At 36.7% G+C, this 72089-nt stretch overlaps 1 protein-coding gene across 1 annotated transcript; it reads right to left on the bottom strand.

Moving 5' to 3' along the window:
- Nucleotides 1-28004: 28004 nt before the first annotated feature.
- LOC131063274 (probable disease resistance protein At1g61190) lies at nt 28005-64654 on the bottom strand. Its single transcript, XM_059214096.1, has 9 exons — nt 64645-64654; nt 64238-64373; nt 63679-64083; nt 63172-63552; nt 62075-63083; nt 61742-61845; nt 60681-61110; nt 60548-60598; nt 28005-28220 (listed from the first exon to the last, which is right to left on the bottom strand). Exons 1-9 carry the CDS (start codon nt 64652-64654, stop codon nt 28005-28007), a joined length of 2742 nt encoding a protein of 913 aa, XP_059070079.1.
- Between the last annotated feature and the right edge of the window lie 7435 nt (nt 64655-72089).

The raw sequence follows: 72089 nt of genomic DNA, 5'->3' as shown, positions 1-72089 counted from the left end.
AGGAATGGAAATCCAAACCCTATTGGACATGTGATGGTATAATCTTTGTGATTTTTGTTGATTTTCATTGTCTTAGGTAATCTTCATATGTTATGGTGGATCTTTGTTATTGTTAGGCTAGGGTTTCGTGGTTGAATCTATTTTAGTCTTTCAATATTATTGTTCCATTATCCATTTTCACCATAAAAATTTTGGCACGCCCAATGGGACATGGATTTTTGTTAGATCTATGTTTTTTTTGCAGTTTTTTCTAACTCTGTATTGTTGTTTTGTAAAACAAATTGGAAAATAACCTTGTGTGGCTAGGGTTTTGGACACAAAATCAAGATCTTGGAGAGATTTGATCTGATCTCACAAATGGATTGGAATGTTTGCACCAAATTTTGTTGATAGGTTGAAGACAGTATCAAGAGATCTAAATCCAAAATTCAGAATTTTTGGAGGACATTTACATTTTCCATGAATATTTTATGAATTTTCATAAAAAATTAATTTTGAGAGAAAATGAGAGAATTTTTCAGATTTTCTTACATTTGTGGAAATCTCTCAGAATTATGCATAGGATCTTTTCTTTGTGATTTTAATTTTGATGCAAAATATTTCCTAAAAAATCGGATCTTTTAAAATTAAGTTTTTTTGTTATTTTGATCAGATCTCACAAACGGCTTTCTATTTTGGCATCAAATGTTTTTTTCAGGTCAAGAACATTATCAGAGGTTCTTAGTAAAAAAATCATATTTTTTGGAGAATATTTGAATTTTCTATGAATTTTTTATGTATTTTCATAAAAACTTAATTGTGAGATAAAATGAGTGTATTTTTTGGATTTTATTACATTTTTGGAAATCTCTCAGAATTATACACATGATATGTTCTTTGTGATTTTAAATTTGATGCAAAATCATTCCTAGAAAATTGGATCTTTGAAAATTAGGGTTTTGCATTATTTTGCTCATATCTCACAAACTGCTTCGAATGTTTGTAGTAATTGTTTTATGCAGGTTTGGAAGGCTATCATGAGTGTCCAGTAAAAATTTCAAATTTTTTGGATCAATTGTGCATTTTATATGAATTTTTTATGATCTTTCATAAAAAAATAATTTTTGGAGCAAATTAGCAATTTTTTTGGATTTTCTTTCATTTCTGGAAATATTTTGAAATTTAACAGCTTCTCTATTTTTTTATAATGTAAAAGAACTCATGGAAAATCGGATCTTTGAATTTGTCAAAAAAGGCATTGTTGAAGGCCCCCTATTTCACAAAGTCTTTTGGATCTAAAATTTACCTAACTTGTGTGCTTGTAGGAGGGGTATTATTGAAAAGCTACTAACAAAAATTTGTTGCAAAATTTTGGCAAGGGTTTTTGATCTTCATTGTGCACCTTTTTTGCATATATTATCAAACACTTCAATTGGTGCACTAAAATTGAGCTAGTGTCTTGGGCAATAAGCTCTTTTTGTTTAATCTCTAGAGGGCATGTCTCCCCGTGTGGTCATTAGGACTACTACTGAGGAGAGAATGACCCAAGTGGTAGTGAGGAAGGGTATGTGCAACATCATGGGGGGCCAAAAAGTGGCAATGGAGAAAAAATGCATTTTCAACCTTTCCAAACATGCCAAAATCTGCTTTGACTTTTTGTTTGGGTCGACCAAAATTTGAATTTGGTTTGGTAATACCAAACCAAACCGGATATCCGTTAATATTGGATATCCGATTTGTGATGTCACTATTGTGATATCATACTTTTTCAAATTGGATATCCGTTTTTCTCAACATAAAAAATATAGTTTAGTAAATTGGACATGACTTTTGTGTTTCTTATCGAAATTTGGATTTTTATAGGTGTTGGAAAGGTAATTAAGAGACCTATCAAATGGATGAGGTATTTTGATGATATTATAGAACAAAAATTAATTATAATCATTTGAATTTAGTCCTTCAATTTTAAAACTTTAAATACTCACAAATTTTGCATACAAAGTCTCATTTTTTTCCTATCACCTCCTTTATCTATCACTTGTCTATCTATACTTATATAATATATTTTATATATCTCTTTCTTCTCTACTTATGTCACTTATTTTCTCATTCCATCTAGATAAATAAATTCCCAAGTTACATGCATCTCTGCATATATCTCCATCTTTCTATTCCTATCTCTCCCTCTCCCACTCCATCATTATCACTCCTTATTTATATATTTCTCTCTAATAATCTCTCTTCTCTCTATTTATCTCCCTCTTCTACCTTATCCTACCTATACTTATATATTACTTGTCTCTATCACTTCCTTTCTCTCCCTATCTTGTCCCCTCTATCTCTATATCCCCATAGATCTGTCTTCATGTATATTTATATCTCATTATCTCTAAATCTCACTTATTCACTCCATCTCTCCCTCCATTTGTCTTGCTCTCTCTTCCACTTTCTATCCATATCTATCTCTATCTCCATCTTCACATCTCCATCTCTTTCCCTATCAATCTCTCTCTTTATATGTTCCTCTATCTTTATATATCTTCCTCTATACATGATTAATATACTTCTTCATCTCTTCCTCTATCGACCTCTTTAAGTATCTTTATATACTCCATATTTATATATCTTTGGCTCTCTCCCCACATCCTTCTCTATAGTGCCTTTATATATCTCTATATCTTCCTCTCTATCTATCCCTATCTATAATCTCTATCTCCCTTTCTCACTCTCTTGCACTATTTTTATATCTATATCTATCGATATTTCTCTTCCTCTATATCTCTCTCTCTTTACCCCTCTCTATCCATTTTTCTCCATCTCTTCATATATTTATCTTTGTCTTTACCTCTCTCTTTCTCTATATCTATTCACCTCTCTCTCCCTTTATCTTCATTTTTTATCTCTATCTTCCTGTCTCTTTTTCAATATCTAGATATGTCTACCTCTTTCTATCCATCCTTGTCCTTTAGTTTTTCTCCCTCTCACTTCATACCCCTTAATATCTATACCTCTATTTATATCCTTGTCCTTTAGTTCTTTTCCCTCTCGTTAGTTCTTCATCTCTCTTCACCCCTATATCTCTCCTTATTTGAAACTTAGTATATATGGTCTCCTAAGGGGTTACATCATGTCCTAAGGGGTCATAGAACATCATATGACCCCTTAGACAAAATATGACCCCTAACGACACCATATGGTCTCCTAAGGGGTCATATGGTGTCCTATGGGGTCAAAAAACACCATATGACCCCTTAAGGCACAATAAGACCCCTAATGAAACCATATGGTGTCCTAAGGGGTCATAAGACACCAAATGACCCCTTAGGACACCATACAACCCTTAATGACACAATGTGGTGTCCTAAAGGGTCATATGGTGTCCTAAAGGGTAATAGGACACCATATCACCCCTTAGGACAGCATACGACCCATAGCACTATATAGTGTCCCAAGGGGCCATATGGTGTCCTAAGGGGTCATAGAATGTCATATGACCCATGACAATACCTAAGGGGTCATATAGTGTCCTAAGGGGTCATAGGACACCATATGACCCATTATAACACCATATGATCCCTTACGACACCATATGGTTTTCTAAGGGGTCATATGGTATCCTAAGGGTTCATATAACACCATATGAGCCCTTATAACACAAGAAGACCCATAACGACATGATATGGTGTTAATAGACACTATATGACCCCTTAGGACATAATATGACCCCTAACAATACCTAAGGTGTCATATGGTGTCCCAAGGGATTATATGATGTCCTAGGAACCTTTAGGACATAATATGACCCCTTAGCACACCATACAACCCCTAACGACACCATATGGTGTCCTAAGGGGTCGTAGGACACCATATGACCCATTAGCACACAATATGACCCCTAACAACACCTAAAGGGTCATATTGTGTCCTAAGGGGTCATAGGACACCATATGACCCATAACAACACAATATGGTGTCATAAGGGGTCATATTATGTCCTAAGGGTTCATAGGACACCATATAACCCATAACGACACAAAATGGCAACTAATAATACCTAAGGGGTCATATGGTGTTCTCAGGGGTCATAAGACACCATATGACCCCTTAGCACATTATACGACCCCTCATGACACCATATGGTGTCCTAAGGGGTCATATGGTGTCCTAAGGGGTAATAGAACACCATATGACCCCTTAGGACACCATATGATGCATAATGACACTATATGGTGTCCTAAGGGGTCCTAGCACACCATATGACCCCTTAGGAGACCATACGACCCATAACAACATAATATGGTGTCCTAGAGGGTCATAGAACACCATATAAACCCTTAGAACACCATATGATCCATAACGATGCCATCTGGTGTCTTAAGGAGTCATAAGACAATATTACCCCTTAGGACATAGTATGACCCCTAACAATGTCATATAGTGTCCTAAGGGGTCATAGGACACCATATGACCCCTTAGGACACCATACAACACCTATACCACCCTTTACGACACCATATGATGTCCTAAGGGGTCATATGGTATCCTTATGACCCGTTAGGAAATAATATGACCCCTAACGATACCTAAGGGGTCATATGGTGTCCGAAGGGGTTATATGATGTCCTAGGAGCCTTCAGAACACAATATGACCCCTTAGCACACCATAAAACCCCTAACGACACCATATGGTGTCCTAAGGGGTCATGGGACACCATATGACCTGTTAGGACACAATATGACCCCTAACAACACCTAAGGAGTCATATTATGTCCTAAGGGGTCATAGGACACCATATGACCCCCAAGGACACTGTATGGTGTACTACGGGGTCACATTGTGTCCCAAGGGATCGCAGGACACCATATGACCCCTTAGCACACCATACGACCCCTAATGACACCATATGGTGTCTTAAGGGGTCTTATGGTGTCCTAAGGGGTCATATGGTGTCCTAAGGGGTCAAAGGACACCATATGACCCCTTAGGAGACCATACGACCCATAACACCATAATATGGTTTCTTAGAGGGCCGTAGAACACCATATGACCCCTTAGAACATCATATGACCCATAACGACAACATGTTGTGTCCTAAAGGGTCATAAGACACAATATGACCTCTTAGGACATAATATGACCCCTAACGATGTCATATAATGTCCTAAAGGGTCATTAAAAACCATATGACCCCATAGAACACCATATGACCCCTTAGAACATCATACAACCCTTTACAACACCATATTGTGTCCTAAGGGGTCATATAAAACCATATGACCCCTTAGAACACACGAAGACCCATAACAACATGATATGGTGTCCTAAGGGGTCATATGGTGTCACGAGACACCATATGACCCCTTAGGACACAATATGACCCCTAACGATATCTAAGGAGTCATATGGTCTCCTGTGGGGTTATATGTTGTCCTAGGAATCTTTAGGACACAATATGACCCCTTAACACACCATACAACCCCTAACGACACCATATGGTTTCCTAAGGGGTCCTAGGACACTATATGACCCGTTAGGACACAATATGACCCCTAACAACACCTAATGGGTCATATTGTGTCCTAAGGGGTCATAGGACACCATATGACCCCTAATAACACAAAATGATGCCTAATGATACCTAAGGGGTCATATGGTGTTCTAAGGGGTAATAGGACACCATATGACCCCTTAGCACACCATACAACCCTTAATGACACCATATGATGTCCTAAGGGGCCATAGAACACCATATGACCCCTTAGGACAACATACGACGCATAATGATACAATATAGTGTCCTAAGGGGTCATGATATACCATAGACCCCTAACAACACTGTATGGTGTCATATTGTGTCCTAAGGGGTCATAGGACACCATATGACCCCTAACAACACAAAATGATGCCTAATGATACCTAGGGGGTCATATGGTGTTCTAAGGGGTAATAGAACACCATATGACCCCTTAGCACACCATACGACCCTTAATGACACAATATGGTGTCCTAAGGGGTTGTATGGTGTCCTAACAGGTCATAGAACACCATATGACCCCTTAGGACACCATACGATGCATAAATGCCACCATATGATGTCCTAAGGGGTCATATGGCACCATATGATCCATTAGGGCACAATAAGATGCCTAACGACACCTAAGGGGTCATATAGTGTCCTAAGGGTTCATAGGACACCATATGACCCCTTAGGACACCATACGACTCCTTGTGACACCATATGGTGTCACAAGGGGTCATATAACACCATATGACCCCTTAGAACACAATAAGACCCATAATGACACGATATGTTGTCCTAAGGGGTCATATGGTGTCCTAAGGGGTTATATGATGTCCTAGGACCCTTTAGGACATAATACGACCCCTTAACACACCATATAACCCCTAGAGACACCATATGGTGTCCTAAGGGTTCGTAGGACACCATATGACCAGTTAGGACACAATATGACCCCTAAGAACACCTAAGGGGTCATATTGTGTCCTAAGGGCTCATAGGACACCATATGACCCCTAAAGACACTGTGTGGTGTCCTAATGGGTCATAGAACATCATATGACCCCTAACAACATTGTATGGTGTCCTAAGGGGTCATATTGTGTCCTAAGGGGTCCCAGGATACCATATGACCCCTAAAGACACAAAATGATGCCTAACGATACCTAAGGGGTCATATGGTGTTCTAAGGGGGCATAAGACACCATATGAGCCCTTAGCTCACCATACAACCCCTAATGACACCATATGGTGTCCTAAAGGGTCATAAAACACCATACGACCCCTTGGGACACCATACAACACATAATGATACCATATGGTGTCCTAAGGGGTCATAGGACACCATATAACCCCTTAGGAGACCATACAACCCATAACAAGAAAATATGGTGTCCTAAGGGATCATAGAACACCATATGACCCCTTAGAACACCATAGATCTATAACGGCACCATGTGGGGTCCTAAGGGGTCATAAAACACACTATGACCCCTTAGGACATAATATGACCCCTAATGATGTCATATAGTATCCTAAGGGGTCATAGGACACTATATGACCCCTTAGGACACAATACGACCCCTTAGGACACAAAATAAACCCTAACGACACCTAAGGGGTCATATAGTTTCCTAAGGGGTTATATAGTTTCCTAAGGGGTTATAGGACACCATATGACTCCTTAGCACACCATAGGACCCCTAACGACACCATGTGGTGTCCTAAGGGGTCATATGGTATCCTAAGGGGTCATAGAACACCATATGACCCCTTAGGACACCGTACGACACATAAAAAGTACATATAGTGTCTTAAGGGGTCATATGGTGTCCTAAGGGGTCATAAGACACCATATGACCCCTTAGGATACCATATGATCCATAACAACACCATATGGTGTCGTAAGGGGTCATAGAACACCATATGACCCCTTAGGACACCATATGATCCATAACGATACCATATGGTGCCTTAAGAGATCATAAGACACCATATGACCCCTTAAAACACAATATGATTCCTAACGACATCATATAGTGTCCTAAGGGGTCATAGGACACCTTATGACCCCTTATGACACAATATGACCCCTAACAACGTCATATAGTGTCCTAAGGGGTCGTATGGTGTCTCAAGGGGTTATAGAACACCATATGACCCCTTGAGACACCATAAGACCCCTTAGGACACCATAAGACCCATAACGACACCATATGATGTCCTAAGGGGTCATATGGTGTCCTAAAGGGTCATGGGACACCATATGACCTCCTAGGACATAGTATTACCCCTAACAAAACCTAATGAATCATGTGGCGTTTAAGGGGTCATATGATGTCCTGTCACCCTTTAGGACACAATATGACCCCTTAGCACACCATACAACCCCCAACGACACCATATGGTGTCCTAATGGGTCATAGGGCACCATATGACCCCTAACAATACATAAGGGGTCATATGGTGTCTTAAGGGGTCATAGGATACCATATGACCCCTAACGACACCATATGGTGTCCTAAAGGCTCATAGAACACCATATTACCCCTTAGGACACCATAAGAGCCATAACAACATCATATGGTGCCCTAAGGTGTCATATGGTGTCATAAAGGTTCATGAGACACCATATGACCCTTTAGGACACAATATGACCCCTAACAACACCTGAGGGGTCATATGGTGTCCTAATGAGTCATATGATGTCCTATGGTTGTTTAAGCTACAATATGACCCCTTAGCACACCATATAACCCCTAAAGATTTCATATGGTATCCTAAGGGGTTATAAGATGCCATATGGTATCCCAAGGTGTTATAAGATACCATATGACTCGTTAGGACACAATATGACCCCTAACAACACCTAAGGGGTCATAGGACAACATATGAACCCTTAGGACACAATATAACCCCTAACGACACCTAATGGGTCATATGGTGTCCTAAGTGGTCATATGACATCATATGGCCCCTTAAGACATAATATGACCCCTTAGCACACCATACAACCCCTAACGAGACCATATGGTGTCCTAAGGGGTCATAGGACACCATATGACCCATTAGGACACAATATGACCTCAAATGACACCTAAGGGATCATATGTTGTCCTAAGGGGTCATATGGTGTCCCAAGGGGTCATAGAACACCATATGACCCCTTAGGACACCATATGATCCATGATGACACCATATAGTGTCCTAAGGGGTTATAGGAGGCCATATGACCCCTTACGACCTAGTATGACCCCTAACGACACCTTAGGGGTCATATGGTGTCCTTAGTGGTCATATGATATCTTATGACCCCTTAGCACACCATACAAACCCTAACGACACAATATGTTGTTCTAAGGGGTCATAGGATACCATATGACTCCTTAGGACACCATACAACCCATAACAACACCAGAGAGTGTTTTAAGGAGTCATATGGTGTCCTAAGAGGTCATAGGACACCATATGACCCTTTAAGACACAATATGACTCCTTAGTACACCATGTGACCCCTAAAAACATCATATGGTGTCCTAAGGGTTCATAGGACACCATATGACTCATTAGGACACAATATGGCCCCTAACGACACCTAAGGGATCATATGGTAAAGTTAGAGGTGAGGATAGGTATGACAAAGAGATGGAATTTGGGAAAGAGAGAGTAGAGAGAGTTGGGGGTAATTAGGGGTTGGGAGGAGAGGGGGGATGGGGAAGTATCAACAAAGGGAGAGAGGGAGAGATGAGGATAGAGGTTCAATGAGAGAGGTATAGAGAGAAGGTAATTAGGGAAAGGGGAGGGGGGAGAGAGAGGGAGGTAGTATCAACAAAGGAAGAGGGGGGAGAGATGGGGAGAGAGCCCCCTAATTACCCTATCTCTAGTCCATCTCTTTGTTAATACTTCCCTCTTCCCCTCTGCCCCCCCTAATTTTCCTCTCTCTATAACTCTCTTCACCTCTCTCCACATCTCTCCCTCTCTCCTTTTGTTGATACTTACTCTTCTCCCTCTCTTCTTATCCAATAATTACACCCAACTCTCTCTCACATTATTTCTTTCCCTCAATTACCCTCGATCACCTCTCTCCTCCTATGGGTTTATAGATACTTCCCTCTCCCCCTCTCCCCACCCCCTAATTACTCTCTATGTCTCTCTTCACCTCCTTTCCCATCTCTCTTCTCTCTTTGTTGATACTTTCCCCTCTCCCCCTCTCCTCCTACCCACTAATAATCTCAAACTCTCCCTCTCATTCTCTCTTCACCCCAATCATCCCTACCTCTCTCTCTCTTCGCCTTCCACCTAATTACCTCTAGCTCTCTCTCTCACACTCTCTCTTCCCCCTAATTAATCTCTCCTTGTAACCTGTCCCCCCCTCTCCTTTTTTGATACTTCCCTACACCTCTCCTTGTCTGCTCTAAATTTTGTTGCTAGAGATGAGAAGGAAATGCAAAGAGACTAGTCTAGATCCTAGAGAAGAGAGAGTGGCATAGAGGAGGAAATTATGAAGAGGTAGAAATATAAGCACCTTGTAGATCTTGAGAGAATGAATGAGGTATTCAATGATAGTTAGAGATATAGGTCTAGAGAGAGATGTATAAATATGGACAAAATAGAGGGAGGAAGAAACAAACAAGTGTAGTGATAGGTTTAGGAGAGAGAGGTGGAGAAAGAAACAAACATAGATAACATGGTTTATCAAAATTTATCGAACTCAATCAAATTCATAAATTTTCTATTATTAATTACTTATTTAGTTTATTTTGAGATGATTGTTACAAAAATTCATGCAATGGGGAAATCATATGAAAAAGTCATGAGTTTTTATGTTTTAAAAATGAAGGATGAATTTAAATGAATTATAATTATTTTTGAAAACAAATAATTGAAAATATACCTATTCCATATCATAGAGATCATAATTACCTTTCCAACGCCTATAAAAAATCAAAATTTCTATATCAAACACAAAAGTTATGCCCAATTTACTAAAATATATTTTTTTATTTTTTCAAAAACGGATATTTGATTTTAATGGATATCCAATTTTAAAATATAAATTTTTCCCTCCATCTTGTCGTTCGGGTTTTCTTTGGGATTTGGCTTGGAAGTGACAAGCTTGGAAAGTCAACTGAAAAAAAGTGTTTTTTAGTATTTCTTGATTTTCTAGACTTTATACCGGTGGCTGACGACTTTTTTAATAGCCAAAATTGATAAAACAAAAAGGGTTTTTTAAGGACATTCTCAAGTTTCCCAATATAAGGCTTGTCTTATTTTGACTTTAATAATTAATTATTATTTATTTTCTAATTGAATTCTGACAAAAGTCCTGATTGATAGACTGATTGAAAAACACTCATAACTTTCAAACTGTATAACATTTTTTGAATTTGAAACATGCATCACATCCTATACTTCATCTACTATAGGTAAAAATTAAATAAAATTGAATTTCATAAGGTTTTGACCAAGTTAAGGTGGTCAGACGTAGGAGTTTCTGAATTTTTGAAACGTTATAGTAAAAAAATCATAAATAATTATTTACTTTATAAAAAATTATAAAAATATATGTCACATCTGAACATGAGTCTAATAATTATATTATAAATATTATCAAAAAATATTATGATTTGATTGTGATTAGGGTGGTCAGATATACACCTACTTCTTATCTTTTTCTTGAAATTTTAGTACCACTGCATTGAAATTTAAAATTTTTATCAAATAGGATTTTTTTTTTTAAAAAACAACTAGTATCTTAGAAACTAGATTTAATTTTCTATAGATTCTCTTCTTACATATTTTAAAAATAATGTTCATAACTTATTCAATTTTTCATGTCAAGTTGCATAACTCGGAGTTTTGGAAATTTCATTGCCACTTAAGGGCTTTTGGCACACCATGATCCTGCACATACCCGGAAAACCCACCTCTTCCGAAACACTATAAATAATTGTATCCATGATGAAAGCCATGGGTAACATGTGCTGATTAGTTCATACCGACACTATGTCTCCCCATAAACCTGTTTGATCAAATTTATTGGATCAGTTGTAGGGCGTAACCCCTACCGGCTGGGAGCCTTCTGTATTTACAGAGCTGAAAGTGCAGCATGTATGGCCACACGAGCGGATGCCCTTAATAGAACCTTTTTGTTTTAGAAAGCCAAAATCCTTCTACTTGTTGGGGCAGGAGGTTGGACCTTTGGAGTGGCACACACACATACAGTTCTTAGTAGAGATACAAAGTTCACCACATGGAGTTTTCATGGGGACTGATGCTTGGCTACCCCAGAGAAGTGAGTGTCGAGGGTGGAGCCAGTGGGGTCAAGTATCTAAGTATCCACTCTGAATAGTGTAGCCTCGGGGAAAACCCAATGTGGGATCAACAACTATTGTCCTGACCAACCATAAGAATTGTGCTTGTCTTATTTTGAACATTCAAACATTCAAGATCAAACATCAAAACATTGTGTCTTTTGTGTCTTCAAGTGTATGCAAAACATTTTTACATCAAACAACACACTTTTCTTTGAGTCATTTTGAGTCTAAATACTTACAAACATTGAGTCTTAATCAACATTGTGTCCTCTTGTCATGAAAAAAACCATCAAAAATTCAGATTTGGTCACAACAAACAACTTTACAAATCGAAAAAATTGCACACAGTTTTCATAAATGCGTTTGTGTTTGACAAAAACACGTCTGTGTCATTTAACCACGTCTGTGAAGTACAAAAATGTGTCTGTGACATCCTAATTAAAATTACATTCACAAAATCTCATAAACACATCTGCATAGTGTTCAACCACGTCTGTGTCATTTAACCATGTCTGTGAAGTATATAGGCACGTCTATGTTCAGAATTGGAAAAATTTATAGTCCAACAAACAAGAGCAATCAGTTTTAGAATTCTTGAGCTTCCTAACTTATTTCTCTATATTTTTATCTAGCATTCAACCTACCCTTGGGTCTCACAAAGTTCATCATTGCTTTACACCTTGCATTACATTCACATTTGTCTAAACTTGAGTCAAACTGTCACTTGCTTGTCCTCATCTTGCTTTGTCAACACACTACATACAAAAACATTTTTCTAAGTGGTCCCTCGTCAAGGTCTATCACCTTTGGGTCTCATTTGGTCTTACTTAGATTCAAGGTCAGCTTGCCTCATCAAGAGAAACTATCATCTCTTTGGAAGGCACACCTACTCTACTGCATACATACTTGGTCTTACACTTAAGACATTGCAAGTAAACCTCAGATTCATTTACATTTCATCCAACTCTTGGTCTTCCATACTCTTTCCATTTTAATCTAGTCTCACACATTCTGGTCAAGACCTAGTTCATGGTTGAAACCCGTTCCCAAAAATCTAGGAGATAAGCTAAAGAGGCTCAAGAGTCTTCAAACATGAGTGCCTATGAGTATGACAATGATGTCTTTTTCAATTCTGATCATACCACATTACCTGACATGGATGCTTATAGAAACATTCCAAATGTTGAGAGCATAGACACTACAAACAACAATGATACACACAATGACAATATGGACAAATTTTCCTTACATTCAGCAGAAATGGAAGACTCCATTATGGATCCCCATTTTAATAGATTGGTTGAGGAAATCATGAGAAGAGATAGACAATATTTCTTACAAGTGATGGCACAAAGTGGAGCCAAGATCCCTCATGATTTTGACATGTCGCAAATAATGGAAAATCAATGTTTACAAGAGCCTCAACTCAACATAGATCAAAGGAGGCCTAATAGTGGAGGCAATAGAGGACCACATCTTGTGCCTGAGTCATCATCATCTTTGTTTCAAAAGTCCGAGGTCCCACATACACATAGTCAAGCATATGATACTCACCTTCACAAACCATTATGGAAGTCTTATGTAGAAAAAATATACTCATTCACATGCCAATGCTAAGGACCAACCACCAAAGCAATTGGATATCCAAAGGCATGTTCAAAATTTGGACACAAGGAAACCCTGCATCAAATTTGGGGGCAACACATTAGAACAAACTCATGACATGCCTGTAGAGTATGGTAAACATGGACAAAACAAATATTCAATTTCTCATCATGACTCTATACCATGTGGTCCTTGTACACAACATCATTATAGACCTCCTCCATATGAACACGTGTATGCTCAATACCATCCATATATGAAACATGCTCCTCCACTCGGTGGTTCAGGCATGGGATATGGTCTAAGAAGTCGATCTCCATCTAAGAATAATTTGGAACAACAAATCAAGGACTTACAAAAGAAAATGGAGGACATAAATACACCAAAGCCAACTTACACAATGAAAGACATATGTCCCTATCCATTTGATAAAATCATTCCAATGCCTTCATTTCCTACACACTTTGTCACACCTAAGTTCGATAAGTATAGAGGAAAAGAGGATCCTAAGGCACATATAGTATGGTTTTTCACAACTTGCATTGAGGTAGCAGCAAAAGAGACATATTTGATGAGATTATTCCCACATAACTTAGGTGATCAAGCTATGGAATGGTTCTCCCAACTCCCACCTAGAATTAAGTCATGGGGTGACTTAGCAGAGGCATTTATCCAACATTTCTCATACAAGATAGAGACAAAAATATCAGTCACTACTTTGTGCAACACCAAGAAAAAGGATGGAGAGTCTTTTTCATCATTTTTACAAAATCTAGCCAACAAATGCTCTTGTCAAATTCCACAAAAACAAACGGTAGAGATGTTCACCCAAAATGTCAACAAAAACATTGGTTATGACTTGAGAAAAGCTTGTTTGTACACCTTCAAGGATGTCATTGAGAATGGCTTAGCGACAGAGAAGGTCCTAATTGAGCAAGGCATCGTCAAAATATTCAAAGAAAACAAAGAGGAATTTAAAGGAAAAGACAAGCCAAGATTTTGGAATAAAAACAAGAACACAGTCAATGATGGTGTTGTTGATGCCAATATAGTACGACCCAAAATCATTTTTTCTGGATCAAGCTCTACAAACAATCACATGAATACTCAAACAACTTCAAAACCATAAAGGAAATACACCCCATTGGGAGAACCACTTGAGTCGGCTTTCAAGAAGCTAGTGGCAAACAAAATAATAACAATTCCAAATTTACCTCCATATGAACCAAAGGTCAACAAAAATTGGTGGAATGATGATGAGTACTGTGAATATCACAAGAGAAAGGGACATAAAACAGGAAATTGTCATCGACTGGAGATCATCATACAAGATCTTATTGATAGAGGTGACATTGAGATCTAAGGACATTCATCCAATCAAGAACATGAGATGTTTAAGGAACCATTCCCTAAACATGACAAAGGAAAAGTCAAAGCCACAGATGAGAAAACCAACTATACAAAAGCGTCCTATAGCTATGATTCAACTGTCAATCACATTTTGATGGACAATTATGTCTCTACCATTATCATCAAGGACAAAACGCCTAATAATTCTACCCAAAGACCCAAGGTTGTCCTATAAGGAATTGGATATTCTTCTGAACCTACCTCTGAATGTAATGTTATAACTTGTCAAGTAAGATCACTTTGCAAGGTACTCCAGCTAAAAACACTACTTTCTCATCAACCAAAATTGAGTATGACCTTGTAGAATAGTTAGGGAAGACACCCACACTTATCTCAATCCTTGAGCTCTTACGCATATCCCCTGCACATAAGGCCATTCTAGACAAAACTTTGAGAGACACTTCTGTCCCCACTAATCTGAACATGGACCAATTTCAATCCATGGTGGGATACCTTTCTGTTCCACACTCCCTTACATTCACAAAAGCTGATGATGCCTCTGTGAGACAACCACATAATGCATCTTTACACATTGAAGCCTTCCTACACAAACACCGAATAAAATGAGTCCTGACAGATGGAGGAGAAGGTCTGTATATTTGTTCATTGAGCACTATTAAACAATTGGGATATTCTGAAAAAATTGTGAATGCTACAAACAAAATTACCATCAAAGCATATGATGAAGAAGAGTGCTGATCCAAGGGCACAGTCACTTTACCTCTCAGAGTTGGGCCAGTTATGAAAGATGTGGTTTGTCAAGTCCTTGATCAAGATATCACATACAACATACAGCTGGGATGCCCATGGATTCATGAAATGAGAGTTGTTCCCTCGACATGTCATTGATGTATCAAGTTCCCACATAATGGAGTTGAAGTGACCGTTAAAGCTGATCCAAAACCATTCATATATTGCAACAATCTGCGACCTAGATCAGAAATAACAATCCCAGTCAATAGAGAAGCAATTCCATCATCAGCATGTGTGGAACTAGAATCATTGAAAGCTTCTACATCAAAATTAGCAGAGATCAAAGATAAGTTCAAGATTAAAGACATTGGATGCGGTGAGTATATCTTTCATGTTGATCAACTCCCACTATCTCCTAACACATTTAGTCAACAAGAACAATCTATAAACAATTTGCAAGGAATTGGGTGTGAACCACCTAGTGTTGTGGATACTAAGTCCGAATGCAAATCTCCTATAGTGGTGGAAGCAAATATTGACATCAATAGTCCTAAGAGTGGTTCCAACAAAGAATCTATTGAGTGTATCGCCAACCCTCTTAAGAACTCCTATATCCTTATAATTTCATCCACTCATTCCATTTCCACTCCTCTCCTAGACTTGGATCAACAGGAATCACAAAAGCCCTTACTCATTGGGGATAAAAAATCAAGCTATGAAAAGAAAAATCTAAAAGTCAAAACTAAAGAGAAGTCCTTTAGTCCAAATCAAAATCAAAAGCAATTGGACTCTGCAAAAATCAAAGTAAAGGATAAAAATCCTATGAAGAAAAAAGAACAAGAGATGATCTCCCCTAATATCAAAATAACTAGGGGCAAAAGTTCTAAAATTTCAAGTCAAAAAGCATACTTGTTGATCCTAAGTCTCCATCATGCTATCCTACTTCCACTGATTTTCACAATCATAAGCCTTCATCACTCATCCACTTATTCTGCACATCATTTTTGTTCTGGTGATACATCACATCAATGGACCTTTAATGGAACTTTCTTTAAGGACTTTGTTATCAAGGATGCCCAAACTTCTTTAGGTGACACGCATATGGGCCTGTGTATTCCACACACTATTAATTATATCTTAGTTCCTTTATCAAGGAAGACAGTCACTTGAGCAACATATCATTCAGTCAAGGAATGATGAAGCTACAATCATAAGGTAAAGCCTCACACATTTGATGTGGGTGACTTCATTCTCAAAGAAAATCCTAAAAATCAGCAAGACAGAGAGAATAAGTTTGAACCAAATTGGCTTGGTCCTTACACCATTACAGTAACCTATGGATCCAGTGCATATCACCTCTCAACCATAGAGGGTGAACCTTTGGAGGATCCTATCAACAACATGCACCTTTGCAGGTTTTACACATAGCTCTTTAGAATATCCTAATTTAAAAATTAAAAAAAATAGAAATAAAATATCAAAAATACAAAAAAATCATAAAAATAAAAAAAAATGTTACTTTGTGAAAACCTGGCAAACAGGCACCTTGTGACTCAAAAAAATTTAAAAAAACTAAAAAAGAAATAAATCCGTCCAACAGTGAAAACCACTTCGATGGTGCCCTGGGCAAGTACCATGGTGAAAACTGGGTCACTAACGCCATGCATAGAGACATTGCTCCTCCCTCCTTCAGGATTCGATCTCATCCTTTCACTTTGCACACACTCATAGCCTATGCATTCATAATAAACTCACCCAATCCCATCATGGCTTGTTATTGATCTACCTAGGATTGGTTAGCCATTCACAATCATCCCTCCTTTTCACCTTATCCGTCCATAATAAATCAGATCCTATATGTTGCTAAGGCAAATCTTAAGTCTAGTGATGGGTGTGGAACTAAGAGCATCACATGTTCCTCCTAGTACAGTTTCTTCCAATTTTCTTCAGTCTATCCACACACAATCCCCAATAAAGCAACACTTGCATCGCCAATCCGCTATAAATTTATGTCTTCTCCACAATAAAGTATAAGTTTCATGGACTCAGTCAGTTTCAAATGAGACACAACAACAACAATGGGCTTCAACAAATCAAATCTTTCAACAGACTCAGACAACATTATGGTTAGTGTTATCTATCCTTTTGTGAAGGAAAACATTGTGACCACAAACAAATAGACTTATACAAGTGACAAGAGACACTAAACTTGAGGACTACAGTGGATGTTGGTGTCGAGTCTTGGTTTTCTTTTGATTTTATCTTTTGGTGACATGTCTTTTAGCATTTCTGAGATGTCTCTGACTAGAGATTCTATTACCAAGATGTCTTTGACTAGAAAGGCGAGGATGGGGTATCGTCACCTATTTTTCTTTGTTGTCTATGGATTTTCTCTTAGTAATGCTATGACTTGTCCAAGGATATGAGGACACTGAGAGTCTAGTATGAACTGGGGCATTCTTTGTTTGCAACCATCTTATCTCCATGCAAACAGGTACAATGACTTTCTAGATAGAACCTATGTTTGGATTGTCATAAGCTACTTGCCATAATAAAGCTCAAGGATGATAACGCACAAGAAGTTCTTTCACTTCCATATCTTATATCTTCCATCCCCTTTTCTTGATTGACCTCCATCGCCTTTATTGAGTTCGTGTAGCTCGTTATCACATGACTGAGTATAATGACACACCACAAACATTTTCATTTCATGTAGTTTGCACCTGCATTACCACATATTAGCATTTCATACATACATATAGATATCTATTAGGATTCCCACAGATACTGAGAGGGGGGGTGAATCAGTATCTAACCGATAATAAGATTTTCTTAATTTAAAACATGTAGAGCAAATTCGAACTGTGTACCGATAAGCAGAAAGTAGTGCAATAAACAAACATAAAAACAACCACATGAAAACACACCATAACACAATATTTTAATGAGGAAACTTGGTGTGGGAAAAACCTTGGTGGGATTTGTGACCCACAATATTCACTTACTGGCCAATAAGAGAATAGTACTGCTACAAGAGGGGCTTGCACATGCAGGAAGGCCAAGTGCCTAGAGCTCACTACTCAATTACAAAATGGGAAGTCTCACTGACTTACAAAATGGATTATATAAATCCAATGTCTTGTACTGCTTCAAAATAGCATCTACTATGCCAGATCCAGTCAGGTTTATAGCTCTACTTATTACATAAACCCTTAACCTATAATTCGCATAATAGGTCTGCCTTATTTTGCTTAATTACATTCCTCCATTCATTACATCTCTTCTTCAATGTTCTACAATGAACTCTCTTATATAAGAGTCATTTTACAACTTGTCAAGTCGGCTTACAATGATTTTACAATAATAAACAAAATAAATTACAAACAAAATTCCTGTCGGTTTCTGTGCCGGTATGCTTCCTTTCATTGTCGGTGCCGGTGTAGAATCTAACTTTGCTGGTGCCGGTGGATTGCCTTGCCAGTGTAGAATCTAACTTTGCTGGTGCCGGTAGATTGCCTTGCTGGTGTAGAATCTAACTTTGTTGGTGTCGGTGGATTGCCTTGCTGGTGTCATAGGATTGTAATGTTGCCATCAATGACAAAACCTTCAATCACCGACAATGTCTCATTGGAGTGTGCATTTGCCAACAATCTCCCCCTTTGGCATTGATGGCAACATTCATGAGAAAAATTCAGAAGTGTATCCAAAAATTGAAGTCCAAAAATTGTTACCAAAAATGTGTGCTCCCCCTGAGCAGATGATCCCTAAGTTATTGGATTTTTCTCATACCACTACTTCCCCTTTGGCATCAATGAAAAAGGTTGTTAAAGTGTCAATAGAGTGTAGTTTCCTATTTCAACCTTGTAACTGGTTGGTTACAATCTGAAAAAGGTCTGCCAAAACCAGATTCAAGTTCTCAATGAACTTTTTATTGTCTTTTATTGCGGCCTCTGTCCTCTGAGATGTACCGGTGAGGTGTTGCATTTGCTTTGCCGGTGTTTTCTATCCTTGTACCAATGCATCAGATATTTCTTTCCTTAAGGATGCTAGGTAGTCCATTTTTGGACTTAGTCTTAATTTTAGATCCTTAGCCTTACTTTTTATTCTCTCCTTTTCTCTTTCTATCTTTAGTAATTCTTCCTCAAAACCTGTTATCTGTTGCTCAAAAACTGATAATGAATCTGATGAATTAATAAAATTGTCAGCTAGTTGATTTATTTCCTCTTGTATCTTGTTGATCTTCTTGTCTATATCAATTGTCAAAAAGTTAGTCTTACAAGTATCTCTGTAAAAAGTTTTGAATTCCTTTAATGTGCTACATAATTCCGGTAGAAGTGTGTCAAACTGCCTTGTACACTTCTTTATTTGTTCCTCAAAGAATTTCTGTTTTTCCTTTTCTAACCTCTCTTTGAATGTGTCCTCCTTTATTTGTTCAACTGTCACTGTGTTGTCAGTAATATACTTAGACAAAGTGTCAAGTTGACTCAAAGAATCCTTATTATCTACATTACATTTTGGAGCTATCATCTTCAAAATTGGAATTGTGTCATCTATAGCCTTATATGCTTGTGAACTACAATCTGTTATTTTCTTTATAGAGTCTAAAAGAACTTCAGTTACATTTGTTGTCTTGAATCCTGCAGTTGAAGAGCCAACACTCTAAATTCCACCGGTGGGAGCAATATCCTTGCTTGTGGTGACCTCTAGTAGGTCAGTCTGTGTTTCCATTTCCTTAAGCAATGGTTTGTTTTGCTCAGCAGTTGCTGGTGGCACTAATTCTGTATTAACCTGTTCCTGTGCTGGAGCCTATTGCTTTGCTTGTTGCTCTATTTGTTGTTCTGCCTATTGTTCTATGTTCCCATCTGTTAGTTTACCTTCTATGTTATCTATTATCGGTGGCTCACTAGCCATATCTATTTTACTGGTTGTGTCCTTATCTACCACAATGTTGACCTTTTGAGTATCAACATCTACTGTATATAATACCTCAGAATTAGGATTTGTATCCTCTTGTGATATATCCATACTCTCATCAGCCGGTTGATCTTCAGTTGTTGTTACCGATGGAGTATCTTGAGACAGTGGGGGTAGATTATCTGTTATTTTGATGCTTGGAGGTCCAACAACCTTTCCTTTTCCCTTATCCTTGTCTTTCTGATATACCTTGATTGGTTTGGGGTTTCTATATTCTTCTTGTTTTTCCTTCTCAACAAGGAATATATCCCATGCATTAGCAGTTTCCTTTGCAACCTCATTTACTCTACCAACCATAAGTGCTACATGCCGGTGTGCAGTTGAGAATACTATCCGGTTAGCCTCTGAGATCATATCATCTATCTCCTTTGGTGAGTTAACAGGATAAACAACAAGTAGTTTCTCAATCTTTATTTTCTTGTCAAGCTCTATAACAACTTGCCTTCTAGCTTCAAGTCTCTTAAATAGTTCTACCCGTACTTCATCTACAATTTGCATCAAAAATTTCTTATAGATATCCAAGTGTAGAATTACACTGTTTTCAACTTTTTCTCTATCATCAACTGATAGTGTATCATATAGTTGGTTGATGTTTTTCAACTTTCCTTCCTCTGTTATTTCATCCAACAGTCTATCAATCGGAGCAATATTTTTTTGAGTCCTTTTCTTTGGTGTTAACTTTTTCTTCTTAGGAGTTGACTTCTTAGCCGGGGGCCTTACTGCCTTTTGTTTTTGTCTAGTTCTTCTAGGTGAAGGTGTGGATAGTGGTGAAGGTTCCCTTTTCCTTACAACTCTTTTAAATGCAATTGGCATGTCACTTTCTGAAGAAGTTGCAACCAGTGAAAGGTGAGTTTCTGATTGTTGTGCTTGTAACTCATCTTCAGTGATACCAATTTGTTTAAGTAAATCTTCTTTGATAGCCTTAGCCTGCCTTGAACCTCTCCTCATTGTTGCTTCTACTTTCTTCACTCTCTTCTTGGATTGAATTTGATTTTCAATGGTTTCAGCACTACCAAATACCTCTTCCTTAGGTTCCTTGGTTGCTTCCAGAAGGGCTTTTGCATATGTTTCAATGATGTGATCATCTATCTCATAACCCATTTCAGTAACCCAAATTTTTCTTCGGATAACTACCTCCATCCAGATCTCATCCTTCTTAATCACAAAACATATGTCATCCTTATATTTATTTACAATTTCTTGTGACAGTCTGACTCTAGCATTCATTTTGGCCTTTAATGCTTGAAAGTACTCATTAATATTCTTCTCTTTGTTTTCACCCATTTTGTTCAATAAGTTAGATAACTGTTTTCCTACCGGTATGTCAAATCCAAGGTTCTTATTACCTATATCGGGCACCTGTTTGGTTATATGTAGCATTAAGCAAACAAGTAAGTTGCCAAATCTGAATGTCCTTTTCTTATCCTTCTTGTTCTTTCCCAGATTGTCAATCAATTCATCCTTCAACCATTCACACACATCAATTTTCACATTATCCTTAATCATGTCATGAGCACTCTTTATGCATAGGGTGGAAACTAAATTTAGTCTATTTGCATGTGTTGTTTTGTACCGTAGAATCATGCTAATGAATCTCACATTTATGTCAGTTACATCATTCACCCTTAAAGACCTTTTGTGGAATGTTGCACCTGTTAGGTTCATTACTAGGTCATTTGAGACCTTCTTTGTCTTGTCGAGTCTGTTACCAGTGGAGGGTAACCCTGTTACAACCTTTACTGCATCTTTAGTTATTTTGTGAACAAAATCTAGCGAGAAAAATTCACCATGAAACCTGCTCAACACTATCCTAATAACTTCCTTGGGGAAATCCAGAATGCAGAGAATTTTTGTGAATCCTAGGGTTTCAATTATTTTGTGTTCAGGTTTCACATTACCAGAATCATCACAAATAACACTCTTGTACATGTTCTTAATTTCTTCATCTCCTAATTCTTCTATATGGCAATGAATATACATCCTAGGGTCTTCAGCACAAACTACTCCTTTGGGGATTTGAGAAAAAGCACCAACATTATCATCCTTCTTTGCTATTTTGGGAACTAACTAAAAAAAGGGCCTAGGGAACTTGATTACTTCCACTACAGTAGGGTTTGCTATGAATTTGGGTACAAAAGAGGATGCCATGATTATAAATACCATTTTCCACCTTTGGAAAGATTGATTGTTGAATTGCTTTGCTTCTTTGCTCGAAATGCCTTAGCTCTAGAAATTTCGCGCTCTTCAAATGTTTGAATGCTCAGTGAAGTAAAATGGAGCCAAAAACACTAATTTATAATGTCAATCTACCAACTACCACATTTAATGCTTGTTGGTTAAGTAATCACTTAACATATATGTCGGTATAGAAGTAATTTTAACTTCTTACCATCAACCGAGGGAATAATAGCATATTTCTCATTTGATTGCCAAACCCTCAAGGGAATTTTCTTCAATTTGATGAAGAGTCTCCTGCCGATGGAGTGTTACTTTCTTCTGTCGGTGGAGGATTATTCCTATCAACATTTAGTTTTGATTTCCTGATCCATTGTTTTGAGAATTCCTGCTTTACTTCTTCAACCTTTTCTTTACCTTTCAAACTAGGGCCTTTGTTGTTTGCCAGTGAGGACTTGCTTCTACAAAATTTAGCAATATGCCCAATTTTGTTACATGCATAACAAGTCACATTATTTTTCTGAATAGCCTTTCCATAACCTATGCTGGTTTTTATTCTGCATTGATTAGATAAATGTCCAAATCTTCCACAAATATAACATCTCACATTCATTCTGTAATTTTCATAATTATGACCAACTTTGTTGCATTTAGAATATTGATCGGTGGGTGTACTGGTATTCTGATAATTTCTAGATCTACATTGATTTTCTCTATGACCATACTTGTTACAGTTAAAGCATTTGTCATTAAATTTATAAGTAGTAGATTGTCTTACCGGTTTGCCATGATCCTGTGTGTTTGTAGTACTAGAGCTTTCGCTAGTTTCAAAGCCAAGACCATTAGTGTCACCATTAGGTTTCTGATTCTTCAACAAGTCACCAAGTTCTTCTGAGCTTTTCTTGAATTTTTCTTTATGTTGATTTGCAGCAGTTAGTTCTCCTTCCAAGATACCTTTTTGTCTCATGAGTTCATTTGAGTCATTTTGTGCATGCATTAGATCTATCTTCAACATATCATTTTCATAACTAAGTCTTGTGTTTTCATTTGCAGCATCATTCAATCTTCTAGTCAAGTCTTCTTCACTATTCTTTCTATCTTCAAATTCTTTATAAAATCTCATAGTCATATCTTGCATCTCATTCTTTGTTGTCATGTTTTCCTGTTTCAGCTTATTCATCAGATCACTAAGAGTTTCCTTTTCATTATTCTCATTTTGCATCTTTTCACAAAGTTCTCTTCTCTTGTTTCTTGAAATAGTAAGATTTTCTTGAAGTGCTTGAATAATATCCCGAGCAGCCTTTAGATCATCTTCAAGTTTGATATTTTTCAATTTTTCTGCAACATAGTCTGAGAGAGCTCCTTCTAGTTGCTTCATCAAGTTTTCCATCTCTACCAATGTCAAGATCTTCCTCAAGTTGTTAGGCTTCTGAAAATAGAGGACCGGGCTCTGATACCAATTATTAGGATTCCCACAGATACTGAGAGGGGGGGGGGGGTGAATCAGTATCTAACCGGTAATAAGATTTTCTTAATTTAAAACATGTAGAGCAAATTAGAACTGTGTACCGGTAAGCAAAAAGTAATGCAATAAACAGAGATAAAAATAACCACATGAAAAACACACCATAACACAATATTTTAATGAGTAAACCCAGTGTGGGAAAAACCTCGGTGGGATTTGTGACCCACAATATTCACTTACTGGCCAATAAGAGAATATTGCTGCTATAAGAGGGGCCTGCACATGCAGGAAGGTCAAGTGCTTAGAACTCACTGCTCAATTACAAAATGGGAAGTCTCACTAACTTACAAAATGGATTATATAAATCCAATGTCTTGTACTATTTCAAAATAGCATCTACTATGTAATATCCAGTACCGTTTTATAGCTTTGCTTCTTACATAAACTCTTAACCTATAATTCGCATAATAGGTCTGCCTTATTTCACTTAATTACATTCCTCCATTCATTACATCTTTTCTTCAATGTTCTACAATGAACTCTCTTATATAAGAGTCATTTTACAACTTGCCAAGTCGGCTTACAATGATTTTACAATAATAAACAAAATAAATTACAAACAAAATTCCTGTCGGCTTCTATGCCGGTATGCTTCCTTTCACTACTGGTGCCGGTGTAGAATCTAACTTTGCTGGTGTCGATGGATTGCCTTGCCAGTGTAGAATCTAACTTTACTGGTGCTGGTGGATTGCCTTGCTGGTGTCATAGGATTGTAAGGTTGCCATCAATGACAAAACCTTTAATCACCTACAATGTCTCATTGGAGTGTGCATTTGCCAACAATATCACAATTGCATCACATCTTGCACACAACACATATTAGCACATTTTACATTCTCATCATGTAAATAGTTATTTGCATGTCATATATTTACATTTGCATTTGCATAACATATTAAAAACATAAAAGAAAAAAAATATTGCATTACATCATGTACATATTTGCATCCATATCATAAAATCATTATCATAAAACATATCATAAGCATCACATAGGTACACATGCATATAGCTTCCTGAAGGATGAATCATCTCATATATATATATATATACATACATACATATATATATATATATACATATATATACATATATACATATATATATATGTATATATATATATATGTATATGTATATATATATATATATGTATGTATGTATGTATATATATATATATATATATGTATATATATATATATGTATGTATGTATGTATATATATATATATATATATAATCGTAAGTGTCATGATACAATGATATCAAAATCATATGGCTACAACCACCCGAAGGTGTCATCATACAAAATGGTACACAACTGATACATAGGGAGCCCTCTAAGGCTATGATGAACTCCCTCCCACATATTCACCTAGCCTCGACAAATTCTGAACCCTGGAAGGACCCGCCCCAAGATCATCTCTCCTACCCCCTCTATCTGGTGGTGGTGGAGGACCCATGACCCCACCACTAGATGCTTGTCTCCTGTCTCTCCCAAGAGAGGTCGTCGCAGTCCATGATGGTCTTCAAAAGCTCCTAGCCTGCTAATCTAATGGCACCACTCCATAGTACAGGTCTCGCCAATAGGCTATCTCCTCCCCTGCTCGCAGATAATAGGCATATCCAACCCCTGTTTCCTCTACTACTTGCCTCCCTACCCTCAGTACTGTCTCAACCTCTTTATAGTGTTGAATAGCCTAATCCCTCTCTAGCTCAGTGTCCCTCAGCTATCTCCTGAGCCTAGTTGTCTCCCTCTCTAGATCCTGGATCTCATTTGCCCATCTGTGGCAGATCTCCCTCAAGGATAGTAACTCATCCTCCTCTTCCCCCCCTCACCCTACTCCTGTGGATACTCCTATACCTATCTAGGAGCCTCTACCTGTTAGGATTAATGACAGTCCCAAAGATACTGAGAGGGGGGGGGTTGAATCAGTATCTAACCGGTAAACAAAATATTTAACATTATTAAGTATTTTGTATTCAAAAACAGTGTATCGGTAAATGAAAGTTAATGTAGTAAATAGGAACAATAAATAGAGCTTAGAAAACACACCATAACATAAGATGTTTAATGAGGAAACTTGGTGTGGGAAAAACCTCGGTGAGATTTGTGACCCACAAGATTCACTCACTGGCCAATGAATGTATATTACTTACAATGAGGTGCTTGCACATGCAGGAAGGCCAACTGCCTAGAGCTCACTGCTCAATCTATAAAATAGAAGTCTCACTGACTTACAAAATGGATTATGAAAATCCAATACAATGTACTACAATGATTCAACATCTACTATGCCAGGTTCAGTACTAGTTTAAGCTCATACTATAACCATAAACCTTGTACAAAATCTGCCTTATGCATTCGCATATATCTTCCTTAATATTTGCTCATTCCATCTATCTATCCACCTATATGATTTACAAGATCTCATACATATATGAGTCTATTACAATATGCCATGTTAGCTTTTACAAAAGATATTTACAATTAAATACAATAAACAAAAGTTTGTTCCTGTCGGCTGGGGTGTCGGTATGCATTGTTGTCATTGTCGGTGCCTGCCGGTGGTTTACCAAATGAATTCCACAAGGTTGCCTGAAGGTTGCCACAAGGTTTCCATCAAGATAACACCTGCAATTCTCATTAGAGTGTATAATGCCAACAATCTCCCCCTTTGGCATTGATGGCCACACTCATGAGAAAAATCCAAAAACTATCCCAAAAAGTGGAGTCCAATAATTTACCAAATTTATGTGCTCCCCCTGAGCAGATGATTTCCTCTGATTAGCCATTTTTCTATGTCCATTACTCCCCCTTTGACATAAAAAAAATGTCAAACGAGTGCAAAATTTTAGCTTGAAGTTTGTAACCAGTTGGTTACAATTTGAAATATATCAGCCAAAACCAAATTTAAACTCTGTATGAATCTGTTTATATCATTCATGGTTGCCTCAGTTCTTTGGATCGTGCCAGTGAGATGATGCATATGCTCTTTTGGTGAACTTTCCCCTTGAATTAATGCCTTAGAGATCTCATTCCTCAGAGAGATAAGGTTATCCAATTTAGGACTAAGTTTATACTTAATCTCTTTGGCATTTGCCTTGATCCTTGCTTTTTATTTCTCTAATTTCTCCAACTTTTCTTCAAATCCTACTATTTCTTGCTTAATAACTGATATAGGTTCAGATGAACCAATAATGTTATCAGCTATATCATCTATCTCCTTTTGTAATCTGCTTATTTCATTTTCAATGTCCTGTGTCAACATATGTGGCTTGCATGTATCCTTGTACAATTCCTTATATTCCAAAATTGTTGTATTCAGTGCCGGTAAAAGAGTGTCAATGTGTTCAGTGCACTTCTTTATTGTGTCCTCAAAGAATTTTTCTTTTTCCATTTTCTCTTTGAATGTATCCTCATTTATTTTGTCAACTGTTATTATATTTCCAGCAATAAATTTAGACAATGTGTCTAACTGACCTAAAGAATCCTTTACATGATCTATATTGCATTTTGGTGCAATCATCTTAAGAATAGGCATTGTATCATCAATTTCCTTGTAGGCCAATGCTTTACAGTCAATTATCTTCTTAATAGAGTCCAGAAGTACCTCTGTCACATTTGTAGGCCTGAATTGACTTAGTGAAGTACCTGATGTCTGACCAACTGCCTTCACTATTTCAGTGCTTCCAGTATTAGTAACCAATTTGCTTGTATCAACCTCTGGTGGATCAGTCTAAGTTTGCATTTCAACTAGCAATGGTTTGGTTTTCTCAGTGATTACCAGTTGCACTATCTCAATATGTACCTATGCTTCTGCTAGTTTCTCTATTGGTTTCTCTGTCTTTGTGGGTTTCTCAGTTCCAGCATCAATACTACCAGTATTCATTCCACTATCCAAAGGTTGCTCTGAATGCTCTGTTTGTATTTCAACCTCAACATTTTCTATCGGTTGCTCAATAATATTTCCAACAATATCAGTCTGTACCTCTGTGCTATCCTTATCCACAATAATGTTCACTTCCTAAGTATCAATATTCATGTTGAATAAAATTTCTGATTTAGGGTTAGTGTCATCATGTGTTATGTCTACACTTTCAGTAGCCGGTATTTTATCAGTATGTACTGGTGTAGTAACCAAGGGTGGTGGTAAGTTGTTAGTTATTTTGATGTTTGGTATTCCACCAACTTTGCCTTTCCCTTTGTCCTTGTCCTTCTGATATACCTTGCATGTTTTCTTAGGTCTGTTTAATTCTTCCTATTTTTCCTTTTCTACAAAAAAGATATCCCATTTGTCAGTCGTTTCCTCTACAATTTCATTAACTCTTCTAGCCATTAAGCTTACTTACTAGTGACTGCTAGAAAAAGCTGGTCTGTTAGCCTCACAAATTAATTCGTCAATCTCTTCTTTAGAGCCAACAGGATGTATAGCTAGAAGTTTTTCAATCTTAAGTTTCTTGTCTAACTCCATTAATGCAATCCTTTTTGCATCTAACCTTCTATATAATTCATTTGTTAAGTCATCTACAACTTCAATTAACACTTTCTTGTATATGTCCAGATGTAGAATTATACTATATTCAATACTTTCCTTTTCAAAATAAGTAAATGTGTTATACAATTTGCTCACATTTGCTAACTTGTCGTCATCAGTGATTTTGCTCAGTAAATTATGCAAAGGTGGTACAACCTGTTTCTATTTCTTCTTGGGTGTTAACTTCTTTGCCGGTTGTCTTACCACTTGTTGCTTCTTTCTCAAAGTTCTTGTTTTATTGGGTGAAGGAGAGGGTACCGGTGAGGGTTTTCTCTTCCTATCAACTCTCTTGAATTCAACATGTATCTCACTGTCAAATGATGTACATACCAGTGAAATGTGTGCCTCCGGTTGTAATCCTTCCAGTTCACTTGCCTTTAATCTAGTAATGTTCATGGTGTTTTCTTTGATTTCCTTTACTTGTTTTGATGCACTCCTTATGTACTTTTCTCTTTTCTTCCTTTGTTTCATTGTTTTGAAAATTATTGCTTTACCTCATCTACCTTCTCCTTGCCTTTCAAACTGGGTCCTTTATTATTTGTCGGTGAAGTCTTACTTCTACAAAATTTTGCAATATGTCCAATCTTGTTATAAGCATAACAAGTCACATTATTCTTCTAAATATCCTTTCCATATCCTATGCTGGTTTGTGTTCTGTATTGATTAGATAAGTGCCCAAATCTTCCACAAACATAACATCTCACATTCATTCTACAATTTTCTAAATTATTACCAATTGTGTTGCATTTGGAACATTGACCAGTGGGTGCATTAGTGTTTTGATTGTTTCTAGATCTACACTGATTTTCTCTATGACCATACTTGTTATAGTTAAAGCATTTCCCATAAAATTTGTAGGCATTAGGTTGTCTTACCGGCTTACTGTGATCATGATTGTTTGGAGTACCGAAACTTTCTCCAGCTTCAAATCCAAGTCCATTAGTATCTCCATTAGGTTTCTGAATTTTCAGCATATCATCAAGTTCTTCTGAAATTTTCTTGAATTTCTCTTTATGTTGTTTTGTAGTAGCCAACTCATTTTATAGAATTCCTAGTTGTCTCATAAGTGCAGTTTTATTATGTTGCATGTGAACCAGATCTCTCTTCAACATATCATTTTCAAGACTGAGTCTTAGATTTTCATTTCCAGCAATATTGAGTCTCCTAGTCAAGTCATCTTCATTCTTCTTCCTATCTTCAATGTCTTTACAAAATCTCATAGTCATATCTTGCATTTCATTTCTCATAGTATTGTTTTCTTGCCTCAATTTGTTCACAAGATCATTAAGAGTTTCCTTTTCATGATCATCACTCTGCATCTTCTCATGAAGTTCTTTTCTTTTATTTCTAGCAATAGTAAGATTATCCTGAAGTCCTTGAATGAATTCCTGTGTAGTCCTCAGATCATCTTCAAGTTTGATATTCTTCAGCTTCTCTGCATCATAGTCCACAAGAGCTCCTTCTAATTATTTTCTTAAGTTCTCCATCTGTACCGATGTCAGAATTTTCCTCAAGCTGTTAGGCTTTTGAAAATAGAGGACTAGGCTCTGATACCAATTGTTAGGATTAATGACAGTCCCAAAGATACTGAGAAGGGGGGTGAATCAATATCTAACTGGTAAACAAAATATTTAACCTTATTAAGTATTTTGCATTCCAAAACAGTGTACCGATAAATGAAAGTTAATGTAGTAAATAGGAACAATAAAGACAACATAGAAAACACACCATAACACAAGATGTTTAACGAAGAAACCTAGTGTGGGAAAAACCTCAGTGGGATTTGTGACCCACAATATTCACTCACTAGCCAATGAATGTATACTACTTACAATGAGGTGCCTGCACATGCAGGAAGGCCAACTGCCTAGAGCTCACTACTCAATCTACAAAATAGAAGTCTCACCGACTTACAAAATGGATTATGAAAATCCAATACAATGTACTGCTATAATTTAGCATTTGCTATGCTAGGTTCAGTACTAGTTTAAGCTCATACTATAACCATAAACCTTATACAAAATCTACCTTATGCATTCGCATATATCTTCCTTAATATTCTCTCATTCCATCTATTTATCCTCCTATATGATTTACAAGATCTCATACATAGATGAGTCTATTACAATATGCCATGTGGGCTTTTACAAAAGATATTTACAATTAAATACAATAAAAAAAAGTTTGTTCCTGTTGGCTGGGGTACCGATATGCATTGTTGCCACTGCCGGTGAAGTGCCTGTCGGTGTCGATGCCTGCTGGTGGTTTACCAGATGAATGCGACAAGGTTGCCATCATTGACAACACCTTCAATTCTCATTAGAGTGTATAATGACAACACTACTTGTTTGGGAACCTGTGCTGCTGGCACCTGTAACAACAATCCACCCCTACCCCTCGCTACATGAGCCTATTGAGCCTGTCTCTCCTCTCTACCCTCTCTCCTTTGAGCCACTCTCCTCTCTGCCACTATGCCCTACCTCCATCGTCGGCCTCTACCTCCGCCATCTCCACTATCATCTCCATCACCTCCACTGTCTCCATCTATAGGCTCTGCTGGATCCATCAACCGAGGAAATGGATGCTCTCCCCAATATGAAGTGTACTTTGCATCCATGCCTGCATCCTCTATATCTGCCCATATATCCCAAGGCAAGGGAACCATCTCTACTAGCTGTGTCACTGCCTGATCATAAGACAATAATGGCCCCAAATGCACCTAATCCCTCATTGTCCATGCATACATCCCTGAACCCCGTGGCATCTGTTGTATCCTACCAAACTGCCTGCATACCCTATCAATCAACTGCCTCTCAATGACATATGGTGTTCGACCAATCAGATACCTACTCCTAAACACATACGCAACGATTACTTTAGTGGCGAATATTCACTAATGGCAAATTTTTCATGTCAGCCCTATCGAAAATGGCGAATATTTTGTACCGTATGGGGGTGGCCATGTTGCTAGAACATTATCAATTTCTGTCAACATCATGGCCCGATTGCCATATGTTTTATGTAATTAAATGTTTCTATGCGATGATTTCGCCAATACAATATATGGTGGACGCACGGTAAATTTAATTATTTCGCCTACACTCTCCGAGGTTGCCTTAATAGATGACCTTAATTCGCCTATAGGCATGTGAATATTTGTTATCCGGGGGGACCCAATTCACTCGACATCTTGCCAACGCTTGTCTCCAGTCACCCCAACTTTCGCCAGCTATATTGTATTTGCTATTCACCTATTATTTGGACGACCTATAATCGCCTTTAAAATTACGTAAGTCATATTTGGATGACCTATAATCGCCTCAAAAATTACATAAGTCGTATTTGGATGACCTATAATCACCTCAAAAATTACATAAGTTGTGTTATAATTACATGGGATTCGCCAAATATTTGTATATTGGTAAATTCCCATAGAATTCGCCAATAAGGATTGGTATAAATACATGCAAAGATCAGATCTATCTCAACACAATCTGGTGGGTTCTAGGCTCTGAATTCTAATCAATAGCAAAGTTTCAGACCAAGGAAAATCATTGTTGTTGACTGTATTGGTGACTACCTATTACCTAAAGCCTAAAGGTGAGCGATCATATTTTTGAACTGGTATATTATACATTATAGTCTATTATTGCTTCTTCAACAAATTGATATATTTTTGGCAGCCTTTATTTTGTTGGAGATGTTGAACAGGAAGAGGGGTAGGAAACCTAAATGTGGGGAAGGCTAGGAGAAGCCAACAAAAAGCAGAACGTTGTCTTCGTACTTTGGCATTGGAAAAGATTGTGGTACTGGTGAAAATCAGGAAGGTACATCATCACAAGTACAAGTACAAAATTCACCACTTGCACTGCATGTTGAAGATGGCGGCGAACCTGATATCTCAGATCAGGATGATCTTGAAGAAGATTATCTGGTAGATACCCGTTAGCTGGAATGATATAATCGACTTGGGTGATAATTCCATTGATGATAATGCACGGAAGGGGAAAAGAAAAGCCATATCAAAAAATGGTGAACCGCAATCAAAAAAGGATCAAGAGTGGGATATGTCAGTCAGGAATTTCAAATTAATTGGGCATCGAAGTATCCATTCATTGAACCAGTGGAGAATCCAATTGAAGGCGAGCCTCCAATAGAATGCAGGTGTAAGATTTGCACTTGGAAAAATAAGAAGGAAATTAGGTTGCAGCTAAAATTTGACACCATAGAAAAGCATATGGGTAAAGTTTATGAAAAACAAATGATAGACAGGGTTGAAAAATTAGTGATAAGATAGAAAACAAAGAATGAATGTAAGCATGTGAGGAATGTCGAAGAGTATTATTTTCATGAGAAATTACAGACGAAGCCTGCTGAAGTTAAAGGTTCTATTGAAGCTATTTTTGGAAAAGCAATGCAGATAGAACAACTAGGAAAAGTTGTTCAGTTAAGCGTTGTTTTTCATATTTTGAGTAGAGGGCATGCTATGATAGATTTCCCATCAACTAGTGGTTTATTACACTTTTTGAAAGTTCCTAACTATCCTAATAGACACTGGTCAATAAACAGTGGATGGGAATGGGCAAGTTGTCTTGCAGAGGTTGAAATAGAAGATGTACAAGAAAAAATAAGAGAGTCAAACTTCATTGCATTTTCTTTAGACGAAGTTATGGTAGTAGACAATACTTCATGGGTATGCATGCATGTTTATACTATAGAGAATCATACCTGCCAACCTCATCTACTATCTATTGCTAAAATGAAGGAGAGTGCGACAGCGGAAAATTTATTTCAACTAGTAAAGAGAAGTTTAATTGAATATGGAGGTATGGATGACATGATGGTAGCCAAAAAATTGGTTTGTGTTGGAGTAGATGGAGCTTCAGTAATGCAAGGTCATAGGAACGGTCTTTGTACAAAGATTGAAACTTCATTTGCATCGTACATTATTGCAATTCACTGCATGGATCACAGAATAAATCTAGCTTCTGGAATTGTGAGCAAGTTCGCTTCGGTTAAAAAAATTGAAATTTTAATCAGAGAGCTCTACTCACACTTCTGTCGAAGTCCCAAGCGATTTATGGAATTTCAACACTTTGCTGATGGATTAACTAATGGGAACAAGCTTCTCAAGGATAATGATACCAGATGGATCTCTTTGGATGGTCCAACGCATCGAGTGTTTTCAAAATATCCATCCTTGATTGGACTATTTCACACAACTTGCGATGAATCAGATCAACCAAAATTTCCTGAACTTCTTGCCAGGTTAAGTAATTTAGAGACACTCTTAACTTTAGCAGCTCTTCTGCCCATGCTAGAGGAAATGAGGAATATTATGAAGGCTGCCCAAAAAAGAGCTCTGTATATTGCAGAATATGCTATGCTACATAAGATGACATGCATGACCCTCGACAATCTCTATCGAAATGAACCAACACTATCTAATGAAAAATTTGTTAAGTGGCAGACACTCATAGATTTGAACAATCCTGATAAGTTTTTACAAATCGATGCAGATGGGGAGGTATGTGCCAATGTATGAGGAGTTGAGATACCAATGCACTTCTATGCCACAGTTGACCCCGAGGAACCAGGAAAGCACCCCAGGAAGAAACTAGCAAGAGTTACAAAGGAAGATTTCGACAAGATTGTTGAGACTCTAACTACTTCTGTGAAGAAAATTGCATATGATCTTTCCTCAAAAATTAGAAGCAGATTCCCTCCTGACAACCTACTCGAAGCCATGTCTATTGTGTTTCCTCATTATTGGAGCCTCAACAGTGCATCTGATTTTCGAAGTAAGCTACTGACTTTGATAAAACAATTTTGCACATCTAGAGAATTGAATGGAGTAACTATAAATGGAATATTAGACGAAACTCATCTTCGAGAGAAATCATCTCATTTTGCATACACTATGAAACAACAGTATGCCAAAATGGAGAACCCTTTCGAAGAGGGATCAGTAACAAGGGTTTGGAAATATATAGCTGAGAACGCATCCTTGCTTGATTCAATGCCAGAATATGTGAAGCTTGCTGCTTTATGTCTTACGATGATATTGGGTTCGGTGGAAGATGAGAGAGACTCCAGTGCTTTGGGGTTCCTAAAATCAAAGCTAAGAAACAAACTAGACAAAAATTTGGAAAATTTCTTGAGGCTCTATACATCTAGGTATGATATCCACACTTTTCCTTACGATAGGGCACTGCAAATCTGGAGGTCCAAATGTAAAAGAAGAGGTTTGGACAACACTTCAAACCAAAGTGCCAGTGGGACTAGTGGATCTACTGGTAGCATTGAGATGAAGTTCGGTGAAGATATGTAGACTAAGTCTCAGAGTAAAGAAACCACAGACGAGAATCAAGAAAGCACTGAATTTGATGAGGATGAATGGCAACTATAAGAGATTGGTATTTATTAATCTTATTACTGTATCTCATCATTCATATTACAAAAGCATATTACTTTTTGCAATTATAATTTAATATTGATTTGTAATTTTATTTTTCAACTTTCTATTTCCAGATTTAAAATAGCCTAATAAAAAAAAACCATAATGTGTTTATTGATACAGAGATGTTTATTGTTTATTTATACATGTTTGAGTCTCAAATCTGTGTGATATATTTCAGAACCATATGATAAATTTCATTCAATAGTAATACACATGTCGAGAACTTAGATTTTCATTAATTCTTTCAAAATATAGCCATATGATACATTTCATTCAATAGTAATACACCAATCTGTGTGATTCTACATGCCAATTGCAAAGGTGAATACAAAGTTTCAGAACCCTTTGCAAATGACCGTGAATTCCCTTTTATAGAAACAAGAGAGCAACAACAACTCCTATGTGATTCTCCAATGTCCATGCAAAAGTGAATACAAAGTTTCAGAACCCTTTGCAAAATTGCAAATGACCCTGAATTCCCTTTTATAGAAACAAGAGAGCAACAACAACTCCGGTGTGATTCTCTAATGTCCATGCAAAAGTGAATACAAAGTTTTAGAACCCTTTGCAAAATTGCAAATGACCCTGAATTCCCTTTTATAGAAACAAGGGAGCAACAACAGCTTCAAGTCGAATTGCAAGTTTGCAACATGTGAACACTGAACATCAAAATCACAAACTCAGCACATATTTATATGGCCATATTAGCATTTTAACATCTGCTACATGTTTGATGTCTCCTGTTCAAAAAATAGAGTTCAAAATTAAATATTAATTCACACCATGAGTCCTGACAAATTAAACATAGATAATAGCTATAGGAGTCCCTAAAACCTACTAATCAGAAATAGAGAAATGCATAAATGTTAAAGCAAGGGAGAATTTGAGAATACAAATTTACTGGCTAAAGTCTTGCAGTGTGCATCATAGATTCATAAGCTGGATTAGCAAAATAGCAATAGTGAGTGCTATTTTTTTCCTATTCATAAATTAGATTCATAGGCTGGATTAGCAAAATAGCAAATAGGAAAAAAAAAAACTTGAAATTAAGAATAAAAGAAGAAAATTGTGCAATACATACTATGATTCTTAAGAATTCTGTGCCAGTTTTTGTAGGGTACTCCACTCTTTGTCTGATGGAAGGTCAATATTCTGTAAACTATGGAAAGTCAACTCCAACTTCATCAACATTCCATATTTAGAGGATTTACTTGACATCATTGTTTCATCCAATATCGAATTTAGAGTTGTAAATGGTTGGATGAATTCCAGAAAGCTTTTGGGAGTTGTGTCCTTTGGAAGCAAGTCTAAATTAGACTTCATTTTTTTCTCCATGATTTCTTTGTAAGCTTCTTCTCCAATAAATTTATTTTCTGTGTCAACAGGCTTAGGCAAACCAAGTTTAATCAAATTATTTTTCTTTTCTTGCAGCTTCATTATCTTTTTTCCACAATTGTTCGTAACTTCTGATGTTTCCCTTAGCTTCTCGCATTTTTGAATGATAGATGATGTCTTAACTGTGGCATCAATGCAGCTCTTAATTCCCTTAGATGCCAAGTAGCTATCACTGGAACTGTAAACTACTTTCAAAATCTTTTTTGCCATTTCCTCTTTTGAATAAACATGTGTGCTCTTCTCATAGTGCCATCTGATTTTAAAAAATAATTGTCTCATACTTTCAGTCAATTGAAACCATTCACACAACTTCTCACTCCTCTGCATTATTTCCCGCCAAATGTTTTCTTGTATCTACTTCGTTGTATTTTTCATATTATCTTTGAATCTATCATCCAAAGTTTTTATTTTATCATTTGCATTGTGCAAGTCTTCTTTCATTTGTGCACATTTTTTTCTTTCTTCCTATACTTCCTCTTGCAAATATTTTTCTTTTTTCTTCCCATGATCCAATAGGTCCTGTAATTTTTTCATTTCGGCAGCCGCAGACTCATAACTTCTATATAATTTTTGAAAACTGGCTTTTTCCTCAACAATTTTTTTACTGCTTTTAGCCAGTTTTTCTATCAGGTCCTTCAATTCGGCATCCTTCTTGTCCTGCTCTGCAATTTCTACTGCAAAGCCTGAATTTTTTATCCTTTTCTATAATTCATTTCACTTGCTATCTGCTACTTTCCTCCTTGATTTCTCGTTTTCTAGGTCTGCCTGTAAATTTTCTATTTGTTTCTCCAGTTTACTTTTTTCTCTCTCCACCTTTAGCAGTGAAGTGTAGACCACTTCGTTAGTCATTTTTGACACACTAATTTTGTCCACATTATTTACTTTGGAGAAATCCATTTGGAGGGTGCTAACTTGAAATTGAGAGGGATGTATCTGACTATGTGGTGGATTTTTATCTTTAGATGGGCTCGGGGGCATAACAACCATGAACTCCATCATATCTTTCTATGGGTCATATGTTGGAAATACCCTGTTCCTTGCAGGTTGTTCATTTACAACTTCAGACATGGAATTGCTATGAAATGCTTTCTTTTTTTCTTTATTTTCTTTTGTCGTGTGTTCAAATTTTTCATAGTAATCATGAAATTGAAAATCTGGGGTTGCTGAAGCAATTGAATGTTTGAAAGGTGACATAGGAATACCATAGGCTCCAGTTCCACTTATTCCTATGGTTTTAACTAATGCTTGACCAGGATTAGGATTACCAACAACAGTTCCTGATGTTGTCCCACTCCCACTGACACTTTCATGTGTAGTTTTCATAGTCTTTTGAGGTGTGTGATCTGAAGCTGCAAATGATTGATTTGTAGTGTCAGTGGCACTTGATATAGGATTCTCAATAGTATGAGATTGAGTATCTACCTCTAGTGGCCTCTTGTGAGAGATATTTTGCTGTTTCCCTTGTCCAACACCAAGACAACTAGTATCAGTAGTAGTACCCATGCCAACATCACCAATCACAGTGGCACTTAACTGAACAATAATAGGAATACTATCCCTAGATTCCCCACCAGTGGCAGTGGCACTTGATTCACCACCAATGAGAATACCATGATGTGGTGGTGGTTGTGGATTTGAACCTGAAACAAATGTAGGTGGATTCTGAGGGTAATGAGTAGTGCCTATCGGTGACGAATCTAAAAAATCAAGTCCAATGACTGGTTTATAAGGACCTTTTGATTTTGACCCACCAATCACAATGGCACTTGAATGAACAATAATAGGAATACTATCCCCAGATTCCCCACCAGTGGCAGTGGCACTTAATTCACCACCAATGGGAACACCATGATGTGGTGGTGGTTGTGAATTTGAACCAGAAACAAATGTAGGTGGACCCTGAGGGTAATGAGTAGTACCTATCCCTGATGAATCTGAAGAATCAAGTCCAATGACTGGTTTATAAGGACCTTTTGATTTTGACTGTGATGGAAGTTGTACCTAAAGTGGATACCAAATGCCCTCTCCTCTGGGACCTAGACCACCACCTTCAAAACCCATTTTTTCCACAAGGTTTGCCCCTTTTCTATATTTGTCTTTCATGGACTCACTGACTCCACCTAATATTTTAGACATTGTAGTAGTTGTTGGAGGGGGCTCAATGGCAACCTCATGCTCATCATCATCACCTTCAGTCCCACCATGCTCCATATCCCACAATTTGCTAAACTCTTCATCCTTGTTGATGCTCTCAAATTCTGCACTTGTCTTTAGTTCATTGAGATTCCTCCTCATAGTCCAAAAATCATTTATTTTGGTTTGAGTCCAGCAATTCTCTTTACATTCGTGCATAATTGATTTGGGAATAGTTTTCTTAGATGGATTAGCAGATTTTATGTAGAAATTGTAGGACCTCCTATTTTGGATGCCCTCATTGCCCTGGCCCTCCATAATTTGTGATGAAATTTATTCATTTGAAATGTTATTGTTAGCTGCAATTTTCTCCATCTCTTTTTTAACTTCATCCCAGGAGTCCTTGTTTCTAAGCTTTTCTAGCAATGGTTTACTTTCATGTTGACATAACGCTGGAGAGTTCCCATTTTTCTTAAGCCTTGCTTGAACTACACCAATTAGATCATACTACCAGAGACCCTCATCACCAAAGTTAAAAACTATCAAGAAATCATGTGCCACAATGAATGCTTTTCTCTCAAATGTGAACCCTCCACATGAGAAAGGCAAGGAAGGAAATATGCTCTTCTTTTACTGACCATGGAAGTGCCTATCTGTGCTCTCCAATTGTCGTACATACTCTAATGCAAATATCCTCTTTGTCACATGTAGTGGAAGTCTGTATGGTTTTACTGCCAATCCGTAAAACCTTAACACAGTGAATTCTTTCATGAAGAATCAGTCAACCAATTCTATTTGACTTCCGAGTTGAATGCAATCTCTACAAGACATAGGCAACCTAGGCATTGGAGTGCTTGTAATTTCATTATACATTGGTGCCAAAAAGAAGCCTACAAAATGGTTGTAGTTCTTTCTGTTATCATGCATCATTATCTTTGGGCTCCAATCATATATTGGACAGTCTGTTCTCTTCCCAGTCTTCTCATCAATCTTATAGCTCACAATTTGAAGCTTGTTGGTCTCAAATATTGCATGATACTTGGATAGAAGGAGATAGCACAAGTAGGATGAGAACCTAAATGTCTTACAGGAACCTTTTTTGATCATAAGTAATTGTTTTTGCATGGATTTTACAATGTGATCAATAAAATTATATCTTACTGGCTAACTTGCACAATGGATATTATAAATCATTTCAAGAAGGCTTGCACCCACTTCCCTATCATTTTCCAATCCCAGGCAAAACAACAGCAAGGAAATACTGTCCTCAACCCATGGAACAAAAATTTTAGAATCATAAGGAGGCTTATGATTCTGATCCAACACAATACCAATACCAATATTTATTAGACCTTTGATAAATGAATCTCTACGACTTGGATCGAGACTCTCATAATTCCCTACCAGCTTTTCAAGGTCAATTTGGAGGTTTGAATTTTGGGCTTCAAATTCTAGGTTCAACAAATGAGCAAATTCTCCCTCATTTATGGATAGAATTTCCTCTTTTGTATTTTTATTGACAATTGCTTTTTTATCTTCATCATAATTTTCAGCACAGACCATGACAAAATCAGGGCAAGGGAATACTTCAGGTAACACCATGCTTCCCAATCCAACATCCCACGAAGTGATTTTATTTGTTATTTTTTGTAACATTGGGTTGAAAACAGAAAATTTTGCCCTGGATGCATCTGCCACCTTACTAGACAATGTATATCTAATATCTATGATACACTTTTCACCATGGATAGTAGGGTCATAAATATCATGGTATTCATCAGTGAAACCTGGTGTTTTAACCAGTTCGGTTAGGTACATTTTGTTTTTCACTTGGCTTCTTGTTGAACTACTGCTTCCCGTTTTCCCCATCACTATTATTGTTAATAATTCAAAATAATGCTAGGCAGCTAGATAAAAACCTGAAAATGCTAACCCTCAAATTGGACCACGAGATTACCAAAAGCAAAAAAGGTGGGATGTAGGTGTTCTATATTTTACCCAGAAATTGGAATTTCTATTTCACTAGATTGGCATAGACAGTCTCTATTGCAACTTGCATTCCTCAATCTAGTAGCTATTTCTGAATCTCCCTCGATTTACAGGTTTATCCAAGAAATGAAAGACGATTATGATTTACGAGTCTCTTATTTTGAAAACTCTAAAAAGTAGAAAAGTAAAACCTAAAGGGCAAAATATCAAGAATCATGTTGTAATTTTATTAATTACTATTAATAACTATTCGATGCCGAAGGACAAAACATTCATTACTTCAGTATAAATTCCGAGGACATTAAGAATCATGTTGTAATTTTATTAATTATTATTAATTATTTGATGCCGAAGGACAAAGCATTCAATACTTCAATATAAATTCTAAATTTCTGATGACATTAAATGTAATACGTTCAATTCCGGGCAAAGTTCTCCCAAATGTGTTCACTTCCCACATTCGGGCCGAAATCCACCCTAAGCCGTTGATCTTTGCTCATCCAACGGACGAGGGACCAAGGCACTTGTTGTGACTTTACGGGTGAGTTTTTTAAGTATGTTTAATAATTTTAAACTTCCATCCGAAAAAGTGCTTTACAGACTTACTTAAATTTAACTAAATTTAAAACGTTTCAATTCCAGGCGATGTTCTCCCAAATGTGTTCACTTCCCACATTCAGGCCGAAATCCACCCTAAGCCATTGATCTTTGCTCATCCAATGGACGATGGTACCTATTGTCAGTTGTCATGGGTCCTATCACTTTTGCTAGTTTTCAGGCATGTCACCATACTCGTGTCACTTTTCTGGTTTGATTTTTAGTCTATTTAATCATTTTAAACCTCCGCCTGAAAAAAAGCTTTATAGACTTAATTGTATTTAATTACATTTAAAATATCCAATTCCGAGCGAAGTTCTCCCAAATATGTTCACTTCCCACATTCGGTCCGAAATCCACCCTAGCCATTGATCTTTGTTCATCCAATGGTCGCGGGTCGATGTTACCTATTTTAAGATGTAGTGGGTCCCATGACTTCTGCCATTTTTGTGGCACGTCACCATACTCTCATCACTTTTTTGGTTTGATTTTTAGTCTATTTAATCATTTTAAAATTCTGCCCGAAAAAGAGATTTTTAGAATTAATTATATTTAATTAAATTTAAAATGTCCAATTCCAGGCAAAGTTCTCAGAAAGGTGTTCGCTTCCCACATTCGAGCCGAAATCCACCCTAGCCGTTGATCTTTGTTCATCCAACGGTCGATGGTACCTATTTTTTGATGAAGTGGGTCCCACGACTTCTGCCATTTTTTCTGGCACGTCACCATACTCGTTACTTTTCTGGTCTATTTTTAAAGTCTACTAAATCATTTTAAAATTCCTCCCGAAAAAGAGATTTATAGTCTATAGAGTCATAGACTATAAGTATTAAGTATAGACTTTCACTTAATTGTATTTAATTAAATTTAAAATGTTCAATTCCAGGCATTGGGCAATAGTTTGAGATAACTATTAAAAATAATGTTAATATTATTTGTAAAAATTTTAAATTCAAAAATAGTATTAAACATGAAACTTAGTTTCTAGAATAAAACAAATAACTAAATAAAAATATAAAATTTTGATCTGTAATTTGAAAGGTAAAAGTTTAATATTAAAAAGAAAACATTCAATATTAAATCTAAAATATTAATTTAACGTATAACAAAATGAAAATATGTTTATGATATATCATTTTCAAAAATAGTTTAAAAATATATATATAATTTCAACATAAATTTAGTCCATTAATTTAAAAAAATGTGCAACTGCAGTCCTCAACCTGTTAAGGCAAGAAAATTTGGAAAGTACAAATGCCAAGGTGGCGATTAATTGTTGCGCAAGGAGTTGTCTACGACATGCCACACGATAGGAGGAAGGGGAGGATTGCAGGAAATCTTTTTCCTGATCTCATGGCATTAATGTCTTATTGTGTACATTCATTACCTGGCCTATAAGAGTTAAGACGAAGGCAAATTTTTTTACCTTTTCATCTGTGTACCACTTTTTGCTTTGAAGCAGCTGCAAGTGCAGAACAAATCTGTAGTTCATAGTTCATAGAATCATACCTTCTGTAAGACAATGGAGGCCAATTTCACACTTCGAACAGACAAGAAGTTGGTGCCCTTTTTGGGCAAAGTATCTGATAAACGAATGCAAGGACTATTCAGGTTTAAGGAGGAGAAGTTGTGGGCGGCAGCTCGATTGATGCTTGCGGAGGAGGTGGTACATATTAGTCACCGGTATCGAACTAACATGGAGGTTTACTCTCTGATTATGGCGTGGGCCTGTGAATTCGAATCGGAGCTGGAAAAGGTAAAACTCACATTGGTCAAATTGATTGATGGGGAGTTTTTGATTAACTTGGATTTAATCTTGGAGTGGGTGGTGCCGGGAGTTGGCATTCAAATTATGGAAGGGGATGACCAGGAGGAATTGCTTCCTTTTATTCATGTCCCAGAGGATGAAATCAAATACCAGTGCCGTGAACGAGCCCGAGTGGGGTGGGAAGCGATGAAACTCTTTGTTAAATTAATGAGGGTGGATGAAGTCCTGAATGCTTTGCATGTGGTGGCAAGGATGGAGGTTAATAGGGCATTGAGAGATAGGGCTAAAGAAGGAAGGGCCATACAGCTACTGGCAATCTTGGAGGGTGACCTCGACTTCGGGTTCCTAAACTGCATTCCAAAAATGAAAGCTGAAGCGGCAAAAGGAAAGCCAAAGCATCGACCTCTGAGGAGGGAAGGGACTGGGAGGACCAGGGGGATAGTGAGACTGAGTGAGCGGCCTATCGGCAATGAACTAGTTTTTTTGTCTGCTTGATATAAGCTATAGACAAATTTTGTATCTTGAAACGTTTCAATTGATTGAATGAAAAAACCTTGACCGATAAACTTTTGTATCTTGCAACTTTTGAAATTTTGTATTTTGAATGAATATATAGTAATAGTATATATTTATAAAATTATAATCAACCATAATCAATGTACAAATAATTAATGGAACGAATTGATTTTTTTTTTTTTATAGCATTACATAGAAAGATCACAGTATTAAATTTATTTCCATTGTTTAACAAATAATTGAAATAACGTAGCCGGTAGCTCATATACAAAAAGCATTTGAAAGAAATTAATTAATAAAAATGAAATAGAATTATAGAAAGCATTTTTATATCCATAAGAATGTAAGAGGCAAAGTGAAACAAACTAGAATTGTCGTCTCCGAGGAAGTCTTCCTTAAAAACCTTCCTTAATAGCATTAGCATATCCACCTTGTCTCCTCCCAAGTCCAGAAGAGAAGCTAAGAAGCGGGATGTAAGGTCCATGTTAACATGGTACCTATTTTCGTTTCGCAGAAATTCTCTGCCCAGCACCATCCGCACAACTTCATTGGTGAACGACCCAACCTCCTTGCAGATTGATTGGAGGGTTGGGTCTCTAACGGAGCCTAGAAAGGCCCTCTGGTCCTCTGTAGAAATGCTTCTCAAGCGGATGGGAGTGTCCATCTTGAGAAAACAGATTAACAAATTAAACAACCTGAGCAGTGAGCCTATAAACCTAAAATATCGTGAGCTCTGATGATTTATCTACTAAATGGAAAAGACTAACTGAAGATGAAAGAAGCAGAGTTCATATATAAATTGTTGAAGCTCTTGATTGTAATAATTACTTCTTTAACAGTATTAGCTGCTATAATTTTTTTTAAATCTTTCGTATCTCTGCAAATCTTTCCCATAAATGCACGAGTGTGCGAAATTGGAAACAGCTATGAACTAGTACCAAATTGGCAAGTATCACATTGGAAGTCATGGGGACAAAGTGGATTTCCGTAAGTGAAAAGATATATATTAAATGAACGAAATTATGGATCATGATTCGTGACATTTGATACGTGTCTATTGAATCCAATTCCATTCGAGGCACTTTTTGGTGAGCTATGTTCTCTTCAGAAAATTGGGCCGAAATAAAACTTCAACCATTGATATACGATCATCAAACGATTTAAAATCATTGATAGATTTTAGGTATGTGTCACCCTTTACGTGTCAAAGAGGTCGTGCTTATTGATACATCATGCAGAGTCCGGACTCAATGTATTATGTGATGTGATGTACTAATGTGATGTGATGTGCCTTGTCTATTAATGGCAATGAATTTATGAAATCGCCAATGAATTATATATTATACCATAAATAACAAAATATTCGTCAAAAAATTTAAATAATTTTCAAGCGGTGGATAAAAATTGCCAATACATTTAAATAATTTTCAAACGGTGGATAAAAATCGCCAATACATTTAAATAATTTTTCCTTCGGAGTAAAAATTTTCGCTCATACAATTATATATTTGTTCCTTTTAACAATAATTATTCGCCTCTCACAATAAATATTTTCCCCATAGAACAAGGTATTATTCGCCAGAAATTTATGGCATTTTCACACACTAGAAAAAAAATCGCCAATACAAAATAATTTTTTCGTCATTTAAATTTTTTTTTTTGCCATCGATATGAAAATTTCCCCTCGAAAATAATGTCTGATTCACCAGGATTTTACACAGTTGCCCGGGGGGGGGGGGGGGGGGTTCTTAAAGTTATCACTGCACATACGGTAGCTCCACTACATCATCCTCCCACTCCTCATAGTCTCAGTATGACCTCCATATCACACTATCTATCTCATCAATAACCCGATGCCAATACTCCAATCTCCTAATCCATGGTTGTGACGTAATCATATCATACAAATGTACATAACTGCGCCCATGTCTCCTGCCTCTGAAATGTGTCAGTCGTGTAATCAACATATGCTCATATGCCCATACGTGCAACAAGGTCACTCTGCATCCTAATTCTGCTAATCTGTGATACACAAACTGATGCAGCTCATAATACAAGTGTGCCAGTAGGCACGTTCCCCATGCAAACCTAGTGTGCTCTATCACCAATGTCTCCAAAGTCCTCCCATAGCCAACCCTCGTGTCACCCTATCCAGACATAGGAACCCACTAATCACTCCTGTCAGCTCTACTGGTAGTGCCAATCCTGTCGCGGTCATAGTGTCCCAAGCCACATGTCTAACCCTCATCTCCAGTCTTGGATCCTAAAACACTCATCTCAATGCATCCCTATCTCCGTCTTGATCGTAAGGAACCAACTCCCTATCAATCAGTATCTACAGTATCCTGTATACATCCTCCAAGGTGACTGTCATCTCACCCATCGACAAATGAAAAGTGCATGTCTCTAAGTGTCATCTCTCAGCTAATGCAGTTAACAATCCCATGTTTTCCCGAAACTCAGGCACATACAAAATATGTCACAATCCCATGGCCTCAACTACTGCTCTATCCTCGAATGTTAGCTCTACTCGTAAACTTTGAGTCGAAGGGAATCTCTCCCATGACTCCAACATCGATAGGTCCTCCTGCAGTCAAGTAAATCAACTATGTCAATCCTAGTGGTACTCCCTATTCATCACAAAGTGCTGCTCTTTTATCCTAGTGGTACTCCTTGTTCATCACAAAGTACTACTTCTTATCCTAGTGGCATTCCTTGTTCATCGCAAAGTGCTGCTCTTTGTACTACTCCCTTTTCATCACAAAGCACTGCTTTCTATCCTAGTAGCATTCTGTGTTCATCACAAAGTGTTGTTGTTTTTAGTACTCCCTGTTCATCACATGGTGCTTTGGTTCCAACGAGGACCAAAGTGCCACACCCTGGTCCTACACTATTTTGGGAATGAAATAAGGGGCCATGCAGTGTATGATATGAAAATGAAGATATATTTGCATGATGAAGGAATAATCAAGAGTTAATTAGGCATTGAGGGACACACACTAAGGTGAGGGCCCAAAATGTGGACTAAATTGTAATGGAGTAAATTTTAGGACACTACAAGTAGATATAAGGATAACAACTTCTACCCACTTTGTAAAGTAATATTTAGTTGTTATGATGAATTTTTACCCTTTATAAGAAGGGTGAGATATCTTTCCAATAATATGTAGATCCCATGTTGCGAATGACCAAGGAGAGCTTAAAGTGCAGAGCTCCTTTGTATGAGCTCAAATGAGATTGTTATGTTGCTAATGTTGAGGGAAATTATTGACAAAATAAAAGGGATCTTATTTCATTGTTTTCTAATAATATCCCATGTGTATTAGTTTATGTAATGAACACCAGAGCATCCATCCCTAGAGCCTAGATGAGATTCTTGAAAGGCAAGGGGTATTTTATCCCTAACAAGACATTGAAAAAGAAGACCATTATAATATTTTCTATAAAGTACATTAGACAAGATGGTATAGGGAGTTGTAAGATTTCATATCCATAAACAATATTCTTACTATAATTATCAAGAAAGTTCCTATTCTTAAAATAGTTGTAGATATGTGAATATTACAACATTGAGCCCATGTGTGAACACATGTGACTATCAAGTTAAATCTTGTTTAAGACAACATGATATTGAAAACAACACGAATATCTCCCTTAAGGAGAGTACTACTATCTTCAGGATGATGCATAGACAAGTTCTCACCATCGCTATATAGATGGATTTTCTCATTGGAACTCGCAACGAACTCACCAAAGTATTTTTTTCTATTCAATTGATATGATAATCAATGTTTATGGTGATAAGAAGGCAGATTAGATTAGACACCTAAGAATTCTTCTAGAGCTTCCTTTGAAAATATAGTAAGAGCTCATATCTATTATAAAAACCTCTATCTAGGTTTCTAAAAATTGGTTTTTGATGAAGTACTAAAAAAAAATCTTACTAATGTAGGGATAGGTATTAACATCAAGCACATGAGTCAAATAGGTTGAAAATTGTAATATCTTTCTTGTTAGACCATAAAACTAATAATACTATAGAATGGAAAGTAGTGGCACAAGGTTCAAATATTATTATAAGGTCCTCTCTTAATTTAATTGGGAATGGTCAATAAACTCTCTAAGAAATTAAAATATTATTTAAGATGGCTCATTTTTTTGGCCATCCAAGGAGTGGGGTCCATGCCTTTGACAGTGAAAATTGGTGATCATTTGATTTTCTTAGGATGGAAATGATGGACTCTAATATCTATTAAACATATACGTATCTATAGTCTATGTCAATTCATTTCTATGCACTCATTCCATGGACTTCATAAATTATTCTTTGCTATTGGTTCTCATTGTCATCACATTAGATATTAGTAGAGATCCTAAAGTGGGGGCTCTGATTACCAATGAAATTATCATTTGTATTTTCTCCCAAAATTTTCAAGGTACCCTGAGCATGATCTAACATCTCTTGGCCTTGAATGGAGTAGAAATGATAAGGGCCCTATGTTCTTGGAGGTCCATTTTAGTGGATGTTATTGTAAAATTTGAACATATTGGTGTTACACCCTAGTCATCATTATCAAATTTGCACGCTTTTCTTATTTATGTTGGAATTTATAGTGGGAAAATTTGTTGTTGTTGTCTATGAGGGATGTTCCTCTTGCACCTATAGCCATGATACCCTTAAAAGACATTGATCTTGCTAAAAATGAACTATTAGAGATGACAAAAAAGTAAAATTATTTTCCATTTTCCAAGTGGCAAAGAAATAATTACAAATGGTAAATGTCGAGTCAAAGTAAATACCGAGTACATTGACACTATAGGTTCTTTTGATTTTTCTTTCACAAAAGTGGACTGAATTAAACTCTTCAAAGATTTCTCTTTCCATATTAAAATTAAAGTCAAGGTCATAATTGTTTTTAATATAAATCTAGGTCATCAAGATGAACAATAACAATCATTCACCATGTAGTTGTGTTAGAGATCCCGCACACAACAATTAATCTACAAATTCTGAGTATAGTGAAAATGAATGATAGATATATCTTTCATCGTCTTACATCCCTTTTCCAATAGGTTTAGTTGTTGGTCTAGGTATTGAGCTTGTTCAACTTCATAGAGGGAGTTCCTTTGATGTAACTAATTAAATTTGCAAAAAAAAAAATACCCATGATCTCAAAATACTCCCAATATTAATCCCTTACAACATGATCTTATACGTACAAACTCCATAAAAAAATTAAATTATAAAGTTCTTTATTACATAATTAAACACAAGCAATAATTTGCAAAATAAATAGCCTATAATTCATTGAAGCAATTTACTTCATGGTTCTTACTTCTAGGAAAATTGTCGATTAATGAAAACCAACTAGAATGGTTTGCTACAAAAAAATAAACACAAACAAATTTTATTGATTTTAATAGATAAAACCATTACATCATACCTTTAATAAATAGAGGTTGAGAAAAAAACTAAAAACATCTAGAACAACAATGAAGGACAAAGAGGAGCCTATAAAAGTCTAAAAACCTATCAAAGAAATGCTAGAGGGATAGTGGAAAAAGTACATAGGAATCTATAGACAATATTTAGTTAGTAATGGATAGAATAGTGCAAAAATTAATAGTATTCTTCCAAAATTCCTCATAATTGATTCAATATTTATCATTCCCAAAGTTTGTCTTAAATGTTCAAAATTCTCTTCTACTAAAGCCTTAGTAAATATATTTGCTAATTGATCTTTAGACCTACAAAAGTCCAAATAAATTTATCTATTGCTCACCAGTTCTTTGATAAAATGATATTGTGTATCAATAAGCTTTCTACTCTTGAAATAGATCTATCAATATTTATTTCATCCAAATAGCTTCTCATGATACTGATGTGGCTACAACATATTTCACTTCAACTAATGAAAGAATGACTATGGGTTGCTTCTTTGATGACTATGAGACTAAATGTATTTTAAAATGAAAAAGATATAGAGAAGTACTCTTTCTATCACCAATTCTACCTACAAAATCACTATCAATATAGCCTATCAAACAAAAACCAGTAGTTGTAGATTATAAAATCCCATATCCTTGTGTTCTTGTCATATTTTATTATTCTCTTTCCAGCTTGCCAATGCAAACTTCTTTTTTTTAACTCCATGAATATTGAGATTGGAACAAATGCATGCAATAAATTTGGCCTTATAGCTATAAGATACATCAAGATCCCAACTAATCTTTTGGATATTATAATTTTCACTTTAGATCCTTTTTCTTCTTTAACAATTTCAGTTCTTGTAGCAACTAGTGTAGGTGTTATATTACAATTCATCATTTTAAACCTTCTTAGAATATCTTTTGCATATTTAGATTGACAAATGAAAATTCCCTTAACTAATTGAACTACTTTAACGCCCGAAAAATAACTCATCAATCCTAAATCTATCATCTCAAATTCTTTCTTTATAGCTAATTTGAATATGTCTACACAAAAATTTCTAGTGAAAATTACACATAAATAGATGATCAAAATAAACTTCTTTATTGATATTTGTGTACAATGTCGGCTCGTTATTGCTTCTGTTAAATCCATTCTTTATCATGTATGAATCAATCTTGTGATACAATGCTCTTGGTGCTTACTTTAGACCATAGAGAGCCTTCTTCAATCTATATACTGATGAATGCTAAGAGGGGGGGATGAATTAATATACCAAAAAATACTGAACTCAAACAGTTAAACAGTTTAGCAATAAACTGGTATAACACTTTTACTAACAAACCGGTTAATGCAAATACAAACCAAACAACAAATAAAGCATTCACCCATAGGAGCACAATCACCATAACACAAGAGGTTTTGACATGGAAACCCAAATGGGAAAAACCATGGTGAGATGAAACTCACAAGTAACTATGCAGAATAGTAACCAGACTGGTTAAGGTCATACAATGTTCTTCACCAGAACAAATCCTGTTAGGAATCTCAATATCTCTGTTAGGAGATAAGTCCAATTAAAGACTAACTTGTGAGAGGGTTTCAGATCCACAGTTGTGAACCACCCTGTTAGAGGACTTACAAAGGCTTTGCCAAGCCTACTCGGTTAAGGGTTTCAGACTTGTCGAAGATGTAAGTAATCAACAAGTGAGTGATCTAAATACTAGCACAATATGCTTGGTTAGATCCTTGATAGCTCTTTGTTAATGCATTTCAGCATTACTTCAGTCTTCAATATCTCCAAACTCTGTTTGTTCACACAGACCTAATCTTCTCTTCTATGATTGCACATACAGAATCCTCATCAATCACTATAAACCCTAGCATCTACTAAAACCCTAGACATGATGTCCTTATAAAGGAATCTGATTTCATGTCGGTCCAGGATTACATTGCAAGTTCCTAGGTTCAGTGCATCTGGACACATTTGGTAACATGGCACAGAATCACCGCCAAAGTGTCGGTGGATGATAACTCATCACAAAAATACTGGTTGGTAACTCATCACAGAGTAATACTGGTTCATGCATTTACCGATTACTGGTTCACACATTTTACCAATTTTTGGTTTGTCAAAATGAAGACTAGAAAAAATGATAACAACCACTTTTTTCCTTCGTACCACTTTGGGATCCTCGAACTGCTTGAGGTCTTCATACCACTTTGGGTCCTTGTACCGCTTGAGATCGGTAAACACTTTCTACAAAACACCGATAGTCTAAAGACTATAATACATAATACCAGTTGGAACAAATATCAGTTGAGCATAACTCATACATGCAAAAAGTGATCTCAAAGCAAGTGTGTGTCCATCAATGACAATCACAACATCATCATCAAAAATGTCAACAATCTCCCCCTTTGGCATTGATGGCAACACTTAGAAAAATTTTCGACATCTAAGTGTTTTACAACAAAAATATGCCATAATCAAAATTACTCCCCCTAAGCATATACACTATTCCTTTTGCATAAAATACAATGTATACTACTCCCTTAAAGAGATAACATGAAAGTATACATTCATCAAAATTTTAAAATACAAAATACTACTCCCCCTTTGCCAACAATGACAAAGTATAGTAGAATAACCCCTGTTTCTCATTATAATAATTATTTATGACAATAATGAGTGAAACTTATCAAAAACCAATTTAAAATACTACATACAGGTCTTCATGTATAAATACCCTGACTCAAATAATGAGGTAGCCACCTCACTTTCTATTTGCATCTGGGATACCTGTTCTTCCATGGCATCGATTGTGCTCATCTCTTGAGTGACCGTTAAGGCATCCAAATTGAGATAGCATTTCTGAAGTATTTGTAGTCGGGGTAGTAGAACTAATTGAAGTTCCTGCAAATCTCTGGTCCGGTTGTTGATTTCCAACTCAATTCTGGCAGACTGGAGCTGAAACCGGTGAAGAGTTTGACCATATGTAGTGAAGGAATCATAGGGCATATTAAAGGTGCTTATATATGCCTGTAAATCAGATTGCAGTTATTCCTTCTAAGCAAGCACATCATCACAGAATAGATGAGGTTGGCTAATCTTACTAAGCAGTAATTTCCCCTCATCCATAGCATCTCTTATGTCCTTCTGTTCTTTCTGAAGTTCAAATTGGAGCTCATTCAGTTTCTTCACTAAGGTAGTGTTTAGTGCCTTTTGATGCTTCTTCTATGCATTAGCTTCAACAACCTCTTCCAGGCTTTGTACCTGGTCCTCCACAACTGTGCATAGAAGTTTTAGCTGGGCCAAAGAGGAATCGGTACTGGGGAGGTTGGTATCGGGAATCAAACTGGTAAGTGTATCCACCATAGTTTGAATAACTTCTTGCTCCTTTTTCCTCCTTAAAGCTTCCAGTTGCTCTTGAGCAAGCTTAATGCTTTGGAGAAGCTCCAATTCATTTATAGATTGGAGGTCAATAGGACTGGTAATGTTGGCCGGTTTGGCTTGACTACCGGTTGCCTTTGGTGTCTCCACATGTGTGCTCTTTGTTGCTTCCTTCTTTGCTTTGGCTCTTTGATTTTCCTCTTCTGCCTTCTTTTGTTCCTCTACTTCTTTCTTTTTTCTTCTCTTCATCCTTCTTCCTTTCTTCTTCCTTCTGCTTCTCTTCTTCTTTCTTCTTCTCTTCTTCCTATTTCCTCTTCTCCTCTTCCTTTTTCTTCTTCTCCTCTTCTGTTTCCTTTTCTCCTCTTCCTTTTTCTTCTTCTCCTCTTCCTGTTTCCTTTTCTCCTCTTCCTTTTTCTTCTTCTCCTCTTCTGCTTATTTCCTCTTCTCTTCCTCTTGGTTCTTTTTCTCTTTCTCTGCTTACACTTTGTCAGCCATTTCTTTGTCCTATTTTTCCTTGTCCACTCTCTCTTTATCAGCCTTTTCCTTTGCTACATCCAGAGTGACATTTTCACCATCCAAAGCATCAACGTCAATTGTGTCCATATGTTCAATAACCTGTTCTCCTTCACTATCATATACCTCATCCTGTTTTTGGTTTTCGGTTCTTGTTCAACCTTCTTGTTGGCTTCAGACACTTGGTGCAACCTCAGAGCGGTTTTGGCATGTGAATGTGTATCTTTCACCACTTCAGGGACTTTCCCTTCCAGTAACAAGAGTCTTCTTCTTCTCATGAAGAAGAGGCCTTTATATTTATCCATAACTTCATATAGCTCTGAATTTGACACATCAAGAAAATATTGTTCAAAAATTTCCTCTCTTATTTCCTGTTCCTTTTCTATGGCAATGCGCCATTTGTTATCTAAATAATTATATAAAGAATCTGGTGTAACAGATCTAATTTCTGATGGCGATCGGTCATTACTACATAGATATTGAATAACCTCCTATTCAACTTTCTCCTTTTCATTATCATTAAAATCATCAAAATGATATATTGAATCACTTAGCACTTTTCTCCTAATATTCTTGATAGTTCTTTGACAATGTGTCAATGGTTTGTAAGAGGAAATGTCTATATTTATTGGTGCTGATGATGTCATTTCATTGCTGGTTGTCTTTGTCTTCTTCCTCATTTGCCTAGTCTTTTTAGGTTACACTTCAGGTTCTGTATCCTCAGAATCTGGTGAGGCATTTTTAGTTTTCCTCTTTCTTTCAAAAACCTTGGCAGGTACAACTTCTGGTTTCTTCTTGGTCGGTGACTGCTTGGTCACTTTAGGACTTGCTGAAGTAACCAGTGTCGATACTAATGGCATTGCCTTTCCTTTCTTCACTGAGGGCTCTTCAACTAGTGTTGCCCTTTCTAAGTATGTGCTAGTTCTCTTCTTCTTTGGATCAAGAGGCAAGGCGATTAGGGTAGAGGCATACCCTTTGAGCATGTCATACATCACCTCATATCCCACGGGCTCCACTTCTTCCTTTCTGGGCTCAACTACCTCCATTATGCACTCATCTAATCTGATGGTAAAACAGATGTCCTCTTTATACTTCTTGACAATATCGCCAGATATCCTCATCCTCTGGCTCATCTTCTGTCTGAACTCATCAAAGTATTTGTTCAGGACTTCAGGATAACCGGTTCCTACCGCTTGAAGACTTCTCTGATCTGTTTGGTAACCGGTTGGTCAGCAGACCATTGAATATCACCAACTCCCAGAAAATAGCCTTGAAAGTAGAAAAACAATCCTACCAATAGTTGTCCAAATTTAAATCTTAAGGCATTGTCCTGTTTGATAGATTTTAGGTTTACCAGGAGTTCTCTCTGCATACAGGTGCATAGATCAAATGATGCATCTACCATGATCATTCTGTTGGCAGCATTAATCGCAGCAACAAAGAGAGTTAATTCTGCTGGCATAGAATGTCCGGTATCCGATCACCATGCAGGCATACTTGACCAATTCATCCTTGATGGTGTTGACAGTCATTCCCTGTATTAATGAATTTTCTTAGGGTTGGCACCTCTCCAATGTTACAGAAACCGATGACGAAATGAATCGCTTTTGGTGTGATGTCATGTGTCCACTCAAGATACATTTTGTCACCGTGCACTCTGCTTAGGATGATGTGGATGTGATCTTTTGTGAATTCTTCAAGAAAATAGACCGCATTGTGAAGTTTCTTCTTTTCCAGGATGTTGTATTCAGGCTTTATCTTCTTGTTATCCCTGCAAAATAAACCTAACTGAGAATGGATCACTAGCGATCCTAAGTCTTCAATTTTTCAATCAATATAATTTGAACTACCTTCCTCAACTATAACACCAACGGGTATCTGGGATAGGGCACTATATCTCATCTTCCTTTGTATGATATCTGCTGAATCAATAGGTGCACTTGAACTAGAGTGCGAAGTAGAAGCCATAATAAACAAAGAAACTCAAAAAATACCTTCACGAATCGAGGTTTAGGGCTTTGATACTGTAGCTAGCAACACACCACTTCGGTCACTTGGAACACTGCTTAGTTGTTCTTTACTAACAAGTTACAAATATCTTAGAATTCTTTTGCTAGATCTCAATTCACTTTGAATCACAAGATAAATCACCTTAGGTTGCTCTACACTTTGAAAATTTCTTTGCTCACAAATTGATAAGTGAAAATGACTTGAAAATCCCTTTTAAATAAATTCTTCACCTACCATAACAAATGCTCCACTATTAGGTTATAAACCCTACTTTTACCTTTTGTCGTTTCTGGTCTTTTGTCGATTGATAGGTAACACATACCGGTTAAGGTCTTTTACCAGTGTAAATCGGGGGTTAGAAACATTTCATTGATTTGTTCCCCCTAAGCCTTTTTGTAGCTTAGTTTGCCAGTTCAGAGATTTCCACACTAGGTGCAGAAACCGGTTCTTCTTGTGATACATCTTTTGGTTTCTTCTTCCATGTTGTCTTCATATCTGCTTGAACAATTTCAACATCAATCTTTCCTTCTGGAGTGACCGGTATATCATTTGATATGTTCTTTGTCATCCTACAGATATTAGTAGTGTGACCTAGTTTATTACAATGATAGCAAACCATTCCATGTGCTCTCCATGGTCCATTATTCATGTTTTCATTCTTCCTTTCACATGTTGCAGCAGTGTGGCTGCTACCATGACAAATCATACAGGTTTCTCTCCAACCAATTACAGTTTGATAGCCACCACCACCTGACTAATGGTCATAGGCATTATACCGGTTTGGATTCCAGTTTACAGAGGATTCAGGAAAAACTCCTTGACTCCTTTGAGGATATCTTCCAGTGTTGTGTATAACTGACCTGTATTCAAATTCTCTATGCCCAAACTTGTTGTATGCATAACAATTTCCATTGAATCTATTGGATCTAGGCTTATTGTTTAGAAAATAAGGAAAATTGTTGTAAGCCTTATTTCTACATACATTGGCAGTATGTCCTTCCTTGAGACAATTAAAACAAACAAGTTTGAACTTTTGCTTACCTTTATCCTTTGATGTCAGTTGCTTCTTTGATGGTACATCTTTTTCTCCAGAGGTCTCACCTTCCTCATAGCCAGAGAAACCAAGTACATAAGTATTCTTTACCGGTTTGGTTGATTCAATTTTTTGCTCTAACTTAGCAGCACTCTGATTGAATTTAGCAAGTATTTCCTTTGACTTAGTGAGTTCCTTGGAAATAGTAGCATTGGATTCCTTCAAGGTTGCATTCTCAGAAATAGCCATGCTTAGTTCACCTTGCATTTCTTCTTTTTCCACTTTACTCTCTTGGAGATGAGCAGCAAGGGCACTGATTTCTTTCTTTAGCTTGGAGATCTCATGATCTTTGTCTTTTACCAGATCTTCAGCTTTCCTCCAGTTCTTAAGCTCTTGACACATTCTAATAGTCAGTCCTTCCAGTTCCCTTCTGAGGTTAGCATTGGATTTCATTTTTTCAACTTCTTCAACTAGGGCATCCATGTCTACTTCATCAAAAGAACTATTTTTCAGTAAGCTCCATCAGTTTTTCAGCATGCTCTCTTCTTTTTACCAAAGGGGCTTTATATTTGACTTTGAGTTCATCAAAGGCTTTCTCAGTCTGAGTAAGACGATGAGTAAGCTCCCTCACAGTGTATTCCCCCATATCTCCTTCCAAGTGGTTAAACTTATAGAAAGGTTTTCTATGATACCAATTGATGAAAGGGGGGGTGAATTAGTATACCAAAAAATACTGAACTCAAACACTTAAACAATTTAGTAGTAAACCGATATAACACTTTTACTAACAAACCGAATAATGCAAATACAAACCAAACAACAAATAAGGCATTCACCCACAGGAACACAATCATGATAACACAAGAGGTTTTGATGTGGAAACCCAAATAGGAAAAACCACAGTGAGATGAAACTCAAAAGTAACTATCTGCAGAATAGTAACCAGATCGGTTAAGGTCATACAATGTTCTTCACCAGAACAGATCCTGTTAGGAATCTCAATCTCTGTTAGGAGATAAGTTCGATTAAAGACTACCTTGTGAGAGGATTTCAGATCCACAGTTGTGAACCACCTTGTTAGAGGATTTACAAAGGCTTTGCCAGGCCTACCTGGTTAAGGGTTTCAGACTTGTCGAAGATGTAAGTAATCAATAAGTGATTGATATAAATACTAGCATAGTATGCTTGGTTAGATCCTTGATAGCTCATTTTTAATGCATTTCAGCATTACTTCAGTCTTCAATATCTCCACACTCTGTTTCTTCACACAGACCTAATCTTCTCTTCTATGATCACACATACAAAAACTTTATCAATCACTGTAAACCCTAACATCTACTAAAACCCTAGACATGATGTCCTTATAAAGGAATCTGATTTCATGTTGGTCCAATAGGATTACATTGCAAGCTCCTAGGTTCAGTACATCTGGACACATTTGGTAACATGACACAGAATCACCACCAAAGTGTCAGTGGATGATAACTCATCACAAAAATACCGGTTCATACATTTACCGATTACCGGTTCACACATTTTACCAATTTCCGGTTTGTCAAAATGAAGACTGGAAAAAATGATAACAACCGCTTTGTTCCTTCGTACCGCTTTGGGATCCTCGAACCGCTTGAGGTATTCATACCACTTTGGGTCCTCATACTGCTTGAGATTGATAAACACTTTCTGCAAAACACCAATAGTCTAAAGACTATAATACAGAATACCGGTTGAGCATAACTCTTACATGCAAAAAGTGATCTCAAAGCAAGTGTGTGTCCATCAATGACAATCACAACATCTTCATCAAAAATGCCAACATATACCTTGTTTTCATGTCCATGAATTTAATAGCTTGGTGGATGTTCGACATAAAAATACTTCTTAAAAACCATTCAAAAAGGATGATTTGACATCAATGTGATAAACTTTTCATTTATTTTGTGCAGATAATACTAAAATCCTTCGAATAGTATCAAGTCTAGAAACTGGAGCAAATATTTCATTATAATTAATTCCTTGTTGTTGTGCATAACCTTTTACTACTAAAATTTCCTTATATGTTTTAATTTTACCTTTAGCATTAAATTTAGTTTTGTAAACCCATTTAACTCCTATGAAATCCTTACCTTTAGGTAAACTAACTAGCTCCCAAGTTTGATTTCTCTCAATAGACGCCATCTCATCATTCATAGCTTTGATCGCTCCTTACTAGACTTTTCAAAATATACAATATCATGAGTAAATAAAGTAAAATTTGAATGGAAATCTAAGTTACCTTCTCTTTCTTCTCTTTGCTCTTAAATCTCCTTCAAGCTTCTTGTTTTCCTTAATTTTCATGTCAAATTAGAATCATTATTTTATGTAAATTATGAGAAGAGTTTTCACCACGTTCAACATTACTTGGAGTTCTCATTGGAGTATTGGTGCTCCAATTGTGAGTGTTTTACCAATGCTTCCATCCCATGATTCTTCTTCTTTAAACTCTACATCTTTGCTAACAATCACTTTCTTTGTAATGAGATTAAACACTTTATAAGCTTTTGATTCTTCACTATATATAATAAAAATATATTTTTTGTCTCTATCATCAAGAATCTTTCTTATTTTAGATAGAACATGCATGTATGCATCATAACCATTTTTTTTGAAATGATATACACTATGCTTCTTACAAATCCAAGCTTCTTGTGGAATTTTGTCCTTGACACTTTTTGTTGGGCTTATATTTAAAATGCACACTGCACTTGATACTACGTCTACCCAATGTTCATTTTGTTAATGTTTGGCCTTCAACATGCTTCTAGCCATCTCCATGATAGTTCTATTCTTTTGTTTTTTTAAACCATTCTATTGTGTTATGCACCTTGCGATAAACTTCCTTTTGATTCCATAATTTCTACAAAAATCCAAAAATTCATTAGACATGTATTCACCTACTCTATCTATTCTCAATACCTTGATAAAATGACCAATTTTATTATCTACCATAGCTTCAAATTCCTTTAACTTTTCAAAGGCTTCAACCTTTTGCTTGACAAAATATTTCCAAGTCGTTCTGAGTTGAAATCATTAATGAATATTAGATAATAAAAATTACTTCTGAGTCATGGGGTTTGTATTGGTCCACATGAACCACTATGAACAGTTTATAGCATTGTCCTTGCTCTATATGAAACTCCTACTTGAAAACTCTCTCTATGTTGTTTGGCTAAAATGCAACTATCACAAGAACTAGTAAGTTGTTCTATTGGTGGCAATCCTTTAACCATGTGTTTCTTCTATAACAAATTAAAACCTCCAAAATACAAATGTCCATACCTTAAATGCCATAACCAAGATTGGTTTAAATACATTGTTCTCAAATTTGCTTCCTCTTCTCCTTGGATTCACTAAATTTGTAGGGGAAACATTCGATTTCTCATTATTTCCATAGTTGCAATGAGCCTATCATTCGAAGAACTTGTTACAAGTTTGTTTGTTGTTGCACCAAAAGATCGACCTATCAATGCTCGATACAACCACTAGACTTATAGAATCTACAGGAGGCTGTTAAACCATGTCGTAAATCCACGCGAGGGACGCTGGCCCACTGCCAACAATCCCCCTCCCCATGTCACTCGCAGTAGCCTGCATGATTTGAACTTGTGACCAAGCTTTGATACCACTTGTTACACACTATAGCCTTTATCTATTTGTTGTCCAACACTAAAAAAATAATGTTTTAGTTCAAGTACAAAATAAACATCAAGAATAAATCTTTTTTCAACATTTTTTGTCAAAACACTTATCATTCCTTTTCCAATTACATGCACTTTATTATCATTTCCAAGTTTTACTTTATATTTAATAGAATTATGAAGAATAGAAAACTTTTTTTTATTCTTTTTCATATGATTGCTACATCCACTATCCAAAAACCAAATATCCTTAATTCATACTTTCTAGAGGAACATAGCACGTGATAAATAAACTTTGAACATTAGATTCATCTGTATCATATTTGATAGAATGATGAAGAATACCAAACAATTTCTTATTCCCTATCATATGATTGCTACTTCCACTATCCAAAAGCCAAATATCCTTAATAAGTACTTTCTAGAGCAACATGGCACGTGAAAAATTAGATTCATTAGGAATAAATATTTTTTCAACATTTTTTGTCAAAACACTTATCTTTCCTTTTCCAATTACATCCACTTTATTATTATTTCCCAATTTTACTTCATATTTAATAGAATGACAAAGAATAACAAACAATTTCTTATTCCCGATCATATGATTACTATATCCACTATCCAAAAGCAAAATATCCTTAATTAGTACTTTCTAGAACAACATACCAAGTGATAAATAAACTTCAAAAATTAGATTCCTATGTGTAATTAGCATTTTGTTTGCTCACCTCTCCTTTCTTTCTACACTAAAATACATAATGTTCATATTTTTTGCAATAAAAAAATTGTATATTAGATTTATCAAACGTCTCTGAATGTTGCTGAAAATGATTGTTGCCACATCCTCGATTGTTGTAGTACTAATTTACTTGTTTATTCCTTTCACCTTGGTCTAAATTACTCCTTCCACCTCTACCGCGACCTCTTCCTCTAAAACTTGACCTTCCTCTTCCTGTCAGATGATTCGCGAAACTTAAGAGCATTCTTAAAAAAAAATTGATTTTATTTGTATTTATTATTTATTCTGGTGATACAGATCCCATTAATTCATCTACTGATAATTGTGCAAAATCCTTAGATTCTTCAAGTGCTACAACTATTAAATCAAATTTCCTGGGCAGACTCTTAAATATTATTTCTATAATCTTCTTATCTAACATTTCTTCTCCATTACATCTTAACTGATTCACAACATTCATAACTAGACTCATATATTGGTCTACAAACTCTGAATCGTTCATTTGTAAATTCTCAAAATTTCTCCTAAGAGTACCCTGATATGCAGTTTCTAAGATTTCCCAAGCCTTATTAGATGTTTTTGCTGCTGGAATCTTAGGAAAGATTGACTCGTCCACAACTTGCTGGATAAAACTTAAAGTTCTTGCATTATTTTTTTTGTTCTCCTTAAACTCATCTGTTATATTTCTTGTTAGTGCTAGATATGCAGCCTGATCTTTTGGTTCTCTATATCCATTTTTTACAATAGATCCCGTAATTATTGTGAACAAAATAAGGTTTTGAATTTCATTGCCCAAAAATCAGAATTTTTACCTGTGAAAATGGAGATTTGGAGCTGTGAAAGATTATTGCTTGATCTCATTGTCTACGAATTAGTCTGCTACAGGGATCTTGATCTCCTCTTGATGGTTGCAATACTGCGATCAGCTTCCTTTAAATTCAATGTCCTCCTGCTAAAACATCACTATCTCAGTTAATCAAATGCCTCGGACTTATACAAACTTCTAACCTTTGGCTCTGATACCAATTTGAAAACAGAGCGGATTGGCTTGCTACAACAAACAAAAACATAGACAGATTGTATTGACTTCGATAGATAAACGCATTACACCACACCTCTAATAAATAGAAGTCTTGACTGAAACCAAAAACTTCCAGAACAACAACGAAGGGAAGAGAGGAGCCTAAAAAAAGCTTAAAAACTGACAAATAAATGCTATAGGAATAGTGGGGAAAATATACAGAAATCTGCAGACTATATATAGTCTGTAACAGACAGAGTAGTGCAGAAATTACTAATATTATTCCAACACTTTAAACATGATAGTTATCATGGATTTCTAAGATTTCCATGTACTTCGCATGAAAATGGTTCTTCATTTCTTCATTTCGCCAGCTAATTTCATTCCACCATTCTTTCTCTCCTCTGATCTGTTCCAGAGACTTGAGATTATCAAGACCCTGTGGCAGTACTTTAACTTTCATACAGCGGAATATAGTCAAAGTCTGCAACATGGGAAGAGCACCTTCTTCGACGGAACTACACAGACTCTCCAGAGAAGGTAGCATCTATAGTTTGAGTTTGCGCAGCCTTGAAAAGCACCCTTTCCTCCCAAATTCTTCTCCCATCTCTGTGAGCAAAAGGCATTCCTCAATCTCTATTTCAATCAAATTCGATAGTCTTGCTAACCCTAATCCAGAAAGAGTGAGCAGTATTTGAGAAGATTTCATCTTTTAAGTACGTGAGATTTTGTAATTCTGGGAATAAATCAGGAGTTCCCTTTATGTGACAATTATACAGGTGGGCCCTCTCCAAACTATGCATGGCCCGCATGTCAGTGGGCAGATATGTCTGACGAACTTCGGGCATCCAAAGTAGCCAAAGTCCTTGAAGCTCCACTAGATTCCCCATTGTTTTCTCCTCAATTTGGGATTTTAAGGCTAGACGCAGATGCTTCAGACGATGGAGTTTGCATACGTCTTGCAAGGAAGCCTCCCTTGATTCTCCTCCTACTCTTACATCGCGTGAATTTCCAAACATTGTCGACTTCCACGAGTCAAGCTCTTCCAAACTAGTGAGCTGTGATATGTCGCATGAAACGAACTCCAAATCATAACAGTGGGCTAAATTGAGAGTTTGGAGACTTTTCAGCTTTTTTATCATGGACGCAATATTCTTCATAGGGGAGAAAGAAAGATCTAAAAACTGCAGTCTAATCAGCTCAAATGTTTGATGGGGGATTACCTTAATCTGGGTATTTGAAAGGTGCAGATAGAGGAGATACTTCAGTTGGTGGATGGAATTTGGCAAGAATTTGATGGGCGTGTTGCTGGGATAAAGCACCTTCAACATATTCAGCTTCTCCAGAAAGCTCTCTGGAACCTCCTCAAATGTGTTCCAGCTCAATAACAGAGTCACTAACTTCGCGCAATCAACACTTTCAGGTAGAATTCTGATACGGTTATACATCACTGATATCCTCACCGATGTTGCGCTTGCGGACTCTGGAAACTCTGCTAAACTCTGGCCTGCACGGAACAGGATATTCTGGTCGACCTCAGCGACGTGTATAGCCATATCTCTGAGCACATCGTGGATTTTCACTTTCCAAATGTGAAGGTCGTTTTCATCTTTAATTTCAATCTCAACCAAACATCGGTTCGCCAAGGTCTTGAGAAAACCGTGGCGCCCCTCCTCTCTACTTTTCACTAGGCCCTCAGCCAACCACAATTCGTATCAATTCATCCGCGTCGATTTCCTGATCTTCTCTGTAGGTGGCCAAGTACAGGAAACAAAGCCTCAGCTCATCCGATTCCAGAGCATCGTAGATGTGCTTCAGCGGCTTGAATAATTCCTTCACAATCTCTTCATGAATGCGATAAAACTCTGGATCGATCGCCTTTAGCTGCTTGAGAACATATTCCCATTCGGACAGGGTACTGCTGTGAAGATGTGGCACTGTCCGAGCAAGCGTCTTAATGGCTAGGGGATGTCCTTTACATTCCTTTGCAATGCTTCTGGCCAAGGGCTCAATCTCGCTATCCATTTTCTGATCCTCACCAGCTGGGAAGGTTCCCCTGCAGAAAAGCTCCCAACCATCTTCCTCCGACAGATGCTTCATTAAAATCATCTTGTCTGCTTTCATGCTCCTGCACACCTCTTTATCTCTGGACGTCAGTACAACTTTTATTTTATTATCAGAAGTAGAAATTCCCTATTTGGAAACATCTATTCTTTTCCACACATCCTTCAAAATGAGCAGCAGTTTCCTTTCCTTGAAAACTGTTTGCAACAGCCCTGCTGCTTTGTCAATGCTCAAATTTGGTCGCCAAGGCAATTCAATTCTCTCACAAATGCGCCTCTGGAGATCAGATATATCGGAGTCTCTGGACGCAGTAACCCAAATTACAAGCTTAAAGAAATTGACTACCTTTTCATTATTGTTGATGTGTTTAAGCAGGGACGTCTTTCCCACGCCGGGCATTCCATAGACTCCAACGACACGAACAGAATCATCTTTGAGCAGCCACGTCTCCAGCTTCTGCAGCTTCTCGTGAACAAATTTGCCAACAAGCTCGTTCTCAATGGGTTGTACCAGCGCCCCTGGAAGCTCCCCCAGCTCTCCATTCGTGGGAAAATCTGAATCCTTTGTCTTCAGATGCTTATCTATATCCGCTAGAGAATTAAGGACTTTTCGACTGGATTTTGGGGTAAGCAAACAGTGAGGGCAGCACCCACACAAGAGACGCTTTTTGTTTTGTTCGTACTGTTGAAGCACCTCTTCAGCAGATTTGACGATTCGCTCGTGTGTTGAGCCAATTCCTCACGATTCGCTTAGGCTGTCGACCTGACCCACTTAACAGAGTCTTAATATCATCTTCTATGCCTTTCACACGATCTATCTCCTCGCGGAGGCATGCGGCATTGCTACGTAAACTCCTTAGGTTCTTAACCTCTCCATACAGTTTCTTTATACCCTTGTCCGCAACTGTATTAAGTACTCAATTAAGGACGTAAGAGACGTCCATTTGCCAAATGAAAAAACAGAAATAACGAGTACTTGTTAAAACAGAGACCTGACAAAAGCACTCGATAAGTGCATGGTTTTATAAGTGGGGTTGGAGCATTTCTCTCGCTCTCTCTCTTGTATTGCCGAAGATATGTTGAGCATGCCGTGTTATGATGGTCTAAAGATGGCCCAGATCATTCTTCTTTTAACGGCATTCTTAATTATGTGGCTGGCTCTGTGGCATCTATACTATGCCCCATTTCGCATTTTCTCGTGGCATCTATGCTATGCCCGATTTCCCATGTTCTCGTACCATTCTATGGTGGGTCTAATTTTTTTTTTCCCTTATGCAGGTTCAGACCTGCGAGTACGGTTCAAGTATATGACTACACTTCTCTAATGAGAGCATTCACAAAGTAGTTTTCGCTGTTCAATACAGGGTACGAGTTTATAGGCTGATACTTCTTCGGTTAATAGCCAAAGATTAAGGGGCATCCATTATGCCAAATTCATTCGGGCCATGATCCCAGCCTCATCCCTTGTGATGTCAAAGTGTTGCACACAACAAGACTTGATCCCCAATAGGTTCATTTATAATTCATTTCGATCCAAATTTTGTTTGGAATAATTTCTCTTTTCTAGATTACATATAGAAATAGTCTAAGCATGTTCTACAAATTGGGCATATTGAAAGAGGCCATTTTATCTTACTAAGATTTGTTTACAAGTGAGATTTTCATCTACATCTCTCTACTTTGAAATATAGATGTTTAGCTTATTGAGATATCAATCACATTCTAGAAAATGAGAATGCATTTTCATGATTTGTATATGAAGTCTTTTATTGTAAAAAGAAAAGAGAATTGCACAAGTTGGGCCCATCAAAATAGGTCATTTTACATCACTAAGATTTCTTTACAAGTGGGATTTTCATCGATGTTAATTTGTGTCTCCCTACTTTCAAAGTTATATGTTTAGCTTAATAAGGTATGACTCAAATTCTAGACCATGAGAATACATTTTCATGATTTTTGTAGGAGGTCTTCTATTATCAAAGGAAGGGATTTGCATTTTTTTTTTTGTAGATTGATTTAACAAGATGTGTTTTCTTGTATTAGGGAAAAAGAATCATGAAATAGTATGAGACTAATTCTTTTAATTAAATTTTAGCTTCATTTTAATTTATTTTTTAATTTAATTTTGTATATGTATCAAAAATCTTTAGAAAAAAATTAGGCTACATTAAAGTGGAAAAAATATAGGATTAAATAATTTACATAATTGTTTCCACAAAAATAATATTCAAACTAAATGATTAATGGGTATGTGCACAAAGATGGTGGTCAGAAAAGTGGACACCACCCAAAATAGACATGGAAAAACAAGCAGCGTGTACTCAGTTATAAAATTTGAAGTCATCGCGTGCGCGCTTAGGTCCATTGTTCCCAAGCTTGGAAAAGGTAGTGCGTACGCGCTAACTTTAGGAAAAGGAGCGCGTACGCGCTACCTTTAGGAAAATGAGCGCGTACACACTAATAAGCCTTAAAGAACTGCATACATAGTACCTATCAAAAAAATTTTTTTTAAAAAAACTGGGTCTTATTTTCCCATGACAACCACGTTTTTCCTTCATTTTTTTTGCCAAACCGCGAATAGGGTGCCATATTTCTCCTCCAAACCGCGAATGGGGTGCCACATTTCTCCTCCAGATACTATGGATCAAGGTTAGTTTTTGTTAATTTTTGTCTTTCTTTCCCGTTTGTTCAATTTGTTTTATATTTTGAATTAAATTTCATTAATTTTGATTAGGTTTTTTCATTTTTTGTTTCAAAAACTAAATTCTTCTAATCCACAATAAGAACAACAAAATGCACCTCTTGAAAATCCACAAGATACACCCCCAATTCCTCCTTTTGACCACACACCTGAAACATAGGAGCAATTAATTAATCAGTTAGGGCAAAATACGTCTAAAATCAATAGACTAATTGATTAATTGAAAACATCCGAACTTGAGAATCATAAATCCCTTGCCATTAGCCTAGAAATATTATCTAGTGGGGCCATAGTTGTTTCCACACAAATTACCAAATGGGGAAACTTTAGGGATAGGTCTCGTACATACTCTGCTGATGAGTTATCATACAAGGGAGTTAAAAACAAAAAGATTAGTAAACAACAAATATGTGCCCTTTTTGTTGATCCTAAAAATGGTCATTTGTTACCTCTTAATGCAAAGAGGTTTACCATACATTGGTGTACCAGTGTGTAGATGAAGAATATTTTTTGGTAGAGGTGGTGGATGGTCTTTGATGATGCACCTTGTAATAATTATCAGGTGCCATTGTATTTTTTGAGAAAAGTATACTGTGAGTTTGTGCTCAATGTGCGGCCAAACTATTTTGACATGAGAGAGTTCCATGGCAGAGGTGGTAGCTTTGCCCAAGATAGACCTAGAGCTCGTAGGCGATTATTCCTAGAGAGTCATCGCCCCCTAGCACCCAAACCCAAGGTGCATCAGGTTGTCCCAGTAGAGCTGAAAGAGTCGATGGAGCTACAGACTCTTCAGGAAACCACAACATTGGCTGGTGCCATCATCCAGCATGGGATGTCATTAGCACACCCTATTGTACTGGATGATGAGTCATTAGTTGCTCCAGGTGGCGACATAGAGCCCATTCAGCATATGTGTGTCAGTTTCTCGGGGATAGATGATGCAACCGGTACAAATGGATCCACATCTCATTCATGCATGATTTGTGGGAGTAGATGTCAGGCCTGCACGATTGAGGATTTTATGCTGACGGATGAGTTGATGGACATGGTGTTTGGCCATCAGCAATAGACATAGGGGTGTTGATTTGAATTCATAGCATTTTATTTATTGGTCACTTTAAATTTGTAATTACATAAATAAATTCTTATTTATACATCGATTTAAATTGAGACAAATAATAAGCATTTCAAGATGCAACAGTGGTATCCTATACTCCTCCCCTAGTTACTATAGCTACAACTTCAATGCCTAAGGTATAAATTTTGTAACATGTTAAAATAGAATAGTACACTTTGAGTTCAAACTTTTTACAAGATATACTATCTTTAATGCTTGGTCCAATTTTTGGTTTGTAGGTGTTGACACGGGACCAAATGTCCTAGATTGATGACATCACACTCTCAGCGATTGATTTTGGCCTACAAGGCTATATGGTATCATATTTTGTACAATCGTTTTTATGTATGGTTTTGATGGACTATGCAAGTCATTTAATTTTAGCTTTTTTAAATTATGTTTAATATATTATCTGTACTAATATCTCATGTTAATTTTGTTAATACGCCAAACCGTGGGAAGAAAGTAATTGAACACATTTTTAGTTGTACAATTGTTTGAAAATGTTGAAATCAAGTATTAGTTGGGGTTTGTAGGTTAATTAGTGTTTTTTGTCTATTCTACATGTACAACGGTCATTGAGCTATGTGGATTTGTTGAAGGCACCTGATTCACCCATGGATCAAACTATTAAACAATCATTATCTTATCATTATTTTTTTGAATCAAACTATTAAACAATGACAATAATATTGACAAAACTAATAAGAACAACAATTCAATCATTTGGAAATCATGCAAAAACAAAAAGTTCACTTGCTTCTATGTATAAAACATTGATAGAAGTGTAGACACGGCTGGAGTGGGCCCTTCAACGACCTCAAAAACTTATTTTGAGGTCGTTGAGGCTCTTGGGAAAATAAAACTATGTCTGAGTACCCCATATGCGCTATCTTAATAACCGCATGCATGTTGTTAGTCCATAAAATGTTGGCAAGCCCAACCGTATTTTTTCTTTCTACTTTGTACTAATAAGTAGTGTGTACGCGCTTTTAAGCCACAAAAATGTTATGGCAGGGTAGCGAACTAATAGGCAGAGAGAGAGACAGAGAGAGAGAGAGGGAGAGAGGGAGGGAGGGAGGCAAGGAGAGAGAGAGAGAGAGAGAGAGAGAGAGGAGAAGGGGTATGGAGGAAGGGAGAAGAGGAGAGAGGCAGAGAGAGAGAGAGGGGAGGGAGAGGGGTCATATGGTATCCTAGGGATCCATGGATGTGTCCTAAGGGGTCATAGGACACCATATGACTCCTTAGGATACCATATGACCCAAAACAATGCATAAGAGGTCATATGGAGTCCTAAGGGGTCATAGGACACCACATGACCCCTTAGCACACCATACAACCCATAATGACACCAAATGATGTCTTGAGGGGTCATAGAACACTATATGACCTTTTAGGACACCATACGACCCATAACAACACCATATGGAGTCCTAAGGGGTTGTTGGAGACCATATGACCCCTTAGGACACCATATGACCCCTAATCACACTATATGGTGTTGTTAGGGTGTCGTTATGGGTCATAAGGTGTCTTAGGGGTCATAGGACACCATAAGACACATAACGACACCATATGGTATCGTAAGGGGTCATAGGACACTATATGACCCTTTAGAACACCATATAATGCTATTATGGGTCATATGGTGTCCTGAGGGGTCATATGGCATCCTATGACCCCTTAGGACACCACATGGTATTGTTATGGGTCGTATGATGTCTTAAGGGGTCATATGGTGTCCTAAGGGGTCATAGGACACCATATGACCTCTTAGGAAATAATATGACCTCTAATGACACCTAAGGGGTCATATGGTGGGCTAATAAAATGATATATTAGTTAAAGTTATGAATAGAACATCATGCAATAGAACATCAGTAGTTTGGTTTTTATATAGCTAAGTTAGACCATTGTCAGCATAAGAGAGACTCCAAGCAAACAAACAATGAGGCTTCGCTAAAAAGCAAGTGTAAGAGCTTGACCTAACCCTAAGAGTATTGCCTTTCTAAAATATATGATGCTATTAAATTTGCAAGGTTATAGGACTAATCTCAATTACGACTATAGGAATTACACACTTGATTTCTGTCATGGGTATGTACCCTTCCAAGGCTTTTGACAAGTGGTGATCATCATATACTACCACTGCCATGCTTACAACAAACTTTAATTTCTTTAGGTGACAAGCATTGTGTAATAGCATGGAAACTCTCACATACCCACCACTATCACTCTCCAGGACATCATCTGTGTTACTCTGCCTCTTTCTCTTCCTACCGGTTGTTTCCTTCTAAAAAACATATTGCAGGTAGTCTGAATCATCATTTTGCTTTGTTGACACTATTTTCCACATCTTCTCTACTCATTAAAAACACATTCAAGAATAATATTGCTGCAGGTTTCCTTGTTTGTCACGGTAATGCACCCATGGTTCAATTTCAGACCCTTCTTCCTCCTATTCAATATATACACACAGATCCATCAATCAATTTTCTTAGGAGAGCATACATGATAAAAATAAAAGAGGAAGTTGTAGACAAGAAATAAATTCACTTACTTTTATAGAAGTGCAGACACAGTTGCAGTGGGGTATGGAGGGAGGGAGGGAGAGAAGAGAGAGAGGGATGGGGTATGGAGGAAGGGAGAAGGGGAGAAAGGGAGAGAGAGAGAGAGGGATGGGGTATGGAGAGAGAGAGAGAGAGAGAGAGAGAGAGGCACCTTGTATGCGCTTGAGAGAGGGAGACAATACAATTATATGTGTGTATATATATACTTAATATATTATATTTTATATATAATTTTTATATATTATATGTATATACACATATTATATATACAATATCATATTATACACACACCCAAAATTTAAACAAATGTATTGCGTACGCGTCTCTTACACCATAAGTACTTCGTATGCACTTTTTATACCATAAGTACCCCATACACTCTTTTGACTGTTTAGGCTTGGAAATAGGCCTGGATGAAAAAGCTACGGTTTGAAAGTTTGATTTCCCTCTATTTCCCTCATTTTTGACGTTTTTTATTTTATCAACTTGGTTTATCGAATTTGTCATCATCAAGTTTACATTTCATCAAGTGGGTATTTCTAAAATTGCCACCATATTTTCACCCATCTTCTGAGCTTTCTATCCATATAATTTTTTAAAAATTTGAACAATAACAATATTATTGAATTTCTTTTACCAGTGTCTCCATAGTTCTCACTGACATAGGTGCACCATTGTTTTAATAACTTTTGAATATACTTATCCAAATTTTAAAAACTTTATATATTATTGTAGTGCACTTGATTCTTTACAGTTTTTTAAAAAAAATTGTATTTTCAATTTTTTTAGTGCAACTTATGCTTCATGCACAAACATGAACGCAATTTTAAAGATGTACTCGATTGGAAAAATCATAAAAAAACCAATACTCAACAAAAAATTACAAAAAAAAATATATCTTCTAGTGCTCACTCTTAACTATCTTTCTGCCAAAGAATTTGTCAAAATAGTAAATCTAACTATGACTTTTTTGATGCGCATGTTAGACACTATGTTATGATTTTCAGAAAAAATCACGGTCTATTTTTGTACGTGAAGGATTTGATCCCCTTAATCTTATCCAATTTTGAAAAATTTTAGTATTTTGGAAACTAGATTCAGAGTACTACAATATTTGTTCTTTGATTATATTCATATTTTGAGTGGATGACTTTCAAATTTTGCCTCCAAGTTCAGGTTCACCTGATTTAAGAAAAAAAGTGTCCACTGATACCTCCCTTTTTTACCACCATCTTTGTGCACTTACCCTAATATAGGATTGGTGTACCTCGAAAGGAGCTATAATAAGAAGAAACTTAATAATTTTTTTGCATGTCTTAACGTTCATGGGAGAAATGAAATTTGGTTTCTTACTTCGTAATAATTCATGGTGTTATGAAAACATCGTAAGAATGCAAGAAAATATAGACAAAAAAAATAAAAATTAAGAAAATATGAAAAAAATATACATACATGTATAAGTATACAAGAAATTTAATTATTTTCAAATTAAGTACAATGAAAGACATGATTAACCTCACTTGAAAATAAACTTTATATTAAGAATAAAGTTTGAAAAATAAAACATAAAACTATTAGTATGATTCATTTGAAATTTAAAAAAAATATTGAAATAAATCGAATGACCATCAAACTTAAAATAATGTAATGTAAGAAAGAATGTAATAACACTAAAAATATTGAACCACATAGATTAATTATTTGAACAAGACTCTAAACTATCCCAACAAGATGAATCTAACAGATTGTGGTTCGAACTCATGGAGATTGCAATGTCTAGGTGCGAGAAAGAATAGGACGCATCTATTCTGGCTCTAAAATGACAGTACAGATTGACTAACACGCATGTTAGTCGCGTGTTTTACACCATCGATTTTGCAATAAACTGCTGTGATTGACTAACACATCGCTATCACGTTGTACAAAAGATCTGTTTTGGAACCAGAATAGCTGTGGCCAAAAGAATATTACCTATAATAATTATGTTGTCTTGGTGCGAGAGAGAATATTGCCTATAATAGAAGAAAGCCTTTAATTTTGAATTTTAAGGACGTTGAACACTTTTGGTTTCTATTGGCCATGCGAATCATTTTCTTCTTCCACGAGCTTCGAATATTCTATTCCCGGGTCCCAACGGTTGTACTATTTTGTTTTTAAATAATCTCGTTTAAAATTGAAAAATTCCGTTTTCTAACTTTCATTTCCGTTGTCTATATTTATTTAACTCATTTC

Source organism: Cryptomeria japonica, chromosome 2 (assembly GCF_030272615.1).
Source record: "Cryptomeria japonica chromosome 2, Sugi_1.0, whole genome shotgun sequence".
NCBI lineage: Eukaryota > Viridiplantae > Streptophyta > Pinopsida > Cupressales > Cupressaceae > Cryptomeria > Cryptomeria japonica.
This window is presented reverse-complemented; position numbering and strand designations above follow the sequence as displayed.

Coding starts and splice junctions, on each gene's coding strand:
- LOC131063274 (XM_059214096.1), bottom strand. Junction 63,084..63,171: donor GAGCTGAGGCTTTGTTTCCT/GTACTTGGCCAC, acceptor AGTGAAAAGTAG/AGAGGAGGGGCGCCACGGTT. Junction 28,221..60,547: donor TCGCGGTAGAGGTGGAAGGA/GTAATTTAGACC, acceptor ATTGATACTTAG/GAAGTGAACATTATTGTGGA.